Source organism: Benincasa hispida, chromosome 3, assembly GCF_027475165.1.
Source record: "Benincasa hispida cultivar pf3 chromosome 3, pf3_genome.v1.1, whole genome shotgun sequence".
Lineage (NCBI taxonomy): Eukaryota > Viridiplantae > Streptophyta > Magnoliopsida > Cucurbitales > Cucurbitaceae > Benincasa > Benincasa hispida.
In genome coordinates, this window is record NC_143480.1 from 58,536,926 (window position 1) to 58,609,014 (window position 72,089).

Sequence of the window (72,089 nt, forward strand, 5' to 3'; positions counted from 1 at the left end):
ATAAATTCAAAAAGAAAAAAAAAAAAAAAACAAGGACAATTGTTTTAAATGAAAAATTACTCGAAATACTTTTAAATATAGTAAAATGTCAATGTCTATAGTGATACATATTGATCACTGATAGATGTCTCTCAGTCTCTCAGTATTTATCGTTGATAGATAGACCATTGCTAGATATCATTGATAGATATTTATCAGTGTCTATCACTAATAGATAGAGTTGGCAAAATTTCCCATCGAAGTGGGAAATCCTCGATTTGACCAAGGATAGGGTCAAACTGGGGACCCGCTATGCTCCACTTCGGCCCTGTTATCAACACTACTACTCATAGATAATGACATTTTGTTATATTTATAAATAAATCAACTATTTTAATATATTTGAAAACGAATAGCCCCATAAAGAAAATCTATACAATTATTTTAAACCTAGAAAAGTAAAAAGTTATGGGAAAGTATTTTTTTTAAGTCCAAAATGACAACTAAGAATGTTGGTGGGAATCAATGTCCTTATTACTAAAGATTAATTAATAACAAAGTTCTCTTGTTTTATCAGCAGACAAAAGATAACTATATCCACATATTTTCATTTCCCAAACAATAAAACAATAGTAATAATAAGATTTTTTTTTTCTTTTATCTCCAAAGAATATTTTCACTGTATAAATTGAAATTGAGTCGTTAATTTTAATTCAATATATGAAAATAATTAAATTATATTTTTACATATTTATGTTTTGATTATTTTTAGAATAAAATTTTAAATAAATGACCTGATTAACCCGAACTAACCCAACCCATTCATGGTGGGTTGGATTGAATTCATTTTTTAATAAGGGTTATTTGAGTTGAAAAAATTTACAACCCGAATAATTAGGTTTGGTTTAAAAAGTCTTTGCAACTCAACCCAACCAAACTCATTGACACCCCTATTTGCAACTGCTTTTTTCTAAAAGTGTTCAACCCAAACCAACTCACCAATACCCCAACCCGTAACTACCAATTTTGAGATAATAAGATAGAGGTTGGATTCTTCCACCCTACATATTTTTAAAATAACCTAAAAAAATAAGAATGATCAATATTTTACGTTGTATATATAATCTTTTATTCTTCTAAATTTAGAAGTTTGTATTATGTTTATATATATAAAAGGGAAAATATATCGTCAAATCGAGCATAACTCAATTGACATCAAATGTGTGCTAGAAACTATGAGATTCATGGTTTGAGAGAAATATATATCATCTTCCGTTCTATTGTTATGCTCTCTATAAATAGCTTTCATAGGATTTTAATGAGAAAATATTGAAGCAAAATATGTGCATGAAATTTAAATTTGCAAATTGGGTATTAGGGTTTATGCTAATTTAACATGTCTTTCAACATTTTTATTTAACATAATAAACTAGGTTAATACAATTAGTTGATTCCCCATTGACAAAAAAAGTCTACTACTTCATGAGTTTATATATAGGTACACTTTTTCATTAATTTGTCACCCAAATTATTTTAAAATACTGATTGGGTTAATTAATTTTGTTTTGTATTTTTTTTTAATAGAAATTCAGAAGGTTCAGCTTTTGATTTTGGAGAACGGGAAGAAGCCATAGTTTTTCAGGGGGTTAAGCTTGGAAATGATGAACCCAACAAATCTCCACCTTTACTGAGGAGAGAGATGTTAAAAAAAATCTCTTTGATTCCTTCTAATTGTATGATTTCATTGCAGATTTTCTTACAGGAAAGCTTGCTGCTATTCTTGAAATGTAACTTCATTGATAAATTATTATTCTTTTTTTTTTCTCTGATCCCAATAAATGAAAAGGAAATCCAATTCATGGGCAGAGTTTTTTTTCTGAATTCTGGCAGATTTTCTGACGATTAACTGATATGAAAACAGAGAGACTTTATTACCATTGCTTTGGCTTTATAAAATGACCAAACTGTTCTCATTCTTCAATACATAATCAAAAAAATTACCATACGAATTATGGAAGAAAACAATGTGTTTTACTTTCCTTCTCAATTTGATAACACTCAAACTCAATAACAATTTCATAATCACAATTCTATTTCCCCTCAAAACTCTGTCAGCAATCTAATTTTTCCATTTTTTTTTCCAGTTCAATCTTGCTTTCTTTTGCCAAAAATGGGTGTAATTTAACATTATTCTTTACATGGTTATTTGAGTTTTGCATGAACCAAACTGAATAAATTCAAAACTAACCGGTAATGTGTTTATATTAAATTTTAAAACTTATTTTCAAATGTGCTTTGCAACTTAGCTGACAATGCACTATCTTTTCTAAACAATAGGGGTACAAATATCTAAATTTTCTATTTTTAGATACCTTTTCAGACATGTATTCGTCAATTAAGTAAAAAATTGTTGGGGTTTTAATAACCGATAAATCGCCAGACTGAAACATTTAAATCGATATTGTTGAATGAGAAATTTTGGACCGATCGCAAATTGCCACGCCATTTACTAAATTAATGACGAAATTCCAAATAATTGAATTTGAGACTAATTAGAAGTTGACATTTGTCCCAAATTGAAGTTGCAGACATAAATTGGCGATGTGTTTCCTTCGTAGCCGTTGGATTTAATAAAATTACTTCGTTCCAATTTGATATTATTATTTGGGCTAAAAGTCCAATTTAGCCCATAAATAGACTTAATTTGACCAAAATGTCAAATAAGGCCCAAATCCAATTAGTCAGGCCCATGGACCGACTAAGCCCAAGCCCATGAATTCCAGCAGAGAACTCTATAAATAAAGGAGTTCTCCTCATTTGTGGGTCAGCAATTCTATACTCCAGAGAGCTTATAGAGAATTTCTTTACAATTAGAAGATTCCTTGACTCTTGAAGCTGACCACATCTAAAGACTGAAGTCCTTCGAAGATAGAAGCATCCTGAAGACTGAAGTCCTTTGAAGATGCAAACATTCCAAATATTCTGAAGACTGGAGTCCTTTGAAGATACAAGCAATTCTACATTTAGAGAGTCCAAAGAGAATTCATCAACAAGCAGAAGACTCCTAAGACTCCTAAAGCTGCACTCTTAGAAGATAGAAGACCCTTAAAGACTGAAGTCCTTCGGAGATACAAGTATTCTTCCAAGACTTCAACTACACGATCATCACGCGCTTCGCTTTTTCAAATCAAGTGTACACATTCAACTAAGAGAGAATTAAAGGATCAAGTACTAGAGATCGAACTACATCGCATCAAATCAACTTAAACATCAACACCAACTTAAGTTCAACTCCACAAAACAAGTTTCTCTGGAAGCCTCGCGTGAACATTAATCCTCCAAAAGGATCAACAAGCCCAAAAGTTGATCATCCAAAAAAATCAACAAGTCCAAAGACCGATCATCCCAGAAGATCAACAAGTCCAAAGGCCGATCATCCAAGAAAATCAACAAGTCCAAAGACCGATCCTCCAAAAAGATCAACAAACCTAAAGGTCGATCATCCAAGAAGATCATCAAGCCTAAAGGCCGATTATCCAAAAAGATCAATAAGCCCAAAGGTCGATCACCCAAGAAGATCAACGAGCCCAAAGGTCACCCAAGAAGATTAACAAGCTCAAAGGCCGATCACCCAAGAAAATCAACAAGTCCAAAGACTGATCGTTCAAGAAGATCAACTAGCTTAAAGTTTATAGTTTATTTTGAAAGCATCAAAATACTGTGTATTAGAGATTGTGCTCACTTTCACAAAATTAATACAAATACAAAGTTCAAGTTCCACGAAATAAATTTCTCTTGAAATCTCATGCGAACAAGTTGGCACGCCCGGTGGGACATCTCTACCTCTCATCTCTCTCTCGTCATCCAGGTCTAACAAATCTATAAATGGCACCAAAGAAAGTTGCATTCAAAGCTACCATCGCAAGCAACATTTACATAAGTTCTATCATCACGGAGGAAATCTAGGACCAACTGATGGAATCTCCTAAAGGCGGGATCGTCATCAGAAAAAATCCCTTGTTTGACAACTATGCTTCTGCTACTGATCTATCAGAGAAAGAATCACATCTTGATGTAGTGTTTGTCATGATGACTGACGTAACGATTAAGTCGACCATGGCAGAGATGGAGGTAAAGATAAACCTCCTAATGAAGGCTGTAGAGGAGTGAGATCATGAAATCGCTGCTTTAAGAGATCAGATACAGGCTCGAGATACTGCTGAATCAAGTCAATCCCCAGCTACAAAAGCCAATGACAAAGGAAAGACTGTATTGCAGGAAAGTCAGCCACCACAATCCACCTCTGTTGCCTCCCTGTCAGTTCAACAGCTCCAGGATATGATCACAAACTCCATAAGAGCTCAGTACGAAGGACCGTTGCAAACCTCTTTTATGTACTCCAAGCCATACACCAAGAGAATCGACAACCTGAGAATGCCAACTGGGTATCAACCTCCAAAGTTCTAGTAGTCCGATGGAAAGGGCAATCCAAAACAACATGTTGCACACTTCATTGAAACCTGTGAAAATGCAGGAACCAGAGGAGACCAGCTAGTCAAGCAGTTCATCCGTACCTTGAAAGGAAATGCTTTCGATTGGTATACTGATTTGGAGCCAGAAGTGATTTATAGTTGGGAACAACTAGAAAGGGAGTTCCTGAACCGCTTCTATAGTACAAGGTGTATTGTTAGCATGATGGAGCTGACGAACACCAAACAGTGGAAGGGAGAGACAGTCATCGATTACATCAACCGATGGAGAGCATTAAGTCTAGATTGCAAAGATAGACTTACTAAATTATCTGCAGTGGAGATGTGCACTCAAGGCATGCACTGGGAGCTTCAAGGGATAAAACCTCGTATGTTTAAGGAGCTGGCAACACGCGCTCATGATATGGAGCTGAGCATTGCCAACAGGGGAACTAAAGATTTCCTAGTCTTTGAAGGGAGAAAATACAAAAATGATGCCAAGGGCACTGAAAAGATTGTGGGTAGTGCCACAAAAGAATCTATGGTCGTTCATGTGACCCTGCTGAAATTTTCCTCCAAAGGAAAATAAAAAAAAATTGAAAGAAGGCACAATGAGGGTGAGAAACATCGTCCAACTCTTAAAGAACGACAAGAGAAGGTTTATCCATTCCTTGACCCTGATGTGGCAAATATGTTGGAGCAACTTATTCAGCTACCAGAATGCAAGCGGCCAGAACAAAAAGGAAAAATAGATGATCCTAACTATTGCAAGTATCATTCGGTCATTAGTCACCTAGTTGAAAGGTGCTTCGTGCTAAAGGAACAAAATATGAAGTTGGCTCGTAAAAATAAGATTGAGCTAGATTTGGATGAAGTAGCTCAGACAAATCATGCTACAGTAGCGGCGACTTCAAATGTTCCAATACTATTTGTGCCCCATGCTCAAAGAGAAAGCCCGATCCAATTTAGAGAATTCGAGCCTATAGTTGTTCGGTTCCAACAAGAGATTCAAACAGCAAATTCGGAAAAGAAAGATGAGCTTGTTGAAGATGACAATGAAGGGTGGATAGTAGTGACTCATCGAAAGAGAAGACAACCAAACTCCACCCAAAAAGAGTCGCGTTCCTATTGAAGCTATAGAAGAAGAAACAAGACTCATAAAAAGAAAGGCAAAAAGATGACATGGAAGCCTAAGCCTGTTAAGAAAGAAGACAAAGACTTCCCTCAATTTCGACGGCTAGCAACTTCAGTAGAATTTCTCCCAAGAAACTTTCTCAATAATCATCCAGAGAAAATATCAGAAGTTATTATATGTCACACTGTCGGCATAGTGGAAGTCGACAACAATCATGTGACTGCTAAAGAAGTCAACAACTCATAAGAAATGAAGCAAAGAACTTCTGTCTTCGATTGTATTAAGCCTTCAAGTGCTCGATCTTTATTCTTTCAAAGATTGAGTATGGCCACGATGGGAGAAGAAGACCAATGTCCAACGACTACTTCTACTCGAACTTCAACCTTCAAAAGGCTAAGTATATCCACATCAAAGAAAGATCAACCTTCAGCATCTGCTTTTGATCGTCTCAAGACAACAAGTGATCAACATAAAGGAAGGATGAAAATCTTGAAGCCAACATCATTCCATAAAGAAAACAACGACAAAAAGATTCACAGTCGTGTCCCTTCACGCATGAAGAGGAAATTTTCTGTTGACATAAGTATAGAAGGTTCCTTGATTGTGAAGCCAAAACTCATCATATTGACGAATTCTACAAATGAAGAGGATAATCAAAACCATGATGAAATAAGAGCTTCTGAAGTTTAAATGAAGAAGCTCCTCATCGCAAGAGCCTAAACTGCATGATGCTCCTAGCCCGCGTGAGCTTAAAATGTGAACACCCCCCCCCCCCCCCCCCAAAAAAAAAAAAAAAAAAACATTCTTTACGAACTACGTTACGACTTGATCCCTGTCATTATAAAGGGTACGTAGGCAACTTAGAGAAATTTAAATTCAGTCGCGCATAAAAAGACCATTCTTTTTTAACTACATTATGAATTGATCCCTATCATTAAGAAGGGTATGTAGGCAGCTTGAAAGAAACTTCAAGTTCAGTCCAGTTAAAAAAAAAAATATTGAACTACGTCATGATTTGATCCATTTCTTTAAAGGCACGAAGGAAATTTAAAGAAATTTAAGTCTAGTCCATTAAATGTACCACAACCACCTAAGTATGACACTACAAGATTGATGTTGATCATCCTCGTTAAAGAATGACACTATAGATTGAAGATGTTCATCCCTATAGGGGGCAACACAATGGATTGAAGATGTTCATCCTTGTAAGGAGCCAGCACGATAAATAAAAGGCACACACTTAGAATGCGCTTCGCTTCCTCTTTAAAATCAAACTTAGATGCTCCTCCATCTCCAAGTTCAGAGGCTTCATCGATACTCTTTAATCTTCAAGTTCAGAGGCTTCATTGATGCTTCTCCATCTTCAAGTTTAGAGGCTTCATTGATGCTTCATCTTCATGCTCAAGTCTGGAGGTTTTGCAATGCCATATTCATGCTCAAAGTCGTAAAGTCGAGCTCAATGTGAAGATTCATCGATGCTTCGTCAAACTCAAGTGTGGAGGATTCGCCGATGCTTCAAGCTCAAATGCGAAGGATTCACCGATTCTTCAAAGCTCAAGTGCAGAGGATTCGCCGATACTCCGTCAAACTCAAATGTGGAGGATTTGTCGATGCTTTGTCAAACTCAAACGTGAAGGTCTCGTTAATGCTTCTCCATCCTTAAGTTTAGAAACTCCATCGAAGTTGTTCCATCTCCAAATTTAAGATTGGCGTGCATGGCCCCACTTCCATCTTCAAGTTCAAGGTCGGTGTGCATGGCTCCACTCTGTCTTCAAGCTCAAAGGTTGGTGTGCATGGCTTCGCTTGATTTTCAAGTTCATGGTTGATGTGCATGACTCGGCTCCATTTTCAATAACTCGGTCTACAAAATCATGATGCAGCTTTGCTTCATCTCCAAAGTCTGACATGGCTCGCTTCATCTCCAAAGTCTGGCGTGACTCGCTTCATCTCCAAAGTGTCTGACGTGGCCCGCTTCATCTCCAAAGTCTGGCATGGCTCGCTTCATCTCCAAAGTCTGGCGTGGCCCGCTTCATCTCCAAAGTCTGGCATGGCCCGTTTCATCTTCAAAGTCTGGCGTGGCCCACTTCATCTCCAAAGTCTGGCGTGGCTCGCTTCATCTCCAAAGTCTGGCATGGCCCGCTTCATCTCTAAAGTCTGGCATGGCCCGCTTCATCTCCAAAGTCTGGCGTGGCCCACTTCATCTCCAAAGTTTGGCGTGGCCCGCTTCATCTCTAAAGTCCGGCGTGACTCGCTTTTCACCTTCATAGTCTGGTGTGACTCACTTCATCTTCAAAAGTCAAGGCGCGACTTTGCTCCACCTTTACAAGTCAAGGCGCGACTTTGCTTCACCTTCACAAGTCAAGGCGCGACAACTTTATCTTCACAAGTCAAGTCACGACTTTGCTTTACCTTCATAAGTCAAGGCGCGACTTCGCTTCACCTTCCAAGTTAAGGCGCGCCTTCACTTTACCTTCGCAAGTCAAGGCGCGGCTTTGCTTCAACATCAAAATTCAAGTGCAGCTTTGCTTCATCTCCAAAATTTAAGTGCGGCTTCATTTCCTCTCCAAAATATTGGTACAACTTCACCCCTTCTCCAAAATGTTGGTGTAGCTTCGCTTCCTCTCCAAAAATGTGAATGTGGTTCCACCTCATATGCGAGATCAAGTTTGGTTTGCCTAGCTCTACCTCATATGCGAAGACAACTCAGGTCCATTCGGCTCCACCTCATATGCGAGGACAACTCAAGTCCATCCGGCTCCACCTCATATGTGAGGACAACTCAGGTCCATCCGGCTCTGCCTTGTACGCGAGATCGACTCTAGCCAACCTGACTCTGTTCAAAAGCTTGATGGCATATTCTTCTCATCTTCAAAGTTTGATGGCATGTCTGCCTCATCTTCAGTGCTCGATGACATATTTCCCTTATCTTCAAATTTTGATCAAGGAGTAAATAATGAGGTAGAACTTATCGGGATGCTCCCTAGGGTGAAAGCATGGGAGAGTTGTAAGCCTTGCAGGGCACCTCCCATGATGATCAGGATATGCGAACGATGCTACAAGGTAGACCTTATCTGGATCCTTCCTAGGGTGAAAGCATGGGAGAGTTGTAAACCTTGCAGGGCCCCTCCTATAACGATCAAGATACACGAATGAGAAGTCCTTTGAATCCTCCTTAGGGTGATCGAATGGGAGAGTTGTAAATCTTTGCGAGGCCCCTCCCATGACGATCAGGATATGCGAACGGTACTACAAGGTAGACCTTATTGGGATCCTCCCTAGGGTGAAAGCATGAGAGAGTTGTAAGCCTTGCAGGGCCCCTCCCATGACGATCAAGATATGCGAACGGTGCTACAAGGTAGACCTTATCGGGATCCTCCCTAGGGTGAAAGCATGGGAGAGTTGTAAACCTTGTAGGGCCCCTTCTATGACAATCAGGATACACGAACGACACTATAAAGCAGTCCTTTGAATCCTCCCTAGGGTGATCGAATGGGAGAGTTGTAAGCCTTTGCGAGGCCCTCCCATGACGATCAGGATACACAAATGATGTTAAGGTAGACCTTTCCGAAATGGTGATCAAATGGGAGAGTTGTAAGCCTTTACGGGGCCCCTCCCATGACGATCAGGATGCACAAGCACGAGATGCGATACAATAGTTCCAGGGTCATCCCTTTGTATACCAAGGAGACGGTCATGTATTGAGGAATTGCTGCAAAAAAATAATAATAAATAAAATATCATCTCCTACAAAAAAGAAAGAAAAAGAAAAAAGGAGAAGAAAAAGAAACAAAACAAAAAAAAAGAGAAAAAGAAAAAGAAAAGGGAAAATAAAAAAAATGTGAAAAAAAGAAAAGAGGATAAGAAGAAAATAAAAGAAAAAAAGAATGAAAAAAAGAAAAGAAAAAAAAGTACAAGAGAGGAAGAAAAAAATGAAAAAGAAATTTATTAAAAAAATATATAAGAACAATATGAACAAAGTAAAAAAAAAATGCGAAACAAAAAAAAAGTAAACATGTGTAAAAAGAAAATTTTGAATAAATAAGAAAGGAAATTAAGAATGAAAAATAATACAAACAAATTTGGTTAAAAGATAAAACCAGACCTTTATTAAAAAAAAAAAAAAAAAAACTCTATTCTCTTCCTCTCTCACACATCCTCTTAGAACCATGAGAAACAGGTGGTAAAAAAATATCTAGTAGAAGCAAAAGTCGATGTTGTTGGTGACCACGCACCAAGTGCAACATAATAGTAATGGGTTCCAAAGGAGGTGATTAATCACAAAATCCTTAAAAAAAAGTGAGGAAAAAGAAAGGTTGAAAGCATGCCTGAAGAAATTAGAAAAGAAAAGAAAAAAAAAAGAAAACAAGAGAAGATCGGTCACGAAAGAGTAAAAGAAAAAAAAAAAAAAAAAAAAAAGAAGATCGATCACGAGAGAGTGCTTTGTTTCCATCGACTCGGCGAAGCAAAACAAGAAGCATAAAAAAAAGCTGAAGAAATAATAAAAAGGTCTTGAAGAAGTTTTCAAAGATGCAATGGAGGTGATTCATTCAATGTGAATTCTATGAGGTTTATGAGTTCAATTTATAGATGAATAATCAAAGGTGGTTTCTTATTTAAAAGCCAAATTTGGAGAAGAAGTTTAGATTTTAGATTGACTAAACACATAGTATTTGAGAAGATCTAATAAATTTTGGGTTAAATTGATTTTTTTTTTTTTTTTTTTGGGATTTATCCACTTTAACAAAAGAAGGTGGTTTTATTTTCGGCAAATTTGAAGGTTCATATTCAACTTCACTAAATAATAATAATAATAATAATAATTTAGGTCGGAATAAGATTCGAATCCATATTTATCCAAATATCAAGTTCAAAGTCCTAGATTATCCAAGCTTTAAATCAAAACTAGTTTAAGATTATAATTCTATCCAAATCAAATTTTGGATTTCAATTTCGGTTAAAATTCAAATTTGCGCATATTCCAAATTTTATTTCAATTTCATCTAGGTTCATATCCTTAGTTCCAAATCAAATTGTGGTAAGATCTAAAACTTCTCTCAAATTAAAATTTGGCCATATTCCAAAATTTATTCAAAATCAAAATTTCAATTTTGAGATTAAATTGTTGATAAAATCTCAAATTTGGGCATCTTTTAAATTTTATATCAAATTCATCCAAATTTAGGTTCTCTCATCCCTATTTTCAAATCAAATTGCGGGAAAGATCTAAAATTTATCCCAAATTGAAATTTGGTCATATTCTAAATTTTATTTTAAATTCAAATTATTCGACCTTGATTTTTTATCTTTAATCAAAACAAATTGCGGATAAAAAATGTCTCAATTAGTCTCTTAATAAAATTTAGGTATATCCCAAATTTTTATCTCAAACCAAAATGAATCGAGATTCAATTTCACCTCAAATTCTATTCCAAATTCAAGCCAAGATTTGAGTACCAACAAAATTTCATCCTAAAGTCAAGACCTTGGCATAATCTAAGTGTTGTCTCAAATCAAAATATACACTTCAAGCATCCACCAAATCAAATTTGAAGGAAAGATAAAGACAAGACGACAAATTCTACTTCACGTGAAATCTAAAAAAAAAAATGATTGTTAGAATTTGGAATATTAAATTAAATTTGAAATTAAAGTGGAACATAAATTCTACTTTAGTTCAAATTAAAGTTCACTTGGGAGCAAGAAAGTCAAGGACTAAAATTCATCTTTTGTTTACTTGAAAGTGTGAACAAACAAATTTCAAATAAAAAATTTGAGCTAAATTCTCATATTTTGATCAAAATGATGCATCGAATTAAGGGAGTTAAAATCATACTTTGATTTCGAATTATCCTTTTTCGAGATCCACCCACCATATAAACGTGCATAAATCTCGAAAAGGGGCATTTTTTGAACGAGAAATTTTGGACCGATCGCAAATTGCCACGTCATTTACTAAATTAATGATGAAATTCCAAATAATTGAATTCGAGACTAATAACAAGTTGACATTTGTCCCAAATTAAAGTTTGAGAAATAAATTGGCGAAGTCCGATGATGCCACATGTTTCCTTCGTAACTGTTGGATTGAATAAAATTACTTTGGTCCAATTTGATATTATTATTTGGGCTAAAAGTCCAATTTAGCACATAAATAGGCTTAATTTGACCAAAATGTCAAATAAGGCCCAAATCCAATTAGTCAGGCCCATGGACTGACCAAGCCCAAGCCCATGAATTCCAGCAGAGAACTCTATAAATAGAGGAGTTCTCCTCATTTGTGGGTCAGCAATTCTATACTTCAGAGAGCTTATAGAGAATTCTTTACAATCAGAAGTCTCCTTGACTCCTGAAGCTGACCACATCTGAAGACTGAAGTCCTTTGAAGATACAAACATCCTAAAGACTGAAGTCCTTTGAAGATGCAAACATTCCAAACATTTTGAAGACTGAAGTCCTTTGAAGATACAAGCAATTCTACATTTAGAGAGTCTAAAGAGAATTCATCAACAAGCCGAAAACTCCCAAGACTCCTAAAGCTGCACTCTTAGAAGATAAAAGACCCTTAAAGACTGAAGTCCTTCGAAGATACAAGTATTCTTTCAAGACTTCAACTCCACGATCATCACGCACTTCGCTTCCTCAAATCAAGCGTACGCAATCAACTAAGAGAGAATCAGAGGATCAAGTACTAGAGATCGAACCACATCGCATCAAATCAACTTCAACATCAACACCAAGTTCAACTCCACGAAACAAGTTTCTCCGGAAGCCTCGTGCGAATACTAATCCTCCAAGAGGATTAACAAGCTCAAAGACCGATCTTCTAGGAAAATCAACAAGCCCAAAGGCTGATCTTCCAAAAAAATCAACAAGTCCAAAGACCGATCATCCAAGAAGATCAACAAGCCCAAAGGCCGATCATCCAAGAAAATCAACAAGTCCAAAAACCGATCCTCTAAGAAGATCATCAAGCCTAAAGGCCGATTATCCAAGAAGATCAACAAGCCTAAAAGCCGACACCCAAGAAGATCAACGAGCCGAAAGTCCGATCACCCAAGAAGATTAACAAAGTCGGAGGTTATCCTTCGTACAAATGTGTTGTACAGTGATGTTGTCATTTTCTTCAAGATCATGAGTGTAGAAAAACTTGGGTGAAATATGTTTTGTTCTATCTCCTTTAATATTGTTGGGGTTGATGCCCTAAAGTCTCGTGTCCTGTAGTTTGTAACGAACGCTTGTGTTGTATAATATATGATATTTACTTCACATCTTGTTTTTTGCTCAGTTGCATGTTTTATTTGCTTTACCACAAACCAATAAACATAAAATCCCTGATATCTGTATGTAACTTAAGCATGTATGTGATGACATACAAGTAGATCGTGTATTGAGTGATAACCAAAATGGTCTGTAGTATATAGATATGGAATGGAAACCTTATTCTGGTAACGCTACAGATGTTGCCCACTTTGTGGAATGGTCACAAGTGTTGTGACCTGTCACAGATGGTTTGATCCTGATCATTCGTGTTGGGGACATGCGAGCGGGGGCGTCCTATACAAAGAGTTTGTATAAGACCTGACCACGAAGTGTTAACGTCTCATTATATAACACCATTCATGACACAGACTTCACTACACTAGGATGACCTTAGGTAACATGACCTCAATCCTGAGTGAGTTGGGAACTTCTGCCATTGAGGACGGTCCATTTTGGGATTCGCCAATTCACTCCTTCCTCGAGGCAAAGGTAAGTAGATAGATAGCTCCCTTAAGGCTGATTGGGTCTTGAATCTTGCATTCATTGTCGGAGAGCTTCCTGTACTTTGTTAGCAATGTGATTCTTAACAAAGTGAAATATAACCTTACAACTCTCCTCAATGAATTGCAGACCTACCAATCTTTACTAAAAAGTAAGGAGAGGAAGAAGGGTGAGGCAAATGTTGCTTCATCCTCGAGGACATTCCACAGAGGTTTGACCTCAGGAACGAAGTCTGCACCTTCTACTTCTAACTCTGCAAAGGGGAAGAAGAAGGGTGGTAAGGGAAAAGGGAAGGCGCCTGCTAACCCACCACCTGTCGTCCCAAGGAGGCGTCCACCGGTTGAAAAGGGAAAGGGTTTCCATTGCAACCAGGATGTACTGGAAAAGGAACTGTCCTCGATATCTGAAAGAGAAGAAAGCAGCCAAGGCTAAGGCCAAGGTCGATAAAGGCAAATGTAATACTTGTATTTGAAACTTGTTTAGTGAAGAATGATGATTCTGCCTGGATAATTGATTCGGGCGTCACTAACCATGTTTTTTCTTCTTTTCAGGGGACTAGATCTTAGTGATAGCTGGAGGCTAGTGAGATGACGATGCGAGTAGGCATCGGGCACGCCGTCTCAGCTGTGACAGTGGGAGGGCTCCAGTTAGCTTTACAGAATAGGTTTCTTGTTTTGAATGATGTATATATTGTTCCCGAACTAAAAAGGAACCTTATTTCTGTAAAGTTTTTATTGCAATGTAAATATACTGTCTCTTTTAATGTGGATAAAGCGTTTATTCATAAAGATGGTGTTTTTATTTGTACTGCAAATCTGGAATCGAATTTATATGTGCTAAATCCGTTAGCCATTAATTCCCTCCATAATACTGAATTGTTTAGAACTGACGAAACTATAACAAAACGTCGACGAATTTCTCCAAAAGAAATTGCCCAACTTTGGCATCTACGTTTAGGGCACATTAATCTCAATAGGATTGAGAGATTGGTGAAGAATGGACTTCTAAGTGAGTTAGAAGAAAATTCTTTATCAGCGTGCGAGTCTTTCCTTGAGGGTAAGATGACTAAACGACCTTTTACTGGAAAAGGTTATAGAGCCAAAGAGCCTCTTAAGTTAGTATATTCTGACCTTTGTGGTCCTATGAATGTGCAAGCCCAAGGTGGCTATGAGTATTTTATATGTTTTACTGATGATTACTCCAAGTACGAATATGTTTATCTTATGCAATGGAAGTCTGAATCCTTTGAAATGTTCAAAGAGTTCAAAGCTGAAGTTGAAAACGCATTGGGTAGACGTATTAAAACACTTCAATCGGATCGAGGTGGAGAGTTTTTGGACTCAGCATTCCATGACTATTTGATAGAACATGGAATTGTTTCCCAACTCTCAGCGTCGGGTACACCTCAGCAGAATGGTATAGTGGAGAGGAAAAATAGGACCTTGTTGGACATGGTTCGCTCAATGATGAGTTACGCTTCCTTACTGGACTCGTTTTGGGGTTTCGCAGTGGAGACTGCTGATGACGATAAATTAGATGTCAATTACTCAACAACTAAAATCCGGTGAAACGCAACATGCGATGTATGTCTTAAGATATGCGTCGTGGTCATGCGTTGGAATGAACTCTGTGTTAATGAATGTATGCAATGACCATATGTTCCTGTCACAATTTTTCTTATGTTCACGCCAAGTATAACGCGAACGCAAGTTTCTCGAGTGATCCAAGGTCGAACATAGAGACTTGTAGCTAGATGAATGCGGTAATTTGCATGTGGCGGTTAAATAAAAGAATGATAGAGGGGTTGCTAAGCTAACACTACTCCTACTCCTAACTAATAGACAACGAAATGTGGATAAGAATGAAAGGTAGAGACACGACAACTATTGACAGGAAGTAAATGAATGGAAAAATAGATAAAATGTGGAGATGTCTTCATTGCAACCCTTAAGAGTGATCGCAAGGGCAACCTTAGTCAACGCAAGCCATGCGATCATGCTACACACTTGAGCCTAACTCTAGGACATATGCGATGTATCTGCGATAGTGTCGGGAAGCCTATGCCTGCCTAAACCTCGATAACCCGCTCACGTGCTCTCACCATATGAGCGTGATGGCCGCATACCACCGTATTCTACTTCCTGGACGCATGCAATATCCTCTCCGTAGGGTGCATACACTGTGTGATAGCAAACAAAGCTTATCTCTAAGTTTCCCATTCCTTCTTATGCGTTTCTATCCACTCTCTCGAGTCTTAGATTTGGATTTTAGACTACTATCTCAAGTATGCCTAAATGATGAATGAAGCGCTCATAAGACAAGGTAACCGCATAAACTTTGCTGACATAAGATTATTCCTATCTCTAGTGAACAATAGCTTACATTGCTTAATGCGACCAACCATTTACCCTCCCGAGCAGTTAGTTATGGCTGACTTTACTCATAGACAAGCGTTGCATCCGCCTATAGACAGGCGTAGCTACAGCTTCACACTAAGAAAATAAGGTTTACTCATACACTCATGCAACGCACACCTTTTGGTGGTTTGCTACATGCTTCATATCCCTAATCCACATGATTAAGTGTGCGATACTCTAACAATCTCACTAAGTGATGCAATGAAAGTTAAGGATGCTAAGTAAAGAAAGATGGAGATGGAATCAAAGGAAACACAGAAATGAATTGAACACATCATATATTAATTCCTTAATCACAAAATGTCATACAATATAATATAAGAAAAGGGAAGAAAATGAAATGACCAATGTCAAGGCTACCGGTGGTGCCATGGATGGGCGGTGGAGCTGACTCTCTCGAGATCTAGCTCCGATCGAAGGCTCCGGTTGTCTCTCGGAATGGAAGAAGGAGATGAAGAACTCTCAAGCTTTCTTCTCACGCATTTGTTTGGATCGTAGGGAAAAACCCTAGATAAGTTGAAATTTTGCTCATAGGCTTCTTTATATAGAGTTTGGATCGCGGATAACATTAATGGACTGCTCTGATTTTGACATTCGCGGTGCATTAGTCCTTTCTGAATCTCTGCAGCTAACAGCGTGGTAGATGAAATGTCAACATCAGCTTTTGATTTTCCTGAGATGTACGTTGATGCGTTCATTCCACCAACCTTGCGTTGATCCCCCTATTATGCGTTATCGTGTAGCCGCAATCTTGTAGTGACCGCATTCGCTTAATACCGCAACTTCGACATGATGATCGCAATCGCTTGACAAGCGTAACTCCCATGCACTGATCCAAGTGCCTCGCCTTCGTTTTAGCTTGCCCCCACGTGTGTCATGCGGACATCCAACTACGAGTAGTGCGCTCTTTCTCAAACTAGACTCATACCTACTTGGCAGCGGAGTTGCTGTCATTTGTTTATGCGTTGATCCTGGCGACTTACTTTTGTTTTGGCTTGCCCTCATATGTGTCATGCAGACATCCAACTACGGGTAAGTGCCCTTCACAACTTAACTCTTACCAATATGGGTTTCTCCATTGCGTTGGCAGTGGAGATGTTATTCTCAAAATTTTCCTCTCTTTTTTTTTTTTTTCATAGAGCTAAAAATAGCAAGGTTGAAAATAAATACCTCACCCTCAAATTTAAAATGCGGCAATAGATGCATGTGATTCATCATTGAAATCATAAATGGCAAAGAGAAAGCATGCAGTGACTTACTAAATTTATCAATGTTAAATGATTGTGGTAATCAAAGAGGATGCGATGATAAAACTTTCAAAATTAAAATGCAATGCGATAGTGCAGAATTTGGAATAGAGTGAAGGAAAAATACAACCCCCAAATTTGCGTTGTCGCCCGCATTGTTTGTTGATGCCTCCTTCTTTGCGGCGATCTTCCTTTGGATTGTGATGGCGGAATAAAGTAGTTGCATCTTCGTGCAGCGCCTCCGCAATCGTGTACCTTAATCATTTGCAAAGAAAACATTGAGAGGGTCAAATGATAATAATAAAAAAAAGTTAACAAAATTTTTCTCGCCCTTTTTTTAAAGAAGTAAAAGAAAATATGCGATAACAAATAATAATAAGGTGATGAAAGTTCATGAAGTATTGATACAGAAAAAGGATATTCAAAAGAATTGCGTCCCTGATGAGGTTGAGTCACATAGTAGCTTAGGGACTGCTTATTCCAAGCTGGGCTTTTCACGTCCACGGTGGCTTTTTCTTCTTTTCTCGTTCTTCCGGAATCTTGACTGCCTTAATCGGAGATTTTCCCGATTGATGTTCATTATGATTTCCCCTTTGTGCACATCAATTTGAGCGCGAGCGGTCGAAAGGAATGGTCGTCCCAATATGATGGGCACATCTTTGTCCGCTTTATAATCCAAAATGATGAAGTCTGCCAGCAGAATGAATTTATCAATTGAGATTGCGACGTCTTTCAACTTTCCTTCGGGATGTATTTGGGATATGTCCGCAAGTATGAGATCTCTGTCGTGGGCGTGAGTGTGCCAATATTCAATTGTTTGAAGATCGATAGTGGCATTACGTCTATACTCGCCCCAAGATCGCATAGTGCTTGGCCACTGTAAACCCCTCCAATGGAGCATGGTATCGGGAAGATTCCTAGGTTGCACATTTTTATGGGACTATAGTATTTTGTGTTACTTCAACTGTTGTGATCTTGTCTCATCATTTTGTTTCTCTTTCAATCTATGCGGGACTGGTGGTAGCTGGACTTGTTTTGTCTCCTGTTCTGAAAGTTTGAGAGTGGACACAACTTTGGGGTTCAATTTCTCGGGCTTTTCTGACTTATAATTCAACAGATCCTCGGTTGTCACCGCATTCAAGTTGGTCATGATGGGTTCCTCCTTTACTTCCGCAGTTATGTTGTCGCTTAGCAAGTTGGTCAGTTGAGCTCGGCAACGCTCCTTGTGGTCTATTTTCGAGCTCGCCCACAATTTGTCCCACCTGAATCTCGAGATTTTGAATGGACGTTGAGATTATGAAGCACTGATTCGTTCTTCTCAATGTACTGCTTCAACAAGCTCTCTAAGGACGAAGATTGCGGTGTTTGCGAGCTTCTAGGTTGGTTATGCATTGGACCGCTTGTTTGCGGGAAAAATCCGGGTGGCCCTTCTCTTTGCGCCACTGTTGGAAGTTTTGTTATTGATTTTTCGACGCAAAATTTAGGGGTTTCTCCACCCAGAGTTGTATGTATCGGAATAGGGATTGTTCTTTATGAAGCATACTGACTGCGGATTTTCTGGGCATTCTTCCATCGAATGAGCATCTCCACAGATGACACAACTTGCGGTCGTTTGAGCAATTGCATTGACCTGCCCTTTCTTCGCTCCTGTGTTATTGATTGCGATGCCTTGTATCAAACTCATCATCGCAGACATTTGATTTTGAAGGGATGCGATGACCCTATTGTTTGCGGCATTGTCTTTAATTCTTAATCTTTGATCGCTTTCCCGCTAATCCTCTTGATTTTTGGAAATGCGATCAAGTATACTATTGGCCTCCTCATATGTTTTGTCAAGCAGACCATCAACTGTTGCTGCATTGGCAGCGGTCTGCAATGTAGGGTTTAGTCCTTGGTAAAAAATCTCCATCTACAAGTAGTCTGGTAAGCCATTATGTGTACAATCTTTTACCAGCCTCTTGAACCCTGCCCAGGTATCGCTGAGCGATTCGTCATTTTCTTATTCAAAATTCGTTATTAATTTCCTTCTCTTGGCATTCTCGGTTGGTGGAAAATATTTCTTCATGAACTTTTCGACGACTTGTTCCCACGCAGTTATCTCTCCCGGTTTGAAAGAATACGCCCATTTTCTTGCTTGATCGCACAAGGAAAATGGGAACAAGGTGAGTCAAACTTCCTTAGTGGAGATATTCGGGAACAAAAAAGTGTTGAAGATTTCTATAAAGCTTCGGAGGTGGGCGTGCGGGTCCTCGCCACGCCTTTCTCCAAACTGTCCTATAGTCTGGATCATCTGCAGCATCACCGGTTTCATTTCGAATCGGCTTCCATCAAGGGCAGACCTCATGATTCCTGGAGAGAAATCATAGAGGTTTGGCGATGCATAATCCCTAATGGGCCTATTACGATCGTTTGCCAGTAGGATTGGATTCGCCATGACATTGTTTTCGTTTGGTGCTCTGTTTCCAGGCTGCTTTGCCATATTATCTTTATCTGGTTGTTGTTGTTGCCAGCTCTCTCTTAATCTTCTTCAAAACATCCTTTCAATCTTCGGGTCGTAATTCGCCAGAGATTAAGAGCTGTAAAGAAATTAGAAAAATTACTGTTAGCTCACTAATTTTCCGAAGTCACCGATAACGGCGCCAAAAACTTAATGCGTTATTTTTTGTGATGAAAATATGGAATGAAATGCGGTGATGAAAATCCGTTGAGCAACAAGTTTTCTCAGTGGAATCCAAGTATAAACCCCACTGAGTTTCCTGGTAAGTCCAGGATCGAACTCAAGGACTTGGGAAAACGATATGCAATGGTAATTTTTCATAAGACTTTATGTTAACCAAATAAATCAAATAGTTGTTTGGGTTGTTTTTGCGGTAATAAAGTAAATAAATGCGGCAAATTTGAGAAAAGTTCAATTATGTGGTAGATTCACTGAGTATGCGAAGGAACAGGTTGAGAAGGTCTTTAGCTAGCGTTTCTTGGGAATGCGTCAAACTATGTGATTATGCTACACTCATGTGACAACAAATCATTTTCCAATGCAAATGCGGTGCTTCTAGTTCTAGCACGCATGTGTTGAATGCAACAATGTCCATAGAGCTTATTCCTAAGTCTCTACTCTTTTCCTATGCGATGATGCAAGATGCACAATAAGACAAGGTGACTGCACACAATCATATCCTATCTATAGGATGCATGCGATGCGTTAATAGAAAATAGTGCTTAATCCTAAGCTCCTATCTATTGATTATGTGTTATAATCTGACTCTCTTGAGCCTAGATTCTAACCTGACTTTCCCAAGCCTAGATCCTGATTGCCCTCCTGAGTATCTCTAATGGACGAATGAGGAATACATAATACAAGATAATCGCAAAGAATGAAGATCCTCAGTTATGCTAGCTAAATGCTTCTCAACCCATTCGATAGATTTAGTGTCACACTCCGCCCCAGATTACTCTCCTAATCCGGATGGTGTGGTGATTGCAGTAGTTACCAACCCTTTTCCTGGCACTTACTGCCTAATTAACCTGTTAAATAGTTTCAAACCCTTAAAAAGTATATATCATCAATACTTAGCGAGGAGACAGACATTTGTGTTAGAATCATCTCCACCAATTACAACAAGGCCATCCAGATCAAGCTTCTGAGAAGTTTCTTCAGCTTGCTTAAACTGAAAATAGAACCGAACTGACAATTAATACCTTGAACTACAACTAAGACGTCTCAAAAGGAAAATTCTTGGAAGGAAGAGTTTCACCTGATCTGGAGTTTCCCTCCCCCACTACATATCATATCAAAACCACCCCGGTGAAACAAAAATGCATTTAAATCAAGAATTGCATTCAAATGGCAATCACTTCGCATCAAGACTGCACATATTCACACTGACTATTCTAACAAGTGAAAGCTAGAAATCCCTTCAAGAAAATTAACCTGATTGAGATACGGGTAGATAAATTGTGGAATCAATTCTACATATTTACCATTAAAGCTAAGTTTTGGGTTGGGCTGGTATTATAAGTACCTTTGGGCTTAAAAATGGCAGTTTCATTGTTTTTTCATTTTAATTTTGCATGTCCATTGCCTTGAACGTGCCGCAGTCGTGCCCTTCATCAAGTGTGCAGTCGTGAACTGCTCTGTTTTATACAGATGAAGCAAGAAGATGGGCTTTATTACTGATATTATTTATTTATTTATAAATATATAGTTTTAAAAAATTGGACATATCTGAACTTGAAATACTGGTAATGTCAATAATTCAGTTATTATGAACATGTCAGCACATCATAACTATTTTTAGTTTCAATTAGTGGTAATATTTTACTGTAGATCGACCATCAACCATCACATTACCAATCATTTCTGAATATATCTGCATAAACATTAGCAGAGCCTATTAAGAGTCTCATCTCATGTATGCGACATTCCATTTTTTCCTTGAATTCTTGAAGAAGCTACTTCAACTTTGCAACGTTCACCAAAGTTGAGTCCAAACGAAATTTTAATTCTAAAAGCGGTTACAAAGAGAAATGAGTACCTTGCAAGCATAATCAAATCCAAAACTTGTGGGGACCTCTTTGCATTTGAGATCGCCATCAATAGTTTTTCGGCAACCAATCTTTCGGGTTTCCAAATTCCTACTCCTAATTTGAAAACAACTGAAAGAAGGGGAATATAGAAAACACAGTCTTGCACATAAAAAAAAATGGCACCCTAGAGTAATTAATTAATTACTCAACCTCATATTTCTGCAATTAAAATAACATATAATAGCTTATACATATATGAACAATGAGAGTGAGAAAGAGAGAGCAAAAAGGAGGGAGGTAATAAACAAATTTCATAGTTGTGAAAAATACCTAAAGTTTTCAGCGAGGAGACAGGCATTTGTGTTAGAATCATCTCCACCAATTACAACAAGGCCATCCAGATCAAGCTTCTGAGAAGTTTCTTCAGCTTGCTTAAACTGAAAATAGAACCGAACTGACAATTAATACCTTGAACTACAACTAAGACGTCTCAAAATGAAAATTCTGGGAAGGAAGAGTTTCACCTGGTCTGGAGTTTCCCTCCCCCACTACATATCATATCAAAACCACCCCGGTGAAACAAAAATGCATTTAAATCAAGAATTGCATTCAAATGGCAATCACTTCGCATCAAGACTGCACATATTCACACTGACTATTCTAACAAGTGAAAGCTAGAAATCCCTTCAAGAAAATTAACCTGATTGAGATACGGGTAGATAAATTGTGGAATCAATTCTACATATTTACCATTAAAGCTAAGTTTTGGGTTGGGCTGGTATTATAAGTACCTTTGGGCTTAAAAATGGCAGTTTCATTGTTTTTTCATTTTAATTTTGCATGTCCATTGTCTTGAACGTGCCGCAGTCGTGCCCTTCATATCAAGTGTGCAGTCGTGAACTGCTCTGTTTTATACAGATGAAGCAAGAAGATGGGCTTTATTACTGATATTATTTATTTATTTATAAATATATAGTTTTAAAAAATTGGACATATCTGAACTTGAAATACTGGTAATGTCAATAATTCAGTTATTATGAACATGTCAGCACATCATAACTATTTTTAGTTTCAATTAGTGGTAATATTTTACTGTAGATCGACCATCAACCATCACATTACCAATCATTTCTGAATATATCTGCATAAACATTATGCAGAGCCTATTAAGAGTCTCATCTCATGTATGCGACATTCCATTTTTTCCTTGAATTCTTGAAGAAACTACTTCAACTTTGCAACGTTCACCAAAGTTGAGTCCAAACGAAATTTTAATTCTAAAGCGGTTACAAAGAGAAATGAGTACCTTGCAAGCATAATCAAATCCAAAACTTGTGGGGACCTCTTTGCATTTGAGATCGCCATCAATAGTTTTTGGGCAACCAATCTTTCGGGTTTCCAAATTCCTACTCCTAATTTGAAAACAACTGAAAGAAGGGGAATATAGAAAACACAGTCTTGCACATAAAAAAAAAAATGGCACCCTAGAGTAATTAATTAATTACTCAACCTCATATTTCTGCAATTAAAATAACATATAATAGCTTATACATATATGAACAATGAGAGTGAGAAAGAGAGAGCAAAAAGGAGGGAGGTAATAAACAAATTTCATAGTTGTGAAAAATACCTAAAGTTTTCAGCGAGGAGACAGGCATTTGTGTTAGAATCATCTCCACCAATTACAACAAGGCCATCCAGATCAAGCTTCTGAGAAGTTTCTTCAGCTTGCTTAAACTGAAAATAGAACCGAACTGACAATTAATACCTTGAACTACAACTAAGACGTCTCAAAATGAAAATTCTGGGAAGGAAGAGTTTCACCTGTCTGGAGTTTCCCTCCCCCACTACATATCATATCAAAACCACCCCGGTGAAACAAAAATGCATTTAAATCAAGAATTGCATTCAAATGGCAATCACTTCGCATCAAGACTGCACATATTCACACTGACTATTCTAACAAGTGAAAGCTAGAAATCCCTTCAAGAAAATTAACCTGATTGAGATACGGGTAGATAAATTGTGGAATCAATTCTACATATTTACCATTAAAGCTAAGTTTTGGGTTGGGCTGGTATTATAAGTACCTTTGGGCTTAAAAATGGCAGTTTCATTGTTTTTTCATTTTAATTTTGCATGTCCATTGTCTTGAACGTGCCGCAGTCGTGCCCTTCATCAAGTGTGCAGTCGTGAACTGCTCTGTTTTATACAGATGAAGCAAGAAGATGGGCTTTATTACTGATATTATTTATTTATTTATAAATATATAGTTTTAAAAAATTGGACATATCTGAACTTGAAATACTGGTAATGTCAATAATTCAGTTATTATGAACATGTCAGCACATCATAACTATTTTTAGTTTCAATTAGTGGTAATATTTTACTGTAGATCGACCATCAACCATCACATTACCAATCATTTCTGAATATATCTGCATAAACATTATGCAGAGCCTATTAAGAGTCTCATCTCATGTATGCGACATTCCATTTTTTCCTTGAATTCTTGAAGAAACTACTTCAACTTTGCAACGTTCACCAAAGTTGAGTCCAAACGAAATTTTAATTCTAAAGCGGTTACAAAGAGAAATGAGTACCTTGCAAGCATAATCAAATCCAAAACTTGTGGGGACCTCTTTGCATTTGAGATCGCCATCAATAGTTTTTGGGCAACCAATCTTTCGGGTTTCCAAATTCCTACTCCTAATTTGAAAACAACTGAAAGAAGGGGAATATAGAAAACACAGTCTTGCACATAAAAAAAAAAATGGCACCCCAGAGTAATTAATTAATTACTCAACCTCATATTTCTGCAATTAAAATAACATATAATAGCTTATACATATATGAACAATGAGAGTGAGAAAGAGAGAGCAAAAAGGAGGGAGGTAATAAACAAATTTCATAGTTGTGAAAAATACCTAAAGTTTTCAGCGAGGAGACAGGCATTTGTGTTAGAATCATCTCCACCAATTACAACAAGGCCATCCAGATCAAGCTTCTGAGAAGTTTCTTCAGCTTGCTTAAACTGAAAATAGAACCGAACTGACAATTAATACCTTGAACTACAACTAAGACGTCTCAAAATGAAAATTCTGGGAAGGAAGAGTTTCACCTGGTCTGGAGTTTCCCTCCCCCACTACATATCATATCAAAACCACCCCGGTGAAACAAAAATGCATTTAAATCAAGAATTGCATTCAAATGGCAATCACTTCGCATCAAGACTGCACATATTCACACGACTATTCTAACAAGTGAAAGCTAGAAATCCCTTCAAGAAAATTAACCTGATTGAGATACGGGTAGATAAATTGTGGAATCAATTCTACATATTTACCATTAAAGCTAAGTTTTGGGTTGGGCTGGTATTATAAGTACCTTTGGGCTTAAAAATGGCAGTTTCATTGTTTTTTCATTTTAATTTTGCATGTCCATTGTCTTGAACGTGCCGCAGTCGTGCCCTTCATCAAGTGTGCAGTCGTGAACTGCTCTGTTTTATACAGATGAAGCAAGAAGATGGGCTTTATTACTGATATTATTTATTTATTTATAAATATATAGTTTTAAAAAATTGGACATATCTGAACTTGAAATACTGGTAATGTCAATAATTCAGTTATTATGAACATGTCAGCACATCATAACTATTTTTAGTTTCAATTAGTGGTAATATTTTACTGTAGATCGACCATCAACCATCACATTACCAATCATTTCTGAATATATCTGCATAAACATTAGCAGAGCCTATTAAGAGTCTCATCTCATGTATGCGACATTCCATTTTTTCCTTGAATTCTTGAAGAAACTACTTCAACTTTGCAACGTTCACCAAAGTTGAGTCCAAACGAAATTTTAATTCTAAAGCGGTTACAAAGAGAAATGAGTACCTTGCAAGCATAATCAAATCCAAAACTTGTGGGGACCTCTTTGCATTTGAGATCGCCATCAATAGTTTTTGGGCAACCAATCTTTCGGGTTTCCAAATTCCTACTCCTAATTTGAAAACAACTGAAAGAAGGGGAATATAGAAAACACAGTCTTGCACAAAAAAAAATGGCACCCTAGAGTAATTAATTACTCAACCTCATATTTCTGCAATTAAAATAACATATAATAGCTTATACATATATGAACAATGAGAGTGAGAAAGAGAGAGCAAAAAGGAGGGAGGTAATAAACAAATTTCATAGTTGTGAAAAATACCTAAAGTTTTCAGCGAGGAGACAGGCATTTGTGTTAGAATCATCTCCACCAATTACAACAAGGCCATCCAGATCAAGCTTCTGAGAAGTTTCTTCAGCTTGCTTAAACTGAAAATAGAACCGAACTGACAATTAATACCTTGAACTACAACTAAGACGTCTCAAAATGAAAATTCTGGGAAGGAAGAGTTTCACCTGATCTGGAGTTTCCCTCCCCCACTACATATCATATCAAAACCACCCCGGTGAAACAAAAATGCATTTAAATCAAGAATTGCATTCAAATGGCAATCACTTCGCATCAAGACTGCACATATTCACACCGACTATTCTAACAAGTGAAAGCTAGAAATCCCTTCAAGAAAATTAACCTGATTGAGATACGGGTAGATAAATTGTGGAATCAATTCTACATATTTACCATTAAAGCTAAGTTTTGGGTTGGGCTGGTATTATAAGTACCTTTGGGCTTAAAAATGGCAGTTTCATTGTTTTTTCATTTTAATTTTGCATGTCCATTGTCTTGAACGTGCCGCAGTCGTGCCCTTCATCAAGTGTGCAGTCGTGAACTGCTCTGTTTTATACAGATGAAGCAAGAAGATGGGCTTGATTACTGATATTATTTATTTATTTATAAATATATAGTTTTAAAAAATTGGACATATCTGAACTTGAAATACTGGTAATGTCAATAATTCAGTTATTATGAACATGTCAGCACATCATAACTATTTTTAGTTTCAATTAGTGGTAATATTTTACTGTAGATCGACCATCAACCATCACATTACCAATCATTTCTGAATATATCTGCATAAACATTATGCAGAGCCTATTAAGAGTCTCATCTCATGTATGCGACATTCCATTTTTTCCTTGAATTCTTGAAGAAACTACTTCAACTTTGCAACGTTCACCAAAGTTGAGTCCAAACGAAATTTTAATTCTAAAGCGGTTACAAAGAGAAATGAGTACCTTGCAAGCATAATCAAATCCAAAACTTGTGGGGACCTCTTTGCATTTGAGATCGCCATCAATAGTTTTTGGGCAACCAATCTTTCGGGTTTCCAAATTCCTACTCCTAATTTGAAAACAACTGAAAGAAGGGGAATATAGAAAACACAGTCTTGCACATAAAAAAAAAATGGCACCCTAGAGTAATTAATTAATTACTCAACCTCATATTTCTGCAATTAAAATAACATATAATAGCTTATACATATATGAACAATGAGAGTGAGAAAGAGAGAGCAAAAAGGAGGGAGGTAATAAACAAATTTCATAGTTGTGAAAAATACCTAAAGTTTTCAGCGAGGAGACAGGCATTTGTGTTAGAATCATCTCCACCAATTACAACAAGGCCATCCAGATCAAGCTTCTGAGAAGTTTCTTCAGCTTGCTTAAACTGAAAATAGAACCGAACTGACAATTAATACCTTGAACTACAACTAAGACGTCTCAAAATGAAAATTCTGGGAAGGAAGAGTTTCACCTGGTCTGGAGTTTCCCTCCCCCACTACATATCATATCAAAACCACCCCGGTGAAACAAAAATGCATTTAAATCAAGAATTGCATTCAAATGGCAATCACTTCGCATCAAGACTGCACATATTCACACTGACTATTCTAACAAGTGAAAGCTAGAAATCCCTTCAAGAAAATTAACCTGATTGAGATACGGGTAGATAAATTGTGGAATCAATTCTACATATTTACCATTAAAGCTAAGTTTTGGGTTGGGCTGGTATTATAAGTACCTTTGGGCTTAAAAATGGCAGTTTCATTGTTTTTTCATTTTAATTTTGCATGTCCATTGTCTTGAACGTGCCGCAGTCGTGCCCTTCATCAAGTGTGCAGTCGTGAACTGCTCTGTTTTATACAGATGAAGCAAGAAGATGGGCTTGATTACTGATATTATTTATTTATTTATAAATATATAGTTTTAAAAAATTGGACATATCTGAACTTGAAATACTGGTAATGTCAATAATTCAGTTATTATGAACATGTCAGCACATCATAACTATTTTTAGTTTCAATTAGTGGTAATATTTTACTGTAGATCGACCATCAACCATCACATTACCAATCATTTCTGAATATATCTGCATAAACATTATGCAGAGCCTATTAAGAGTCTCATCTCATGTATGCGACATTCCATTTTTTCCTTGAATTCTTGAAGAAACTACTTCAACTTTGCAACGTTCACCAAAGTTGAGTCCAAACGAAATTTTAATTCTAAAGCGGTTACAAAGAGAAATGAGTACCTTGCAAGCATAATCAAATCCAAAACTTATGGGGACCTCTTTGCATTTGAGATCACCATCAATAGTTTTTGGGCAACAAATCACCCGGGTTTTCAAATTCTTACTCCTAATTGGAAAACAACAGAAAGAAGGGGAATATAGATAACACAGTCTTGCACACACAAAAAAAAAAAAAAAAAAAAAAAAAAATGGTACCCTAGAGTAATTAATTACTCAACCTTATTTTTCTGCAATAAAAATAACATATAATAGCTTATCCATATATGACAATGAGAGTGAGAAAGAGATAGCGAAAAGGAAGGAGGCAATAAACAAATTTCATAGTTCTGAAAAATACCTAAAGTTTTCAGCGAGGAGACAGGCATTTGTGTTGGAATCAAGATCAAGTTTCTGAGCAGTTTCTTCAGCTTGCTTAAACTAAAAATAGAACCAAACTGTCAATTAATGCCTTGACTACAACTAAGACGTCTCAAAATGAAAATTCTGGGAAGGAAGAATTTCACCTGATTTGAAGTTTCAATCTTATCCCTCCCACTGCATATCATATCAAAACCACCCCAGTAAAACAAAAATGCATTTAAATCAAGAATTGCATTCATATGGCAATCACTTCGCATCAAGACTGCACATATTCACACTAACAATTCTAACAAATGAAAGCTAGAAATCCCTTCAAGAAAATTAACGTGATTGCGATATGGGTAGATAAGTTAAATCAAAGTTCGTGGATAAACCACCACACAGCCCTTCGTACCTATAAGTCAAAAGAAGAAATAAACAGAGATAACACATAGAGCACTAACAACAAAGTACAATTTTTTTCGTATCATCTCGTGGCCATTCGCTCGTACCATTCGTAAGTTTACATTTGAAAGTCAATTAGCTGTAAGCCTAACACATCACTTTATTGGTCATTTTCTTTACGAGTTCATAATGGAAGTCTAGATACTTGGTACCGCTAATTATCAAATATGAATTTAAAAGATCTTAATGCATTTACCAACATGCATATTTTGGAGATCTCAACTGATTTGCCTACTACCCAAGTGCTAAATATAATATGTGTTATCACTAAATTATTAAACATGAGCGTTTAAGTAAAACAACAAAAGTTCATAATGGATTTGGTATATTTTCAAAACCTGATAACATAATGGATTTCTGATTTTCTCTTGCTTAAACAACCATACTAATGATGATCTATGAATCCTTGAAGAATGCATATCCCATTCACTTTCAGTCACCAATTGGAACAGTATTCTCTCAACTTCTGAACCATAGGAAGTGTCGCGACTAGCATCAGCAACAGACCTACAAAACCCATATATATTCACCATTTGTGTGACCATAAATGGGTCATGGTATCCACATAGTAAGCCACTTTTGCTAACAAGAATATACTGTTCCAGAGATGCTAAACCATCTTCTCATCAACAAGTCTGGCAAAGAGGTACATAGACAACAAATATATACCAAAAAGAGGATACAACAAAGAAGAAACAAAAGTGTGTTACCTATCATCATGTAATGAACTTACATATAGTAACAACAAAACAGTGAACTGACAAGAAGAAAGATCCGAGTCATTGGAGCTTTCCTATCCAAGTAGAAACAGTAAATCAACTGGATCAGATGGTAAAAATGATACAGGTTCTCTAATGCATTGTGAAATCATTTCGGAAGATGACATCCACCAGAGAACTGAGCATTAGATACACTCTCCATTTCATCTTTTCACAAGGAAATGAGCCTAGACATCTAAAAGAGAAACTCAAATAACACGCATCAGAAGTGTGTTTGCAAAATCTATGGTCCTGAGATGTCAGGATTTTGGAGCAAAATCGAATGAAAAGTTTCCAATACCCCCAAAATAAGTTCCTCTTCAGTTACATTGATAGTTGCTAAAACCCAAGGTAGTAAATGTATTGTACATACATCAAGAGCACAATTTTTCATTTCTTTGGTGATAGAGTCGTCCATGATAGTATTGACTTGACTATATATATAGAACTCCTTGAGAAGGTGTAAAGAATGTAAAAGTTGACCTGGTTGTATTTTGAAGGTACTGAGACAAAATAAAACTACATGTTGATGTTGCTAGATGCGGCACCCTATGAGATGGAGACTTCATAATCGTGATCAGGATTGCACAGGTTGTTGCAAATGTGTCTGGATGTATGCCCATCTCCCCAGTTACATTCTTACGGAGCATACTCGTCAAAATAAGAACTAGTTCTTCAATATGAGATACAACCACTACTCCAAGACACTGAGAAATGCATTTCAAAATGAGACCAAGTGTTTGGCTGTGAATTGGATGGAAAGGAACTTCAGCAACATGACGCAACACTAGAATTAGTGTTGCAAATCCAACCGCAAGCCTTTGAGGGCAATTCAGCTCTTGAAAGAAGATCAAGGGCCTGAAGACAAGCCCTTGCTAAGGGATCCTTACCTTCAGCTATGTGCAACTCATTCTATTATCCTAGAATTCGAAGTTTCTGGCATATGTTCTATTTTGAAAAAAGAATGTGTAGTTTTCATGTATTTAATAGCACAAAATAGCCAGATATCTATGACCTTGACTAGTTTCAATGTATTTACCAACACAAAAATAGCTAGATATCTACGACCTTACTTAAACAGGAACTGTTTTATAGGTTGTACATACATGTCCTTGAGTTCTAAAAAAAATAGCAAGATATCTTTATCTCTGACAGATTATGCTTGTTCAAGAATTTTCAAGACTACGATTAGGATTTGTTTCATAGGTTGTACATCTGTGTCCTTTCGATCTAAAAAAAATAGCTAGATATCTTTATCTCTGACAAATTATGCTTGTTCAAGAATTTTCATGACTACGATTGCTCATCTGAAAATCGTAATATCTCAAATACATAATCCACTATATTTTCTTCATTGTTGGTTTGGCTTGATGGAAGTGCCCTCTGAGGACAAATAACTAATTATTAGCTCCAGAGTGTTAAGTTGGAGATCTTAGTCTGACGAAAGCAGAGGACCTTTGATAGAAACTTAGAGTTGATATGCCATTGCAAAATTTTACTTCTGATATGCCATTGCAAAATTTTAGTCATTTAGGGCAGCGTTTGTTAATTTATTGGAAAAGAGGTCGATTAAAATCTTTGGATAAGTTTGTTTACAAGATTGACTAATCAGAATTTAGAAACTTAGAGTTGAGCTAAGAAGTCGTGTAGATGAAAACTCATCTGGGTATATCTTTTGGGGGTAGAATATCCAATTGAAACCTATAACCATACTGTAGATGCGCAGCTCTGTGGTTGAGCAGAATTTTGTAAAATGGTTCTTCAGTCTGGAAATAACTTGCACATGAACAAAATGTTTTGAGTTGCATTTTCTTGTAGCTTTTGCTTTCTTTCTTCAATATCCTAGCAAGCAACTTTGTTGGTGGAATGACATATCTTCAAGTCCGAGCTCAAATAGGTCGATTTATCTTGTTGCTTTGGAATTTCAAGTTTTTTATTCATTTTGGGAGCCACTACTCTAATTGGGATTTAAGTAGTGAATAAACTTAATTTCTACTCCTTCCATAGAGTGTTTGAAATTTTTTTGTTATCGGCCTTGCCACAAGAGGTGGTCATGGATCTTTCTATGGGGTTTCCATATTTTAGTTCATTTTATGTTGTTCTTGTACTGATAAAATTAATTTCTTTTGGGGCTGCTTAGTTATGATAAGCAAAGACTGATTTATAATTTTTAATAAAGTTATTAGTTTACTACATTTAGAAAGGCTGATTTATCATTTTATGTTGTTCTTGTACTGATAAAATTAATTTCTTTTGGGGCTGCTTAGTTATGATAAGCAAAGACTGATTTATAATTTTTAATAAAGCTATTAGTTTACTACATTTAGAAAGGCCTAATGCAGCTTTATTGTGTTTCAGGTTGGGCCTTATTGCAACCATTAAGGTATGCAGTTTTCCATCCATTATGACATAATACCACGAGTATCCATTTCTCGTATTTTCTCAAAGCATTCAGGTTAGTTGTCAGTATAGAATGATCATGCAGTATTCTCGAGGTTGGAAATAATTATGTTTCATAGCTTTTTTTTTAAACATTTATTCTGGTAGTGATGCACAATGAATGAATGAACAGGAATAGTTAGATACATATGGTTCAAAGTCCACACACTCGCTTGCTCACACTCACACACACATATACATACAAACAAAACTTTCATTATCACAAAGGAGGTTACAAGGGATGGGAGATGAGGCTTCCCCACCTAGCTACGGGGATGACAAAAACACTTCCCGATTGGCATGAATTTGAAGAAAAAAGTAATTAAAAATGTTATTAAAGATTAAACACTAGAATAAAATGTAAACCCTGAAAATGCGATTCAAGGCCATATGAAATGTGTGATGTAAGGATAGAATAGAAAATAACCAGGTTTTGCAGAGAAACAGAAAATTCTATAATTTCTGAAGCGTCCCTCCCTATTTTTAACCAACTACATGGATGACTAAACTCATTACTTGATTCATTTTAGAACACTGGTTTTATTGGGTCAGCCTCAGGACTACAAGTGTGTCATGAGCTTCATTCTGTAGTAACAAAACACATATTGAAGGCATACAGAATGCTGTCTAGGAGGGGTTGAAAGCAGTAAAAGGGAGAGGAATTTGTGGAAAATTAACAAGATAATATTCTGGTAGTTGTCAGTATATAAATCAATACACATCAGATAAAAGAAGATGAGAAATGAGAAACTTGGCTTCATCTGTATGCAAATGCAAACATTCAAAAATATCACCCAAACTCATGCACCACCAGCTACAAATTATAAACTAGAAAGAAGATTTAGCCATCATGTTCGGTCTAGGAAACACAGAAAAAGTGGTTTTGAAGAAGTTGACAAACCTACATATTTCAATCGGACATCATCATTTTGAGTCTTCATGAGCGCCTCCAGAGATAGGAACAAAAGTTCTGGGCAAAATGCAGAGAGAATATCATTTTCAGTACTATGGTTAGATGCATATTGAATTGTGGTCAATTTATATAGAACAAAGAGGATCTCTCCCCGTATCTCCTTGCTGCATATGAAGAGTAATTCAGAACTTGTCATAAAGAATGCATATGCACAGTACAAAATAATTTGCTTCTTTCGAATTATTCAGTTTATCACCTTGGTAATTCAAGGCCTGGCACGAGATTTGACGCGAGGCCATCGTTGTTCTTAATTTGGCCATGGAAATTTGTTGTCCGATAGTTTAAAGCTGCCCAAGAAGCTGTACAGAAATCTGAAGAGTTTGATATTAGGTAATGTTTGTTTCCTTTGGTTGTTGTAGCATTATGAATTTATTGCTGTAACTTTCCTTTTCATTGTCATTTGTTTGGCTGGTTCGTTAAGTGTCCACTAAACTCTGAGAAAGCTATTTCTGTGTTTATGTCTGAGAAAGCTACCTCTTCTGGTCTGGCAGTAGTAGCCAATTTTTTATTCCTCCCCGAAATTTTTTTTTTTAAAAAAAAAAAAAAAAAAAAAGGGAAAAAACAAAACGAAGAAAAAACATGTGTAATTGGTTTCCTGTCTGTTGAAGTGAAATCAGTCTCTTATTAACTACAGGCAGACCTAAGCATTCCATAACAATGAAGCTAAAAGGAACAAATGAAAAAAAAAAAATAATAATAAAAAAATAATCACCTGATGAAATACGCATTCCATAACTACAGGCACAAGGAAGCATTCCAACGAAATACGCACGAATCTAGAACAGTAGAACAAACATGATTACCATATACCCCTGATGGCGGCTCCAAGACAACGCGCCAGAAGAAAGCCGATCCGAAACTCTGGCGATAAAGTCGTCGCAAAGAGATCCATCACCGTTAACTTCAGTAACATCACAGAGGTGACGAACAAGATCAGCGACTTGGCGAGCAATGGCGTCATCGTCGAAGGAGCAGAGTGCGGCGACGAAGGGAGCGACAATGAAGTGAGAATCGAAAGTGAGGAAGGTCTGGAGGAATGGAGACTGAGAAGGAGCCTGGGAGAACTGGGAGAGCGCGTAAGGGACGTGAACTGTGGGAGAGAGGGGATCGGAGATGAGATTGGAGAAGCAGAGAAGGCAAATGGTTCCTCCTTCCTCCGTATGGAGGTAGATCGATGATCGGTGGCCATGGGAGCGTGATTTTGGAGGAAGTTCAACGTCTGAGGAGTAGGGTTTCAAAATTTTGGCCGTTGAGTTTTGCTAATAAATAACAAACAAATCATACCACTCTCCAGCTGGAAATTATTTTTTAAATATTTGTTTATTTTTATCAAATTTATTGTCACTTTTATCAGCTTTTTTATTTTTTATTTTTTTGTTAGGAGAAAGCAGAGATTCAAATGGGGCTTGTCTGTGTTTTTATAGGAAGGAGAGAGAAAGAAAGAGAGGTGGTTTCTGGGGTTTTGCTGCTGCAGGGAATGAGTAAGGGAAGAAAAAGGCGAAGTGGAGGCGTCAAATACGGCTGTATTTTGCCTATTCCCGAAGATGAACTAAATAAATGAAGGTTTAATGATCCAATTAGAATAAATTTGAACTAAGTTTCAAAAATTAGAAAATATAATACAATTCAAACTCAAAAAACATAAGGCTAGATTAGTCATAATAATAACCTTTTGACCATACCCTTTGTCTAAAGAATAATCACATACTTTTTTCTTCAAATAATAATAATATATTTTCAAAAGTTGCATTTTAATCATCATATTTATTGTTTCAAAACTAATCTCGAATGAGAAATTCTTTAGAATTTCAAAAAGAAATCGAAATTCAAAATGACGTAGTGATTACCTTAATTAATACGGTGGTCTAAATTTTCGTTATAGATCGATATCACATCATTTCATCCATCGATTTTGTCCAACATTCTAAAGAATTTCTACTCATTGATATTTTTTAAGGAAAAATACATATTTCTTTCCTCAATTTTGAAATTGTTTCAATTTTACCATTGAGATTTAAGTTTTGTTTCGATTTGGTTTCTAGATTTCAAGACTTATACTTTTAACCTCAAATTTTCATTAAATGCTCACTTTTAGTCATTGACATTAATGTCTATTAATTAATTTAAAATAATTATGAAGTAAATTTAAAATTTAATATCGATAAAGATAGTAAAACTTAACTGATTATAATTCTTTTTATTCTTTTAAATTAATTTATAAACATTAACACACTAAATACAAAAAGTAAGTATCTAGTAAAAGATCGAGGATAAAAATGTAAATGTTGAAACGTATGGATAAAATAAAAACAAATTTCAAATCTCAAGAGTAAAATCGTTACATTTTGAAACCTAAATCCTAAACCTTAAATCAAATTCAGAACTTACAGATTAAATAGATAACATTTTGAAATCTACAAACCAAAATAAAAACTAGACATAAAATCTATGGACCAAAAAATATTTTTTCTATCTTTTAAACGTTTAGAAATGTTCAAGGATAATATTATAGCGTAACTTTTACAAATTAATATATATGGATATTTCCTACACAAATAGCAGAAGAATATATATATTTTAGCTAAAATTTAAACTAAGCAAGAACAGAGAGGGAAATAAAAGGAAAGTAAAAAATAATAATAATCATAAAAAGAAAAAAGAAAAAAAGGGCCAAATTCAATGCATAATCCACGCTTCTGTCCAAATCTCGCTCTCTTCTTAGAATTTCGCTCTCTCCAGCTTTCTCGCTGGGTTGGCTCTCGCTCTTGCTAGTCGCGCTCTCGCTCTCGCTCGCGCCTTCGCTCCCGTTCTCGTTGGTTTTGCTCTCGCTCTTACTCTTGCTGGTCGCGCTCTCGCTCTCGCTCTCGCCTTCGCTCCCGCTCTCGCTCTTGCTCTCCCTGGTCTAGGTCTCGCTCTCGCTCGCGCTCTCGTTCTCTTTACTCTCGCTCTCTTCAATGTTCTCTCCAATCTCGCTAGTTTGCACGCGTGGTTGCCTTCACTGCTTGTGGATTCCACTTCCTCTTTTTAACTCTTTCAAATTTTAAGAGTATATGATATTCACCTCCAATTCTTCCAATGAGCAGTGCCCAAACAAAAAGTTATCTACTGCCCGTTGTCTTCTGAATTAGCTAGCGTCCAACTTCTAATTAGTCCTCCATGATTCTGCTCCCTCATTCATTATTTTTGGATAATGAAAAAATTTCCAATTAGCTAGCGGGAGCCAAAGCGCGTGGACAACCAATATTTTTGTTTAATTTTATTTTTCCGAATTGACTTTAATATAATATTCCGAGTCAAAATCTAAAGTATATTTTTCATATAATTCTCGTATCACAGTGGCCAATGGCAGTTTATTTTTTATTTTTCGAAACAAACAATGTCTAATTAATGGTTTCGTACATCGATAAATGGTTCAATTTCCCTTTTTAATTAATTGGAAACCAATAATTAAATATTCAACATTTTTTAAGAGAAAAATTAAATATTCAACCTGATAAAAACACTAATTTATTTATTTATCTTTGGTGTTTAATATCACTTTTGGTATTTAAACTATACTAAAACTAATAATCCGCCTTACATTCAATTTAATTTATGTATTTAAAAATCTATAACAATCTAGTCTTTATTTTGAAATTAAATTATTTCAAGGCTCAACAAAATTCATCTATATGGATGATCAATATACTAATTGTCTATCCAATATATTTATAAACTATAAAATCAAAATTGTTAAATAATAAAAACTAGCATTAATTTGGATAGAATATTCTTTTACGACGTATATATTAAATTGTTACAAAATTAAAAGTATGTGAACTAAAATGTTACAAAATCAAAATTCATATACAAAATTGTTGCTTTCACAAAACCAAAAATGATTTTAACCTTCAATGTAATATCACGTACTTACTTAATGACATATTTGAGAGTAATTTTGAAATTTTTAAATTAACTCTTATAATTTTCAAAATTATTCTAAAACAATCAGTCATAACTAAAGTTGATGATATGAAAATTATATATAAAAGTATAAAATTAAACATCAAATTAATTTTGAGTGATTAAGAACATATTTCATTGTGATTTAATCAAAGTTATTTAACAATTTCAATGCACGATTCACTTATATATTCCACGTATACTGAGAACTCACAACAATTGATTATTGAAAACAAAAGAAATATACATAGAGTATTTTTAAAGCTTTAAAAATTGGAAAACTGAAAAACAAAATAAATTCAAAAAGAAAAAAAAAAAACAAGGACAATTGTTTTAAATGAAAAATTACTCGAAATACTTTTAAATATAGTAAAATGTCAATGTCTATAGTGATACATATTGATCACTGATAGATGTCTCTCAGTCTCTCAGTATTTTTCGTTGATAGATATCTACCATTGCTAGATATCATTGATAGATATTTATCAGTGTCTATCACTAATAGATAGGGTTGGCAAAATTTCCCATCGAAGTGGGAAATCCTCAATTTGACCAAGGATAGGGTCAAACTGGGGACCTGCTATGCTCCACTTCGGCCCTGTTATCAACACTACTACTCATAGATAATGACATTTTGTTATATTTATAAATAAATCAACTATTTTAATATATTTGAAAACGAATAGCCCCATAAAGAAAATCTATACAATTATTTTAAACCTAGAAAAGTAAAAAGTTATGGGAAAGTATTTTTTTTAAGTCCAAAATGACAACTAAGAATGTTGGTGGGAATCAATGTCCTTATTACTAAAGATTAATTAATAACAAAGTTCTCTTGTTTTATCAGCAGACAAAAGATAACTAATACATATTTTCATTTCCCAAACAATAAAACAATAGTAATAATAAGATTTTTTTTTCTTTTATCTCCAAAGAATATTTTCACTGTATAAATTGAAATTGAGTCGTTAATTTTAATTCAATATATGAAAATAATTAAATTATATTTTTACATATTTATGTTTTGATTATTTTTAGAATAAAATTTTAAATAAATGACCTGATTAACCCGAACTAACCCAACCCATTCATGGTGGGTTGGATTGAATTCATTTTTTAATAAGGGTTATTTGAGTTGAAAAAATTTACAACCCGAACAATTAGGTTTGGTTTAAAAAGTCTTTGCAACTCAACCCAACCAAACTCATTGACACCCCTATTTGCAACTGCTTTTTTCTAAAAGTGTTCAACCCAAACCAACTCACCAATACCCCAACCCGTAACTACCAATTTTGAGATAATAAGATAGAGGTTGGATTCTTCCACCCTACATATTTTTAAAATAACCTAAAAAAATAAGAATGATCAATATTTTACGTTGTATATATAATCTTTTATTCTTCTAAATTTAGAAGTTTGTATTATGTTTATATATATAAAAGGGAAAATATATCGTCAAATCGAGCATAACTCAATTGACATCAAATGTGTGCTAGAAACTATGAGATTCATGGTTTGAGAGAAATATATATCATCTTCCGTTCTATTGTTATGCTCTCTATAAATAGCTTTCATAGGATTTTAATGAGAAAATATTGAAGCAAAATATGTGCATGAAATTTAAATTTGCAAATTGGGTATTAGGGTTTATGCTAATTTAACATGTCTTTCAACATTTTTATTTAACATAATAAACTAGGTTAATACAATTAGTTGATTCCCCATTGACAAAAAAAGTCTACTACTTCATGAGTTTATATATAGGTACACTTTTTCATTAATTTGTCACCCAAATTATTTTAAAATACTGATTGGGTTAATTAATTTTGTTTTGTATTTTTTTTTAATAGAAATTCAGAAGGTTCAGCTTTTGATTTTGGAGAACGGGAAGAAGCCATAGTTTTTCAGGGGGTTAAGCTTGGAAATGATGAACCCAACAAATCTCCACGTAAAAAATTTTTTTTTTTTTTTTTTTTTTTTTTTTGTAATTTTTATTAAACTTTACTGAGGAGAGAGATGTTAAAAAAAATCTCTTTGATTCCTTCTAATTGTATGATTTCATTGCAGATTTTCTTACAGGAAAGCTTGCTGCTATTCTTGAAATGTAACTTCATTGATAAATTATTATTCTTTTTTTTTTCTCTGATCCCAATAAATGAAAAGGAAATCCAATTCATGGGCAGAGTTTTTTTTCTGAATTCTGGCAGATTTTCTGACGATTAACTGATATGAAAACAGAGAGACTTTATTACCATTGCTTTGGCTTTATAAAATGACCAAACTGTTCTCATTCTTCAATACATAATCAAAAAAATTACCATACGAATTATGGAAGAAAACAATGTGTTTTACTTTCCTTCTCAATTTGATAACACTCAAACTCAATAACAATTTCATAATCACAATTCTATTTCCCCTCAAAACTCTGTCAGCAATCTAATTTTTCCATTTTTTTTTCCAGTTCAATCTTGCTTTCTTTTGCCAAAAATGGGTGTAATTTAACATTATTCTTTACATGGTTATTTGAGTTTTGCATGAACCAAACTGAATAAATTCAAAACTAACCGGTAATGTGTTTATATTAAATTTTAAAACTTATTTTCAAATGTGCTTTGCAACTTAGCTGACAATGCACTATCTTTTCTAAACAATAGGGGTACAAATATCTAAATTTTCTATTTTTAGATACCTTTTCAGACATGTATTCGTCAATTAAGTAAAAAATTGTTGGGGTTTTAATAACCGATAAATCGCCAGACTGAAACATTTAAATCGATATTGTTGAATGAGAAATTTTGGACCGATCGCAAATTGCCACGCCATTTACTAAATTAATGACGAAATTCCAAATAATTGAATTTGAGACTAATTAGAAGTTGACATTTGTCCCAAATTGAAGTTGCAGACATAAATTGGCGATGTGTTTCCTTCGTAGCCGTTGGATTTAATAAAATTACTTCGTTCCAATTTGATATTATTATTTGGGCTAAAAGTCCAATTTAGCCCATAAATAGACTTAATTTGACCAAAATGTCAAATAAGGCCCAAATCCAATTAGTCAGGCCCATGGACCGACTAAGCCCAAGCCCATGAATTCCAGCAGAGAACTCTATAAATAAAGGAGTTCTCCTCATTTGTGGGTCAGCAATTCTATACTCCAGAGAGCTTATAGAGAATTTCTTTACAATTAGAAGACTCCTTGACTCTTGAAGCTGACCACATCTAAAGACTGAAGTCCTTCGAAGATAGAAGCATCCTGAAGACTGAAGTCCTTTGAAGATGCAAACATTCCAAATATTCTGAAGACTGGAGTCCTTTGAAGATACAAGCAATTCTACATTTAGAGAGTCCAAAGAGAATTCATCAACAAGCAGAAGACTCCTAAGACTCCTAAAGCTGCACTCTTAGAAGATAGAAGACCCTTAAAGACTGAAGTCCTTCGGAGATACAAGTATTCTTCCAAGACTTCAACTACACGATCATCACGCGCTTCGCTTTTTCAAATCAAGTGTACACATTCAACTAAGAGAGAATTAAAGGATCAAGTACTAGAGATCGAACTACATCGCATCAAATCAACTTAAACATCAACACCAACTTAAGTTCAACTCCACAAAACAAGTTTCTCTGGAAGCCTCGCGTGAACATTAATCCTCCAAAAGGATCAACAAGCCCAAAAGTTGATCATCCAAAAAAATCAACAAGTCCAAAGACCGATCATCCCAGAAGATCAACAAGTCCAAAGGCCGATCATCCAAGAAAATCAACAAGTCCAAAGACCGATCCTCCAAGAAGATCAACAAACCTAAAGGTCGATCATCCAAGAAGATCATCAAGCCTAAAGGCCGATTATCCAAAAAGATCAATAAGCCCAAAGGTCGATCACCCAAGAAGATCAACGAGCCCAAAGGTCACCCAAGAAGATTAACAAGCTCAAAGGCCGATCACCCAAGAAAATCAACAAGTCCAAAGACTGATCGTTCAAGAAGATCAACTAGCTTAAAGTTTATAGTTTATTTTGAAAGCATCAAAATACTGTGTATTAGAGATTGTGCTCACTTTCACAAAATTAATACAAATACAAAGTTCAAGTTCCACGAAATAAATTTCTCTTGAAATCTCATGCGAACAAGTTGGCACGCCCGGTGGGACATCTCTACCTCTCATCTCTCTCTCGTCATCCAGGTCTAACAAATCTATAAATGGCACCAAAGAAAGTTGCATTCAAAGCTACCATCGCAAGCAACATTTACATAAGTTCTATCATCACGGAGGAAATCTAGGACCAACTGATGGAATCTCCTAAAGGCGGGATCGTCATCAGAAAAAATCCCTTGTTTGACAACTATGCTTCTGCTACTGATCTATCAGAGAAAGAATCACATCTTGATGTAGTGTTTGTCATGATGACTGACGTAACGATTAAGTCGACCATGGCAGAGATGGAGGTAAAGATAAACCTCCTAATGAAGGCTGTAGAGGAGTGAGATCATGAAATCGCTACTTTAAGAGATCAGATACAGGCTCGAGATACTGCTGAATCAAGTCAATCCCCAGCTACAAAAGCCAATGACAAAGGAAAGACTGTATTGCAGGAAAGTCAGCCACCACAATCCACCTCTGTTGCCTCCCTGTCAGTTCAACAGCTCCAGGATATGATCACAAACTCCATAAGAGCTCAGTACGAAGGACCGTTGCAAACCTCTTTTATGTACTCCAAGCCATACACCAAGAGAATCGACAACCTGAGAATGCCAACTGGGTATCAACCTCCAAAGTTCTAGTAGTCCGATGGAAAGGGCAATCCAAAACAACATGTTGCACACTTCATTGAAACCTGTGAAAATGCAGGAACCAGAGGAGACCAGCTAGTCAAGCAGTTCATCCGTACCTTGAAAGGAAATGCTTTCGATTGGTATACTGATTTGGAGCCAGAAGTGATTTATAGTTGGGAACAACTAGAAAGGGAGTTCCTGAACCGCTTCTATAGTACAAGGTGTATTGTTAGCATGATGGAGCTGACGAACACCAAACAGTGGAAGGGAGAGACAGTCATCGATTACATCAACCGATGGAGAGCATTAAGTCTAGATTGCAAAGATAGACTTACTAAATTATCTGCAGTGGAGATGTGCACTCAAGGCATGCACTGGGAGCTTCAAGGGATTAAACCTCGTATGTTTAAGGAGCTGGCAACACGCGCTCATGATATGGAGCTGAGTATTGCCAACAGGGGAACTAAAGATTTCCTAGTCTTTGGAGGGAGAAAATACAAAAATGATGCCAAGGGCACTGAAAAGATTGTGGGTAGTGCCACAAAAGAATCTATGGTCGTTCATGTGACCCTTCTGAAATTTTCCTCCAAAGGAAAATAAAAAAAAAATTGAAAGAAGGCACAATGAGGGTGAGAAACATCGTCCAACTCTTAAAGAACGACAAGAGAAGGTTTATCCATTCCCTGACCCTGATGTGGCAAATATGTTGGAGCAACTTATTCAGCTACCAGAATGCAAGCGGCCAGAACAAGAAGGAAAAATAGATGATCCTAACTATTGCAAGTATCATTCGGTCATTAGTCACCTAGTTGAAAGGTGCTTCGTGCTAAAGGAACAAATTATGAAGTTGGCTCGTGAAAAGAAGATTGAGCTAGATTTGGATGAAGTAGCTCAGACAAATCATGCTACAGTAGCGGCGACTTCAAATGTTCCAATACTATTTGTGTTCCATGCTCAAAGAGAAAGCCCGATCCAATTTAGAGAATTCGAGCCTATAGTTGTTCGGTTCCAACAAGAGATTCAAACAGCAAATTCGGAAAAGAAAGATGAGCTTGTTGAAGATGACAATGAAGGGTGGATAGTAGTGACTCATCGAAAGAGAAGACAACCAAACTCCACCCAAAAAGAGTCGCGTTCCTATTGAAGCTATAGAAGAAGAAACAAGACTCATAAAAAGAAAGGCAAAAAGATGACATGGAAGCCTAAGCCTGTTAAGAAAGAAGACAAAGACTTCCCTCAATTTCGACGGCTAGCAACTTCAGTAGAATTTCTCCCAAGAAACTTTCTCAATAATCATCCAGAGAAAATATCAGAAGTTATTATATGTCACACTGTCGGCATAGTGGAAGTCGACAACAATCATGTGACTGCTAAAGAAGTCAACAACTCATAAGAAATGAAGCAAAGAACTTCTGTCTTCGATTGTATTAAGCCTTCAAGTGCTCGATCTTTATTCTTTCAAAGATTGAGTATGGCCACGATGGGAGAAGAAGACCAATGTCCAACGACTACTTCTACTCGAACTTCAACCTTCAAAAGGCTAAGTATATCCACATCAAAGAAAGATCAACCTTCAGCATCTGCTTTTGATCGTCTCAAGACAACAAGTGATCAACATAAAGGAAGGATGAAAATCTTGAAGCCAACATCATTCCATAAAGAAAACAACGACAAAAAGATTCACAGTCGTGTCCCTTCACACATGAAGAGGAAATTTTCTGTTGACATAAGTATAGAAGGTTCCTTGATTGTGAAGCCAAAACTCATCATATTGACGAATTCTACAAATGAAGAGGATAATCAAAACCATGATGAAATAAGAGCTTCTGAAGTTTAAATGAAGAAGCTCCTCATCGCAAGAGCCTAAACTGCATGATGCTCCTAACACATGAGCTTAAAATGTGAATGGCCCAAAAAAAAAAAAAATTGTATGAACTACGTTACGACTTGATCCCTTTCATTATAAAGGGTACGTAGGCAACTTAAAGAAATTTAAGTTCAGTCGCGCATAAAAAGAAAAAAAAATCTCTTCGAACTACATTATGACTTGATCCCTATCATTAAGAAGGGTATGTAGGCAGCTTGAAAGAAACTTCAAGTTCAGTCCAGTTAAAAAAAAAAAACTTGAACTACGTCATGATTTGATCCCTTTCTTTAAAGGTACGAAGGAAACTTAAAGAAATTTAAGTTTAGTCCATCAGAAGAGGTACCACAACCACCTAAGTATAATACTACAAGATTGATGTTGATCATCCCCGTCAAAGAATGACACTTCAGATTGAAGATGTTCATCCCTATTGGGGGCAACACAATGGATTGAAGATGTTCATCCCTCGTAAGGAGCCAACACGATAAATAAAAGGCACACACTTAAAGCTTTGCACACCTTGGCTTCAATGCTTCATTGATGCTTCGCATCGATCTTCATCTTTGCTCAAAGGTTTTGCAATGCCATCTTCATGCTCAAAGTCGTAAAGTCGAGCTCAATGTGAAGATTCATCGATGCTTCGTCAAACTCAAGTGTGGAGGATTCGCCGATGCTTCAAGCTCAAATGCGAAGGATTCACCGATTCTTCAAAGCTCAAGTGCAGAGGATTCGCCGATACTCCGTCAAACTCAAATGTGGAGGATTTGTCGATGCTTTGTCAAACTCAAACGTGAAGGTCTCGTTATTGCTTCTCCATCCTTAAGTTTAGAAACTCCATCGAAGTTGTTCCATCTCCAAATTTAAGATTGGCGTGCATGGCCCCACTTCCATCTTCAAGTTCAAGGTCGGTGTGCATGGCTCCACTCTGTCTTCAAGCTCAAAGGTTGGTGTGCATGGCTTCGCTTGATCTTCAAGTTCATGGTTGATGTGCATGACTCGGCTCCATTTTCAATGACTCGGTCTACAAAATCATGACGCAGCTTCGCTTCATCTCCAAAGTCTGACATGGCTCGCTTCATCTCCAAAGTCTGGCGTGACTCGCTTCATCTCCAAAGTGTCTGGCGTGGCCCGCTTCATCTCCAAAGTCTGGCATGGCTCGCTTCATCTCCAAAGTCTGGCGTGGCCCGCTTCATCTCCAAAGTCTGGCATGGCCCGTTTCATCTTCAAAGTCTGGCGTGGCCCGCTTCATCTCCAAAGTCTGGCGTGGCTCGCTTCATCTCCAAAGTCTGGCATGGCCCGCTTCATCTCCAAAGTCTGGCATGGCCCGCTTCATCTCCAAAGTCTGGCATGGCCCGCTTCATCTCCAAAGTCTGGCGTGGCCCACTTCATCTCCAAAGTTTGGCATGGCCCGCTTCATCTCTAAAGTCTGGCGTGACTCGCTTTTCACCTTCATAGTCTGGTGTGACTCATTTCATCTTCAAAAGTCAAGGCGCGACTTTGCTCCACCTTTACAAGTCAAGGCGCGACTTTGCTTCACCTTCACAAGTCAAGGCGCGACAACTTTACCTTCACAAGTCAAGTCACGACTTTGCTTTACCTTCATAAGTCAAGGCGCGACTTCGCTTCACCTTCCAAGTTAAGGCGCGCCTTCACTTTACCTTCGCAAGTCAAGGCGCGGCTTTGCTTCAACATCAAAATTCAAGTGCAGCTTTGCTTCATCTCCAAAATTTAAGTGCGGCTTCATTTCCTCTCCAAAATATTGGTACAACTTCACCCCTTCTCCAAAATGTTGGTGTAGCTTCGCTTCCTCTCCAAAAATGTGAATGTGGTTCCACCTCATATGCGAGATCAAGTTTGGTTTGCCTAGCTCTACCTCATATGCGAAAACAACTCTGGTCCATTTGGCTCCACCTCATATGCGAGGACAACTCAGGTCCATCCGACTCCACCTCATATGTGAGGACAACTCAGGTCCATCCGGCTCTGCCTTGTATGCGAGATCGACTCTAGCCAACCTGACTCTGCTCAAAAGCTTGATGGCATGTTCTTCTCATCTTCAAAGTTTGATGGCATGTCCGCCTCATCTTCAGTGCTCGATGACATATTTCCCTTATCTTCAAATTTTGATCAAGGAGTAAATAATGAGGTAGACCTTATCGAGATCCTCCCTAGGGTGAAAGCATGGGAGAGTTGTAAACCTTGTAGGGCCCCTTCTATGACGATCAGAATACACGAACGACACTATAAAGCAGTCCTTTGAATCCTCCCTAGAGTAATCGAATGGGAGAGTTGTAAACCTTTGCGAGGCCCTTCCCATGACGATCAGGATATGCGAACGGTGCTACAAGGTAAACCTTATTGGGATCCTCCCTAGGGTGAAAGCATGAGAGAGTTGTAAGCCTTGCAGGGCCCCTCCCATGACGATCAGGATACACGAACGACACTATAAGCAGACCTCAGACCTTTGAATCCTCCCTAGGGTGATCGAATGGGAGATTTGTAAGCCTTTGTGAGGCCCCTCCCATGACGATCAGGATATGCAAACGATGCTACATGGTATCCTCCCTAGGGTGAAAGTATGAGAGAGTTGTAAGCCTTGCAGGGCCCCTACCATGACGATCAGGATACACGAACGACGCTATAAAACAGACCTTTGAATCCTCCCTAGGGTGATCGAATGGGAGAGTTGTTAGCCTTTGCGAGGCCCTCCCATGACGATCAGGATATACAAATGATGTTAAGGTAGACCTTTCCGAAATGGTGATCAAATGGGAGAGTTGTAAGCCTTTACGGGGCCCCTCCCATGACGATCAGGATGCACAAGCACGAGATGCGATACAATAGTTCCAGGGTCATCCCTTTGTATACCAAGGAGACGGTCATGTATTGAGGAATTGCTGCAAAAAAAATAATAATAAATAAAATATCATCTCCTACAAAAAAGAAAGAAAAAGAAAAAAGGAGAAGAAAAAGAAACAAAACAAAAAAAAAAGAGAAAAAGAAAAAGAAAAGGGAAAATAAAAAAAATGTGAAAAAAAGAAAAGAGGATAAGAAGAAAATAAAAGAAAAAAGAATGAAAAAAAGAAAAGAAAAAAAAAGTACAAGAGAGGAAGAAAAAAATGAAAAAGGAATTTATTAAAAAAATATATAAGAACAATATGAACAAAGTAAAAAAAAATGCGAAACAAAAAAAAAGTAAAAATGTGTAAAAAGAAAATTTTGAATAAATAAGAAAGGAAATTAAGAATGAAAAATAATACAAAAATAATACAAACAAATTTGGTTAAAAGATAAAACCAGACCTTTATTAAAAAAAAAAAAAAAAAACTCTATTCTCTTCCTCTCTCACACATCCTCTTAGAACCATGAGAAACAGGTGGTAAAAAAAAATCTAGTAGAAGCAAAAGTCGATGTTGTTGGTGACCACACACCAAGTGCAACATAATAGTAATGGGTTCCAAAGGAGGTGATTAATCACAAAATCCTTTAAAAAAAGTGAGGAAAAAGAAAGGTTGAAAGCATGCTTGAAGAAATTAGAAAAGAAAAGAAAAAAAAAGAAAACAAGAGAAGATCGGTCACGAAAGAGTAAAAAAAAAAACAAAAAAAAAAGAAGATCGATCACGAGAGAGTGCTTTGTTTCCATCGACTCGGCGAAGCAAAACAAGAAGCATAAAAAAAAGATGAAGAAATAATAAAAAGGTCTTGAAGAAGTTTTCAAAATGCAATGGAGGTGATTCATTCAATGTGAATTCTATGAGGTTTATGAGTTCAATTTATAGATGAATAATCAAAGGTGTTAAGATTTAAAAGCCAAATTTGGAGAAGAAGTTTAATTTTAGATTGACTAAACACATAGTATTTGAGAAGATCTAATAAATTTTGGGTTAAATTGATTTTTATTTTATTTTTTTGGGGATTTATCCAATTTAACAAAAGAAGGTGGTTTTATTTTCGGCAAGTTTGAAGGTTCATATTCAACTTCACTAAATAATAATAATAATAATAATAATTTAGGTCGGAATAAGATTCGAATCCATATTTATCCAAATATCAAGTTCAAAGTCCTAGATTATCCAAGCTTTAAATCAAAACTAGTTTAAGATTATAATTCTATCCAAATCAAATTTTGGATTTCAATTTCGGTTAAAATTCAAATTTGCGCATATTCCAAATTTTATTTCAATTTCATGTAGGTTCATATCCTTAGTTCTAAATCAAATTGTGGTAAGATCTAAAACTTCTCTCAAATTAAAATTTGGCCATATTCCAAAATTTATTCAAAATCAAAATTTCAATTTTGAGATTAAATTGTTGATAAAATCTCAAATTTGGGCATCTTCTAAATTTTATATCAAATTCATCCAAATTTAGGTACTCTCATCCTATTTTCAAATCAAATTGCGGGAAAGATCTAAAATTTATCCCAAATTGAAATTTGGTCATATTCTAAATTTTATTTTAAATTCAAATTATTTGACCTTGATTTTTTATCTTTAATCAAAACAAATTGCGGATAAAAAAATGTCTCAATTAGTCTCTTAATAAAATTTAGGTATATCCCAAATTTTTATCTCAAACAAAAATGAATCGAGATTCAATTTCACCTCAAATTCTATTCCAAATTCAAGCCAAGATTTGAATACCAACAAAATTTCATCCTAAAGTCAAGACCTTGGCATAATCTAAGTGTTGTCTCAAATCAAAATATACACTTCAAGCATCCACCAAATCAAAGTTGAAGGAAAGATAAAGACAAGACGACAAATTCTACTTCACATGAAATCTAAAAAAAAAATGATTGTTAGAATTTGGAATATTAAATTAAATTTGAAATTAAAGTGGAACATAAATTCTACTTTAGTTCAAATTAAAGTTCACTTGGGAGCAAGAAAGTCAAGGACTAAAATTCATCTTTTGTTTACTTGAAAGTGTGAACAAACAAATTTCAAATAAAAAATTTGAGCTAAATTCTCATATTTTGATCAAAATGATGCATCGAATTAAGGGAGTTAAAATCATACTTTGATTTCGAATTATCCTTTTTCGAGATCCACCCACCGTATAAACGTGCATAAATCTCGAAAAGGGGCATTTTTTGAACGAGAAATTTTGGACCGATCGCAAATTGCCACGTCATTTACTAAATTAATGATGAAATTCCAAATAATTGAATTCGAGACTAATAACAAGTTGACATTTTTCCCAAATTAAAGTTTGAGAAATAAATTGGCGAAGTCCGATGATGCCACATGTTTCCTTCGTAACTGTTGGATTGAATAAAATTACTTTGGTCCAATTTGATATTATTATTTGGGCTAAAAGTCCAATTTAGCACATAAATAGGCTTAATTTGACCAAAATGTCAAATAAGGCCCAAATCCAATTGGTCAGGCCCATGGACTGACTAAGCCCAAGCCCATGAATTCCAGCAGAGAACTCTATAAATAGAGGAGTTCTCCTCATTTGTGGGTCAGCAATTCTATACTTCAGAGAGCTTATAGAGAATTCTTTACAATCAGAAGTCTCCTTCAACATCGCATCAAATCAACTTCAACATCAACACGATCATCACGATCATCACGATTATTTAACTCAACTTTCGAAGATACAAGTATTCTTTCAAGACTTCAACTCCACGATCATCACGCACTTCGCTTCCTCAAATCAAGCGTACGCAATCAACTAAGAGAGAATCAGAGGATCAAGTACTAGAGATCGAACCACATCGCATCAAATCAACTTCAACATCAACACCAAGTTCAACTCCACGAAACAAGTTTCTCCGGAAGCCTCGTGCGAATACTAATCCTCCAAGAGGATTAACAAGCCCAAAGGCCGATCTTCTAGGAAAATCAACAAGCCCAAAGACTGATCTTCCAAAAAAATCAACAAGTCCAAAGACCGATCATCCAAGAAGATCAACAAGCCCAAAGGCCGATCATCCAAGAAAATCAACAAGTCCAAAAACCGATCCTCTAAGAAGATCATCAAGCCTAAAGGCCGATTATCCAAGAAGATCAACAAGCCTAAAAGCCGACACCCAAGAAGATCAACGAGCCGAAAGTCCGATCACCCAAGAAGATTAACAAAGTCGGAGGTTATCCTTCGTACAAATGTGTTGTACAGTGATGTTGCCATTTTCTTCAAGATCATGAGTGTAGAAAAACTTGGGTGAAATATGTTTTGTTCTATCTCCTTTAATATTGTTGGGGTTGATGCCCTAAAGTCTCGTGTCTTGTAGTTTGTAACGAACGCTTGTGTTGTATAATATATGATATTTACTTCACATCTTGTTTTTTGCTCAGTTGCATGTTTTATTTGCTTTACCACAAACCAATAAACATAAAATCCCTGATATCTGTATGTAACTTAAGCATGTATGTGATGACATACAAGTAGATCGTGTATTGAGTGATAACCAAAATGGTCTGTAGTATATAGATATGGAATGGAAACCTTATTCTGGTAACGCTACAGATGTTGCCCACTTTGTGGAATGGTCACAAGTGTTGTGACCTGTCACAGATGGTTTGATCCTGATCATTTGTGTTGGGGATATGCGACCATTTTGGCTTTGTTGAGCGCCGAAAAACTAACTGGCGATAATTTCGCAACATGGAAACACATGATCATGACGATCCTAATCATCGAGGATCTCATGTTCGCTCTCATGGAGGCCTATCCTCCTATTCCAGCTCCAAATGCCGCTCGAAATGTTTGGGAGACATACGAGCGATGGACAAAGGCCAATGAGAAGGCCCGAGCCTACATCTTGGCAAGTCTTTCTTAAGTTTTGGCCAAAAAACATGAGCGTATGATCTCAATGCATGAGATCATGGAGTCCCTGCAGGGGATGTTTGGACAATCGTCTGAACAACTTATGCATGAGGCTCTTAAATACATATTCAACTCCAAAATGGAAGAAGACGCCTCTGTTCGTGAACATGTGCTTAACATGATGGTCCACTTTAATGTGGCGGAGTTGAATAGGTCTACCATCGATAAGGGCAGTCAGGTTAGCATAATCTTGCATTCATTGTCGGAGAGCTTCCTGAACTTTGTTAGCAATGTGATTCTTAACAAAGTGAAATATAACCTTACAACTCTCCTCAATGAGTTGCAGACCTACCAATCTTTACTAAAAAGTAAGGAGAGGAAGAAGGGTGAGGCAAATGTTGCTTCATCCTCGAGGACATTCCACAGAGGTTTGACCTCAGGAACGAAGTCTGCACCTTCTACTTCTAACTCTGCAAAGGGGAAGAAGAAGGGTGGTAAGGGAAAAGGGAAGGCGCCTACTAACCCACCACCTGTCGTCCCAAGGAGGCGTCCACCGGTTGAAAAGGGAAAGGGTTTCCATTGCAACCAAGATGTACTGGAAAAGGAACTGTCCTCGATATCTGAAAGAGAAGAAAGCAGCCAAGACTAAGGCCAAGGTCGATAAAGGCAAATGTAATACTTGTATTTGAAACTTGCTTAGTGAAGAATGATGATTCTGCCTGGATAATTGATTCGGGCGTCACTAACCACGTTTTTTCTTCTATTCAGGGGACTAGATCTTAGCGATAGCTGGAGGCTAGTGAGATGACGATGCGAGTAGGCATCGGGCACGCCGTCTCAGCTGTGACAGTGGGAGGGCTCCAGTTAGCTTTACAGAATAGGTTTCTTGTTTTGAATGATGTATATATTGTTCCCGAACTAAAAAGGAACCTTATTTCTGTAAAGTTTTTATTGCAATGTAAATATACTGTCTCTTTTAATGTGGATAAAGCGTTTATTCATAAAGATGGTGTTTTATGAATATACTGTCTCTTTCCCAAGCCTAGATCCTGATTGCCCTCCTGAGTATCTCTAATGGACGAATGAGGCATACATAATACAAGATAATCGCAAAGAATGAAGATCCTCAGTTATGCTAGCTAAATGCTTCTCAACCCATTCGATAGATTTAGTGTCACACCCCCCCAGATTACTCTCCTAATCCGGATGGAGTGGTGATTGCAGTAGTTACCAACCCTTTTGCTGGCACTTACTGCCTAATTAACCTGTTAAATAGTTTCAAACCCTTAAAAAGTATATATCATCAATACACTGTACAATTAATTCAGAACTTAACACATTTACATTGCAGGGTTTTGCAACATTGTTCATACATGACTCTTACAATTTAGTGAGCCCCAACTAGAATACTAGTCACTAGACAAACACATGTGTACTAACTAAATACATGTTTTCAATTAAGCTTCCTTCAACCTGACTCTTTAAGTGGCAGAGCAGCAACAGCGAACTCTTTTGGGAACTGACCACTACCTGAAAGGAAAACATTTAAAAACATGAGCTAGATGCCCAGTGAGTGACTAACATTTAAGCATAACATTTATACATTAATTTCATATTTAAACTGAAAACTTTTACTGAAATATAAACTTGGCAACTATTATTCATGACATCATTGACATCACATAGATTTTCTAACTTTGCTAAACTATCCTTGGTCTATTTGTCTAGAGTGTCCCTTTTGCTCACTCCTTATCACTCATTTACCGCATTACTACTTAACTAGGAAGGAACCCTTTTTGTTCACTTCCTACAATCATAATTTGCATTTTTAGTTGAGAGAGAAATTTTACTCAATCCCTCAACATCAATTTCTAGCTAAAGTGGAATGATCTCGACACTACCAATAATAACTTTTCATTTATTTGTATAATTCTAGTTTAAGTACCGTTGTACCTTAGGTACTATTGCTCAGATATCTTCTCCATATACTTTAGTATTGAGCTGCTCAGATTATCTCCATGTCCTTCAGTATCGAGCTACTCAAATTCTAAGACAAAGCTTCAGTACCTTCTCCATGTACTTCCGTACTAAGCTATTCACTTTTTAGTTCAAGCTTCAGTACCTTCTTGGTGTACCTCAGTACTGAGCTAATTATACTAACTTGTATATTCTTATCTCTTAATAACTTAGTTACCCAAACACATTCCTTACGTGCATTCTCATGGTCATTGTAAAATGGCATAAACATAACATTCATATGAGATGCATTGCTACTTAGCTATTTGAGAATAATTGTCATAAATAGCTTTCAGTAAACATGCATTGCTAAACATTCATAAGCTTAAGCAATTTACTTAAAACATTTAAAGCATTTAGAGTCACTCACAGTCTTTGGCAATCTCCTTCATGTATATGCTTACTGTGTGTTGAACACTTAGCCAAATTCTTAGGCCTTAACTTGATTAGGCAGCAACTTCATTACCATGCGTCCATGCCTTGCGTTCATACATTGGATTAGACGTTTAAGCCTTCTATGCATCTAAGCCTTCAGCTCGTGCCTACTGCCCATCGCATGGCCCAATGCATAGCAATCTTTGCACCCATTGCTTGGCTTATGCACCCGTCTGGTGGCACATCTACGCATGCCCCATGCGTTCATCCGATTGCGCCTAACACTCGGCTTATGCACCCATCTGGTGGCACATCGACGCATGCCTCATGCGTTCATCTGATTGTGCCTATCATCCAACACAAACTTGTGCTTATGGCTTCAATATGCGTTCATGGTCTGATGCTTCTCAGTGCATCCTTGCGCCCACTCAACCTCCAACGCATGTGCTCATCATCCTTGTCAAGCCCTTAAAGTTGCTTGCTTGCTCAACCCAAGCAGCTGCCTGCTTGCTGAAGATTCCAGATTTAACTTGCAATTTTAATAACTAATTTTCCAGGCCTTTTCTTAAAGAATTTACTTCTACAAAAATCTCTAAATTATCTTAGCAAGCTTAACTTAAAATTTCAGCTTAGAATTCCTCGTGGTTGTGCTGGAATCCTTAAATTATCAAGACTGACCCAACTTACCCGAGAATTTGACCTCCAACCAGATTCTTCATACTCCAGCTCGATTCTGCTAGAATCTCCCTCTGGAATATCAACCTCAACAACTAGACATACTTAGGGTTTGAATGGCTCTAAAATTATTTCATTTGCCCGAGTGAATTTCTCTAACCTTCTGCTTGAATTCGGGCTTCTACTTTTAAACTAATAGCTGGATGTTTTCCGTTTAACATCAGGCTGCCACCTCATGCTTAGAGGATAATGTCAAACTTGAGTATAACATCTGGCTTTGCTGATCAATCTCCAAGATAATCTTTCCTTCTTGGCTATTAACGCAAAGGTCAGCTCTCAGGCTAACGCTTGCAACCACATGGCCGCATACCTCCTTCTCAACGCATTTCCCAATCTAGCTAACGCATAGCTCATCTAGAGGCTTTTGCATCCCTCCTTTGATTGCACACTTCTAAGCCAATGCATGTCCTATCCCACACATAGCTCTTAAAATATCAACCATGCGTTAAGCCTTCCTCGCTTCATAGCATAGCACCAACGCATAGGCTGCATAGTACCAACCCATAGGCTGTATAGCACCAACGCATAGGCTGCATCCATCGCGTCCAATGTCGCATGCCTCCCTCATCGCATGCCCTTGCACCATATGCCTTTAGCTGCTTACCAACGCATCATAGCTTCACTCAGGCGTTCACCCTTGGTACCAATGCCTAACTTATCATTGCCTTCAACACTTAGCCTCTAAAAGCCTTGATTGCTACTCACAGAACCTCAATGCGTTCACTCTTCTCCATCAACGCATGTCTACACTATGCTTCCATACTTAGCCAAATTTCCACTTGTTATATTATCTAAAATCACACATCTAAGTATTTCTAATACTTAGACTTTTCTTCCTCCATCTTCCTACTTTCTTTATCTTCTTTCTCAATTTTACTTAACATGCTTGTTACTTACTTTTGTAGGAAAATAGAGTACGAGGTTGACATTTAGCTACTCGTGCATAATAAACAGAGAGTGAATAAATATAAAGAAGTAAATTCCATTTCTACATATTTACCTTAAAGCTAGGTTTTGGGTTGGGCTGATATTATAAGCCTTTGGGCTTAAAAATGGCAGTTTCATTGTTTTTGCATTTTAATTTTGCAGGTCCATTGTCTTGAACGTGTCGCAGTCGTGCCCTTCATCTAGTGTCCAGCCGTGAAGTGCTCTGTTTTTTTACAGATGAAGCAACAAGATGGGCGTTATTATTGATATTATTTAATTATTCAAAAATATATTTTTTTAAAAAAGTGGACATATCTGAACCTAAAATACTGGTAATGTCAATAATTCAGTTATTATGAACATGTCAGCACATCATAACAATTTTTAGTGTCAATTAGTGGTAATATTTTCCTATAGATCGACCATCAACCATCACATTACCAATCATTTCTAAATATATATGCATAAACATTAGCAGAGCCTATTAAAAGTCTCATCTCATGAATGCGACATTCCATTTTTTCCTTGAATTCTTGAAGAAACTACTTCAACTTTGCAACGTTCACCAAAGTTGAGTCCAAACGAAATATGAATTCTAAAGCAGTTACAAAGAGAAATGAGTACCTTACAAGCATAATCAAATCCAAAACTTGTGGAGACCTCTTTGCATTTGAGATCACCATCAATAGTTTTTGGGCAACCAATCACTCGGGTTTTCAAATTCTTACTCCTAATTTGAAAACAACAGAAAGAAGGGGAATATAGATAATAGAGTCTTGCAGAAAAAAAAAAATGGTATCCTAGAGTAATTAATTACTCAACCTTATATTTCTGCAATAAAAATAACATATAATAGCTTATCCATATATGACAATGAGAGTGAGAAAGAGATAGCAAAAACGAGGGAGGCAATAAACAAATTTCATAGTTCTGAAAAATACCTAAAGTTTTCAACGAGGAGACAGGCATTTTTGTTGGAATCATCTCCACCAATTACAACAAGGCCATCCAGATCAAGCTTCTAAGCAGTTTCTTCAGCTTGCTTAAACTGAAAATAGAACCGAACTATCAACTAATGCCTTGACTACAACTAAGACGTCTCAAAATGAAATTTCTGGGAAGGAAGAGTTTCACCTGATCTGGAGTTTCAATCTTATCCCTCCCACTGCATATCATATCAAAACCACCCCAGTAAAACAAAAATGCATTTAAATCAAGAATTGCATTCAAATGCCAATCACTTTGCATCAAGACTGCACATATTCACACTGACAATTCTAACAAGTGAAAGCTAGAAACCCCTTCAAGAAAATTAACCTGATTTCGATACGGGTAGATAAATTGTGCAATCAATTCTACATATTTAACATTAAAGCTATGTTTTGAGTTGGGATGATATTATAAGCCTTTGGGCTTAAAAATGGTAGTTTCATTGTTTTTTAATTTTAATTTTGCAGGTCCATTGTCTTGAACGTGTCGCAGTCGTGCCCATTCATCAAGTGTCCAGCCGTGAAGTGCTCTGTTTTTTACAGATGAAGCTACAAGATGGGCGTTATTATTGATATTATTTATTTATTTATAAATATATATTTTTAAAAAAGTGGACATATCTAAACTTGAAATATTGGTAATGTCAATAATTCAGTTATTTTGAACATGTCAGCATATCATAACTACTTTTAGTTTCAATTAGTTGTAATATTTTCTTGTAGATTGAGCATCAACCATCACATTACCAATCATTTCTGAATATATCTGCATAAACATTAGCAGAGCCTATTAAGAGTCTCATCTCATGAATGCGACATTCCATTTTTTTTTTTTAATTCTTGAAGAAACTACTTCAACTTTGCAACGTTCATCAAAGTTGAGTCCAAACGAAATATGAATTCTAAAGCAGTTACAAGGAGAAATGAGTACCTTGAAAGCATAATCAAATCCAAAACTTGTGGGGACCTCTTTGCATTTGAGATCACCATCAATAGTTTTTGGGCAACCAATCACTCGGGTTTTTAAATTCTTACTCCTAATTTGAAAACAACAGAAAGAAGGGGAATATGGATAACAGTCTTGCACACACAAAAAAATGGTACCCTAGAGTAATTAATTACTCAACCTCATATTTTTGCAATAAAAATAACATATACTAGCTTATCCATATATGACAATGAGAGTGACAAAGAGAGAGCAACAAGGAGGGAGGCAATAAACAAATTTCATAGTTTTGAAAAATACCTAAAGTTTTCAGCGAGGAGACAGGCATTTGTGTTGGAATAATCTCCACCAATTACAACAAGGCCATCCAGATCAAGCTTCTGAGCAGTTTCTTCAGTTTGCTTAAACTGAAAATAGAACCGAACTGTCAATTAATGCCTTGAACTACAACTAAGACGTCTCAAAATGAAAATTCTGGGAAGGAAGAGTTTCACCTGATCTGGAGTTTTAATCTTATCCCTCCTACTGCATATCATATCAAAACCACTCCAGTAAAACAAAAATGTATTTAAATCAAGAATTGGACTCAAATGACAATCACTTCGCATCAAGACTGCATATATTCACACTAACAATTCTAACAAGTGAAGGCTAGAAATCCCTTCAAGAATATTATCCTTGATTGCGATACAGTTTCATTTTAATTTTTCAGGTCCATTGTCTTGAACGTGTTGCAGTCGTGCCCTTCATCAAGTGTTCAGCCGTGTAGTGCTCTGTTTTTTTACAGATGAAGCAACAAGATGGACTTTATTACTGATATTATTTATTTATTTATAAATATATATTTTTAAAAAAGTGGACATATCTGAACTTGAAATACTAGTAATGTCAATAATTCAGTTATTATGAACATGTCAGGACATCATAACTATTTTTAGTTTCAATTAATGGTAATATTTTCCTGTAGATCGACCATCAACCATCACATTACTAATCATTTCTGAATATATCTGCACAAAAATTAGCAGAGCCTATTAAGAGTCTCATCTCATGAATGCGACATTCCATTTTTTTTTTTTAATTCTTGAACAAACTACTTCAACTTTGCAACGTTCACCAAAGTTGAGTCCAAACGAAATATGAATTCTAAAGAAGTTACAAAGAGAATGAGTACCTTGCAAGCATAATCAAATCCAAAACTTATGGGGACCTCTTTGAATTTGAGATCACCATCAATAGTTTTTGGGCAACCAATCACTCGGGTTTTCAAATTCTTACTCCTAATTTGAAAACAATAGAAAGAAGGGGAATATAGATAATAGAGTCTTGCACAAAAAAAAAATGGTACCCTAGAGTAATCTATTACTCAACCTTATATTTCTTCAATAAAAATAACATATTATCCATATATGACAATGAGAGTGAGAAAGAGAGAGCAAAAATGAGGGAGGCAATAAAAAAATTTCATAGTTATTAAAAATATCTAAAGTTTTCAGCGAGGAGACATGCATTTGTGTTGGAATCATCTCCACCAATTACAACAAAGCCATCCAAATCAAGGTTCTGAGTAGTGTCTTCAGCTTGCTGAAACTGAAAATAGAACCGAACTGTCAATTAATGTTGACTTAGTGGGATAGGTGGCAACCTAAGTGTAATTAAGGTCATGCATCTCTTAGTCTAAAAAGGAAGCTTCAGTTCAAGAACTTGGTTTGGACAATTCTCTCATGCTAAAGGGGTCATTCCAGAGCCATTTGAAGGCTTGAGGAGTGTAGATGAAGCTCTGAGGTTGCTGGAAGGAAATTCTTAAGAATTCAAGTTGAAATCAGAAGATGTCCTCAAGAGGTCAAGCTCTCGGGTGATTCTGAGCAATGCGTGAAGATTGAAAAATTCTAACCCGATCCAGCATTTAAAGCTCAAATTTTAAGGTAAGTAAGTTAAGACATTTTTAAACAAGTTCGTAGAAGGAAATTTCCCGAAATAATGGCTGGAAAAATAAGTAATGTGTTTAGAAATGTGTTTTCGTTGGCTATCCTTTCCATCAATGTGGGTATAAGTGTTCTCATCCACCCTCCCACAAGTATTTTCTTTCGATAGATGTCACCTTTCTTGAGAATCAACTCTTCTTTCCTATTAGTTATCTTCAGAGGGAGAGCTCTAATGAAAAGACTAATTGGTCCCCATCTTCGATCTTTTCTGATTACCTTCCTGATCCTATCTTGAATATTACCGACACTGGTCTTACCTACCAAACAGGTCCATGGATAACATACTATAGGAAGAATCTCAAGAAGGAAATTGTGCCACCTATTTTTTCTCCGGTAACGGTCAATAAGTCCGACCCAACATTAGCCCAAGGTACTCATACTTCTGTCTCTAATAACCTCGATATTTGTGTTGAGAATGATAGTGATGCTCATACTCTCTGATAATATTGGTATTTGTGCTAAAAATGATATGTGTAATGTGGGAGAAAATGGAAAAACTAATGATAGCAGTAATGATTGTACCAAGAAAGTTGTGGCTGATATGGCTAGGAATAAACGAGTTGAAGCAACTATTCCAGGTAGTGATATTGTTACAAGTGAAGTGAGTTAGTGGGAAAGGCACTAGAAGATGTGATAAGCAAATAAGTGGCAATCATAAGGAGTTGACCAAGTAAGAATATTGAGGTTCTACAAGATGAAAGTGAAGCTCAACAATCTTAAACCAACTCAATTGAAGCTTGTGTTGAAAATTATTGTAAGAACTTTCTAAGTCAATCCAATCATGAGGTAATCATTATGCCTCAAGGACCAATGATAAGAGCTAGAGCTAAAAGACTTGAGGAGGGATTAAATGCTTGCTTCCAAGCTAAATTTCCAGCCCATCATTAAGAGTTCCAACCCTTCAAGCTTCAAGGGTCACTTGAGCACCCAAAAGTCCTAATGAATCTGGAAATTCAGATTCATCCCCGTGTTTAATATATTAATTTATTTCAATGTATTTACATTTATTAATGTTCATGTTGAACCTAGTCAATTAGGTGAAAATTTGTGTCCTTTCAAGTTGTCTTTCAAGTAGTATAAATACCTATGTAATTTGGTCATTAGAACACATTGAAATTGAATGAAATTTCATTAGTATTTTTGTCTCTCAAGCTTTATGCTTTTTCTTTGTATGCTTGTGTTTAGAATGCATGTATTATAGAACTTTCAATCTAGTTTGATCGATTAGATTGTGGAGAGTTCGAAATCTTGAAGTTAGGAACAAGTTATCCTTTCTTCTTGATCATCGATCAATCTTCCATGTCAAATCTGTTTAGCTTTCTTGGAGTCACTTACTAAATAGTTAATTGGAGTTATTCTTAATATCGTTGTGGGGGTTCACCAAGAATAAAAGGGAGTTCTCATACGTGATTGAGATAGATCAAATGATAAAGGGAACTACCTCAATCACGTATGAGAACCGACTTTATTCTAGGTGAACCACCATAACAATAATAAAAATAACCCCAATTAACTATTTAGTAAGCAATCCCAAAAAAGCTAAACAGATTTGGCTTGAAAGATTGATCGATGATCAAGAAGAAAGGAGAACTTGTTACTAACTTCAAGATTTCGAATTCTCCATAATCTAATTGATCAAACTAGATTGAAAGTTCTAATACATGCATTCTAAACACAAGAATACAAAGAAAAAGAATAAAGCTTAAGAGACAAAAACTCTAATGAAATTTCATTAAATCTGAAGTGTGTTCCAATGACCAAACTACATAGATATTTATTGTAACGACCCAGATTTGTACGCATATAGGAAATTAAATATCAAATAATAAGTAGGACGAAATTTTATTTAAAAGGGTGGAAATTTAGAAGGAAAAAAAATAATAATAAATAAATAAATTTGAAATCAGAAATTTATTCATTATCCAAAAGATAATGAATAAGGGAGCGAGCGGGAGCGAGAAAGTGGGAGAGAGCGAGAGCCACACCAGCGAGATAACTGGAGAAAACGAGATTCTGAGAAGAGAGCTGCGCGTTGAAGGAAGAATTGGAGAGCGAGAAACCCAGCGAGCGATGCTAGTGAGATTGAGGCTGGCGAGAGTAGAGAGAGCGAGATCCCTGGAGAGAGCGAGATTGAAGGAAAATTGGAGAGAGCGAGAATTGTAGCAAGGAAGTTGGAGAGAGCGCGAGTGGAGAGCGAGAAAGCTGGAGAGAGCGAGACGGAAGAGAAAATTTGAGAGCAAGAGTGGAGAGAGCGGGATTTCCAGCAAGAAAGCTGGACAAAGTAAATTCCTAGCGAGAAAACGGGAGAGAGCGAGATTTTAAGAGCAGAGTGAGTGAGATTTGGACAGAAGCGCGAATTATGCGTTGAATTTGGCCACGATCTTATAGATTAAACATGAAAAAACCATAAAATTGAATAAAAACAAAGAATGATGACGTAAGGGCAAACGTTAGCCAAAATTAGGTGTCTTATTGAGAGGAATCCATAAACCATAAGTAATTTTAAAGAAGCCACCTGTACGATGATTTGTCACACTGAGAAGAGATGAAAACTAATATAAATAGGACCCTTTGCCGAAGATTTAACCCATTCTCAAACAAATCTCAGTAACAAAGAATCGTGTGAAAAAGTAAGTGTGAGTGAGGAAGTTCTGTGAGATTAAAAGAGAAAAGCTTGGGTAAAGTGCTGCCCAAATTTCTTCTTTTGATTTAAAAAGGGAAAACTCTGCTGATAAAATCATAAAGAATAATAAAGAATAATTAGATCACAGTCAAGGTAAGTAGTTTATCTCACCCTTTCTTTAAGTATTCTATGGTAGTGTACCTTCATTATGTTGCATGATTATGTTCATTGTTATATTGCATTACATGTTTAGAACACGTTTCTCTACAAGGGACCCCATGCATTATGTTTGTTCACAATTATGTTAAAATCAAGTTTTAATTAGATGTAAGTTATGCTTCCAGTCTAATCTTATGGTTATGCTAATGGTAATGTTGGATGCAACTCTGACCCTACTGACTGCATGACCTACTAATCATCAGATGGGTTAGTTTTCTGCTTAAGTCCTCATCTTCCTATCAGGGCGGAGAAATTTAGGGGCTGGCAGGGTATGTATGGTTGCACCCCTCTAGTCCAATATTACGTTTATGCTAAAGGTTTATGTTGGATGCGACTCTAGCCCTACTGACTGCATGACCCGCTAATCATCAGATGGGTTAGTTTCCGCTTAGGTCCTCATCTTCCTATCAGGGCGGAGAGATTTATGTTGGAAGTATAACGTTTATGCTAATGGTTGATGTTGGATGCGACTCTGGCCCGACTGACTGCATGACCCGCTAATCATCAGATGGGTTAGTTTTCGCTTAGGTCCTCATCTTTCTATCAGGGCGGAGAGATTTATGTTGGAAGCATAACCGACTACCACATGTTATTATACGTTTTCGGTCCCAATCATATATTTTCATGACATGTTGCTTGTGATTGTGCATTTGGTCACTACCCTACGTGAGAACTACTTATTGGGTATATTATATACTCATCCTATATTTTTTTAGACTTTGTAGGTAAGAACACAGCGTAGATGGCAGAGTTGGACATCGCTCAAATGGCCAACCATCAAACTCACTATTATAGGCACATGCATTTTGTACCACCACGCTAATGTTTTATGGATCCTGGTGTTTTGATAAATAAATTTTTATATAATTTTTCTACCTAATTAATAAAATTTAGATATGTTCTTTGAAATTTCAACCAAAACTCATCTCATGATAGAAAAGTCTAAGTATGCATGTCGTAGCGGTCGGATCATAAGGTGTAAGGATCCGGGCGTTACTTTTATACTAACTGAAAAGACAACTTGAAAGGACACAACTTTTCACCTAATTGACTAGGTTCAACAAAAACTCTTCAACTACATACTCAACCTTAATAAATGTAAATACATTGAAATAAATTAATATATCAAGCATTAAACACGAGGATGAATCTGAATTTCCAGATTCATTAGGACTTTTGGGTGCCTGAAGGGTTGCAACACTTCATGAAGGGCTGAAAATTTAGCTTGGAAGGCAAGAAATTAATCCATTTTCATGTCTTTTAGCTCTAGCTCTTGTCATTGGTCCATGAGGCATAACGATTGCCTCATGATTAGATTGACTTGGAAAGTTCTTACAATGATTTTCACCACGAGCTTCAATTGAGTTGGTTTTAGATTGTTGAGCTTCACTTTCATCTTGTAGAACCTCAATATTTCTTACTTGGCCAACTCCTTATGATTGCCACTTATTTGCTTATTAAGATCGAACTCTACAGCGAGAGACTAAATGTGGAATTTCCAATGGAGGGTCAGATAGAGTAAAAGGTGAAGATGCCTCCCTTGATCTTCCTATTGCCTTAAGGAAATGAATCAGGTCTTGCACTAAGTACCCAATGCGGAATTATCTGTCGTATGGTAACCTTTCACCTGAGTGTAGAGCTCTTACTATGAGTCTATATACAGTAATGATACCAAATAATTTACAAGTAGCAATGAAAATCTCAGAGTGAAAAACTACAGTTATGGAAGAAATGAGGGCTCTTGATAAAAACAATACATGAGATTGTCTGTCTCTTTCTAAAGAGCATAAAACAGTTGGATGCAAATAGGTGTTTACCACAAAGTATAAGTCTGATGGGACGCTTGACAGGTATAAGGCCAGGCTAGTTGCTAAAGGATTTACTCAGACCTTTGGAATAGACTACTCTAAAACTTTTTCTCCGGTTGCAAAACTAAACACAGTTCGGCGTGGTTGTGAACAAAGATTGGCCTCTCCATCAGCTAGATGTGAAAAATGCATTTCTCAATGGTGAGTTAGAAGAGGAAGTCTACATGAGTCCTCCAGGTTTTGAAGCTCAGTTTGATCACGAAGTGTGTAAGCTAAGAAAGTCATTATACAAATTAAAATAGTCTCCAAGGGTGTGGTTCGACAGGTTTACTACCTTCGTTAAATCTCAAAGTTATACTCAGGCACACTCTGATCACACTCTATTGACAAAAAGGTTAGTGTCAGGAAAGAGTATCGTTCTCATTGTATATGCGGATGATATTGTGTTATCCCGATTATACTACTGATTGACAGACTGAAAAAGAAAATGACTGAGGAGTTTGAGATTAAAGACCTCGGGAGATTCAAGTACTTTCTTGGGAAGAAAGTAGCACGATCAAAAGAGGGAATTTCAGTCTCTCAACGAAAATATACACTTGACTTGCTAAAAGAGATAGGTATAACTGGATTCAAAGTTCATAACCTCGTAGAAGTCAATACCAAGCTTGGCGACTCTATTAACTTTCCTGTTAATAAAGAAAGATATCAATGTTTAGTAGGGAAACTAATTTATCTATCCCTACTACCAGACATATCCTACGTCGTCAGTGTGGTAAGCCAGTTTATGCAAGCACCTTATGAAGAGCATGTGAAGGCTGTTGAATGCATCCTAAGATATTTAAAAACTACTCCCAGTAAGGTTTTGATGTTCAAGAAAACTGACAAACGAGGTATTGAAGCTTATACTGACGCTGACTGGGCATGCTCTATTGTAGACAGAAAGTCAACATCTGGGTACTGTACCTTTTTGTGGGGAAATCTTGTCACTTGGAGAAGTAAGAAACAAAGGGTGGTCGCTAGAAGTAGTGTTTTAGCATAATACATGGGTATGAGTCTGGGAATATGTGAAGAAACCTGGTTAAAGAAAGTTCTGTCAAATCTGTGTTAGGATTGTGATCAACCGATGAAGCTTTACTGTGACAACAAAGCTGCAATAAGTATAGCAAATAATCTGTTCAAGATGATAGAACCAAACACGTTGAAATCCATAGACACTTCATCAAAGAAAGATTGGACAGTGACAGTATCTACATTCAATACATCTCTTTCAATCAACAGGTCACAGACATCTTCACAGACAAAAGGACTTCATAGACAGGGTTTTGATTTTTGTGTCAGCAAATTAGGTCTTATTAACATCTATGCCCCAACTTGAGACGGAGTGTTGAAAATAAAAAAGGACTTCACTTTTGAACCCTAAGGGCTTTTTAATAGTTTCACCTTGCCCTAGTCTGTATTAGGGTTTCCTACATCTCTATTTATATATGTGCCCTGTTCTTGTATGAATCATAGAAAAGAATAATAAAAAGAGTGATTGTATCGTGGTTTTTTCTCCCTATTCTAGGGGTTTCCACGTAAAACGTTGTGTTCTTCTCTTCTCTTTGTTTCATCAAATAGGGACCATCCCTTCTTTTATCAAACACTTTATTCATTCTAATAAAAGATTTATAATCTTGATTCTTGGAGAGAATTCTCCTTTCACCAACATGCATGTTTTTTAGATCTCAACTGATTTGCCTACTACCCAAGTGCTAAATAATATATGTTATCACTAAATTATTAAATAGGAGCGTTTAAGTAAAATAGTAAAAGTTCAAGCATGAATAGAATAAGTACCCAAAGAAATGTGACTACCCCTTGAATAGGCCGTCCATTATATGCACCTTCTTGCCTTCTCTTTTCCAACTCAGTTTCATGGAAAGACATGTATAAAACAAAATGAAAAGGCAATTACCTAAACATTTCCGTGTGGATCTCTTTCAAGCAACGATTATTCTTGGATTGCTAGTGGGAAAAATTCAAAAAGGTGATGAGATTGAGGAGTAAGTTTCTTTTTCCATAACCTATCCTCATCTATACTATTTCTTTTTCCATAACCTATCCTCATCTATAATATTTATTTTTCCATAACCTATCCTCATCTATAATATCATGGGCAAGAATTTCATTGAGTTTCGAAATAAGCTACTGCACCCATAGAAAGCGGGCTATAAATAATCAGTTCAAGAATGACATATTGATCCCGAGAATCTTGGGTTTAGTGGATAGTGAGCATACAATCAAAAAAAATAAACACAATTAGTTACAATAACAAGAGAAATACCTTCGAAATGAAGTCAATCAGACCCTCGGGAATAAGTACAACACCATAATTAATAATCAAGTTCAGAACGTTTACTAATTACATCAACAATGTAGTCTGTAACGCTTTTCAAGGTAAGCTTCTTAGCCGCAACCTGCAAAACACATTGTAAATTCTATGTACCCGATAAACTAAAGCACTATTAATAAATGAGTCAACATTCAAAACACATTATTTTTTGTCTGGAAAATTTTTCGCCTGCATACATTCAAAACCAATAAATCTCCATGAGTCAACTACAACTAGGTGGTAGAGAACAAATTTTTCAAAGCTGACAAAAAAAGGCATCCGATATCACTTAGGCAATTGAATATGATATGGGATGTCAATACTTAGTTCCATTGCACCATATTAAAAGTTTCAACCTAATTCCATGAATCCTTTGTTTATCACAAATTTTCATCTTTACCCTTAAGTTTTGTTTGATATTTACAATTCTGTAAAAATGCAAGGAGATGAAATTCTCAACAGGATATATTAACTGACTCAACAATTTCAATTTGCATGGTTACATGAGAGTATCTATTCCAGAGATTATTAGTTATTACTGAGACAAAATATAATTCTCAAAGAGAATAAACAACCCTAGGGTTGCATGTGAAGGTAAATGCCCTTCTTGACAAAGATTTCTATCTGGTAAAGCATGTGGAGATAAATGTCCTCCTTGGCAAAGGTTTCTATCTTAAGTAGTTTAAATAATGCAGCTACCTCTTCTCTGATAATAGTAATATTTGGATGAGTTTGCAAAGCACACTGCAGTATGATGTGAGAAGAAGCACGACCAATAAGGTGTCCAACTGTGGATAGTTACACAATTAATGCCATATGATAATAAACTTGAAACTTGAGTAAGAAAAAAAAAGGTATCAACATCACAACAATGAAAAAGTACAATATCACATTCGGTAGATCAAATAAAGAAGGCTAATAAAATTGAACAGAGAGAAGTGCAATGAAGCAACAAGATGGGCTTTATTATTGATATTATTTATTTATTTATAAATATATATTTTTAAAAAAGTGGACATATATGAACTTAAAATACTGGTAATGTTAATAATTCAGTTATCATGAATATGTCAGCACATCAAAACTATTTTTAGTTTCAATTTCATTAAGCAAAATACTTAAAGAGGTAATATTTTCCTCTAGATTGAGCATCAACCATCATATTACCAATCATTTCTGAATATATCTGCATAAACGGATAGCAGGGCCTATTAAGAGTCTCATCTCATGAGTGCGACATTCCATTTTTTCCTTGAATTCTTGAAGAAACTACTTCAACTTTGCAACAGTCACCAAAGTTGAGTTCAAACGAAATATGAATTCTAAAACAGTTACAAAGAGTAATAAGTACCTTGCAAGCATAATCAAATCCAAAACTTATGGGGACCTTTTGCATTTGAGATCACCATCAATAGTTTTTGGGCAACCAATCACTCGGGTTTTCAAATTCTTACTCCTAATTTGAAAACAATAGAAAGAAGGGGAATATAGATAATAGAGTCTTGCAGACAAAAAAAAAAAATGGTACCCTAAAGTAATTAATTACTCAACCTTATATTTCTGCAATAAAAATAACATATAATAGCTTATCCATATATGACAATGAGAGTGAGAAAGAGATAGCAAAAACGAGGGAGGCAATAAACAAATTTCATAGTTCTGAAAAATACCTAAAGTTTTCAACGAGAAGACAGGCATTTGTGTTGGAATCATCTCCGCCAATTACAACAAGGCCATCCAGATCAAGCTGTTGAGCAGTTTCTTCATCTTGCTTAAACTGAAAATAGAACCAAACTGTCAATTAATGCCTTGACTACAACTAAGACGTCTCAAAATGAAATTTTTGGGAAGGAAGAGTTTCACCTGATCTGGAGTTTCAATCTTATCCCTCCCAATGCATATCATATCAAAACCACCCCGGTCAAACAAAAATGCATTTAAATCAAGAATTGCATTCAAATGGCAATCACTTCGCATCAAGACTGCACATATTCACGCTGACAATTCTAACAAGTGAAAGCTAGAAATCCCTTCAAGAAAATTAACCTGATTGCGATGCAGGTAGATAAATTGTGCAATCAATTCTACATATTTACCAATAATGCTAAGTTTTGGGTTGGGCTGATATTATAAGCCTTTGGGTTTAAGAATGGCAGTTTCATTGTTTTTTCATTTTAATTTTGCGGGTCCATTGTCTTGAACGTGTTATAGTCGTGCCCTTCATCAAGTGTCCAGTCGTGAAGTGCTCTGTGTTTTATAGATGAAGCAACAAGATGGGCTTTATTACTGATATTATTTATTTATTTATAAATATATATTTTAAAAAAGTGGACATATCTAAACATGAAATACTGGTAATGTTAATAATTCAATTATTATGAACATGTCAGCACATCATAACTATTTTTAGTTTCAATTAGTGGTAATATTTTCCTGTAGATCGACCATCAACCATCACATTACCAATCATTTCTGAATATATCTGCATAAACATTAGCAGAGCCTATTAAGAGTCTCATCTCATGAATGCGACATTCCATTTTTTCCTTGAATTCTTGAAGAAACTACTTCAACTTTGCAACGTTCACCAAAGTTGAGTTTAAACGAAATATGAATTCTAAAGTAGTTACAAAGAGATATGAGTAACTTGCAACCATAATCAAATCCAAAACTTGTGGGGACCTCTTTGCATTTGAGATCGCCATCAATAGTTTTTGGGCAACCAATCACTCGGGTTTTGAAATTCTTACTCCTAATTTGAAAACAACAGAAAGAAGGGAAATATAGATAACAAAGTCTTGCACACACAAAAAAAATGGTACCCTAGAGTAATTAATTACTCAACCTTATATTTCTGCAATAAAAATAACATATAATAGCCTATCCATATATGACAATGAATGTGAGAAAGAGAGAGCAAAAAAGAGGGAGGCAATAAAAAAATTTCATAGTTCTGAAAAATACCTAAAGTTTTCAGCGAGGAGACAGGAATTTGTGTTGGAATCGTCTCCACCAATTACAACAAGGCCATCCAGATCAAGCTTCTGAGCAGTTTCTTCAGCTTGCTTAAACTAAAAATAGAATCGAACTATCAACTAATGCCTTGACTACAACTAAGACGTCTCAAAGTGAAAATTCTGAGAAGAAAGAGTTTCACCTAATCTGGAGTTTCAATCTTATCCCTCCCACTACATATCATATCAAAATCACCCTGTAAAACAAAAATGCATTTAAATCAAGAATTGCATTCAAATGGCAATCACTTCGCATCAAGACTGCACATATTCACACTAACAATTCTAACAAGTGAAAGCTAGAAATCCCTTCAAGAAAACTAACCTGATTGCGATACGGATAGATAAATTGTGCAGTTAGTTCTACATATTTACTATAAAAGCTAAGTTTCGGGTTGGGCTGATATTATAAGCCTTTGGGCTTAAAAATGGCAGTTTCATTGTTTTTTCACTTTAATTTTGTAGATCCACTATCTTGAACATGTCGCAGTCGTGCCCTTCAAGTGTCCAGTCGTGAAGTGCTCTGTTTTTTTTACAGATGAAGCAACAAGATGGACTTTATTATTGATATTATTTATTTATTTATTTATAAATATATATTTTTTAAAAAGTGGACATATCTAAACTTGAAATACTGATAGTGTCAATAATTCAGTTATTATGAACATGTCAGCACATCAGAACTATTTTTAGTTTCAATTTCATTAAGCAAAATGCTTACAGTGGTAATATTTTCCTGTAGATCGAGCATCAACCATCACATTACCAATCATTTCTAAATATATCTGCATAAACATCAATAAAACCTATTAAGAGGTATTCATGTGGTGAGTACATAGACAACAGATATATAACAAAAAGAGGAGGATATAAGAAAGAAGAAACAAAAGTGTGTTACCTATCATCATGTAATGAACTTACATATAGTAACAACAAAACAGCGGACTGACAAGAAGAAAGATCCGAATCATTGGAGCTTTCCTGTCCAAGTAGAAACAGTAAATCAATTGGATCAGATGGCAAAAATGATACAGGTTCTCTAATGCATTGTGAAATCATTTCTGAAGATGACATCCACTAGAGAATTGAGCATTAGATACACTCTCCATTTCATCTTTTCATAAGGAAATGAGCCTAGACATCTAAAAGAGAGACTCAAACAACTGGATCAAATGGCAGATAGAAGTGTGTTTGCAAAATATATGGTCTTGATGTCAGAATTTTGGAGCAAAATCGAATGAAAAGTTTCCAATACCCCCAAAACAAGTTCCTCTTGAGTTACATTGATAGTTGCTAAAAGCTAAGGTAGTGTGTTGTACATACATCAAGAGCATAATTTTTCATTTCTTTGGTGATAAAGTCGTCCATGACAGTATTGACTTGACTATATATATAGAACTCCTTGAGAAGGTATAAATAATGTAAAAGTTGACCTGGTTATGTTTCGAATGTACTGAGACAAAATAAAACTACATGTTCTAATACTTCTTGAATTGATGTTGCTAGATGTGGAACCCTATGAGATGGAGACTTCAAAATCATGACCAGGATTGCACAGATTGTTGCAAATGTGTCTGGATGTATGCCCATCTACCCAGTCACATTCTTACAGAGCATACTCGTCAAAATTCGAACTAGTTCTTCAATATGGGATACAACCACTACTCCAGGACATTGAGAAATGCATTTCAAAATGAGACCAAGTGTTTGGCTATGAATTGGATGGAAAGGAACTTCAGCAACATGATGCCACACTAGAATTAGTGTTGCAAATCTGACCGCAAGCCTTTGATTGAAGGGCAATTCAGCTCTTGAAAGAAGATCAAGGGCCTGAAGACAAGCCCTTGCTAAGGAATCCTTACCTTCAGCAATGTGCAACTCATTTCATTATCCTAGAATTCGAAGTTTTGGCATATGTTCTATTTTGAAAAAAGAATGTGTAGTTTTCATGTATTTAACAACACAAAAATAACTAGATATATCTATGACATTGACTAGTTTTCATGTATTTACCAGTACAAAAATAGCTAGATATCTACGACCTTACTTGAACAGGAACTGTTTTATAAGTTGTACATACGTGTCCTTGAGTTCTAAAAAAAAATAGCTAGATATCTTTATCTCTGACAGATTATGCTTGTTCAAGAATTTTCAAGACTACGATTAGGATTTATTTCATAGGTTGTACATATGTGTCCTTTCGATCTAAAAAAAAATAGCTAGGTATCTTTATCTCTGACAGATTATGCTTGTTCAAGAATTTTCAGGACTATGATTGCTCACTTAAAAATCGTAATATCTCAAATACATACTCCACTATATTTTCTTCAACCAATAGTTGGTTTGGCTTGATGGAAGTGCCCTCTGAGGACAAATAACTAATTATTAGCTCCAGAGTGTTAAGTTGGAGATCTTAGTCTGACGAAAGCAGAGGATCTTTGATAGAAACTTAGAGTTGATATGCCATTGCAAAATATTACTTATGATATGCCATTGCAAAATTTTAGTCATTCAGGGCAGAGTTTGTTAATTTATTGGAAAAGAAGTCGATTAAAATCTTTGGATAAGTGATCTTATCTTGTTTACGAGATTGACTAATCAGAATTTAGAAACTTAGAGTTGAGCTAAGAGGTCGTGTAGATGAAAACTCATCTGGGTATATCTTTTGGGGGTAGAATATCGAATTGAAACCTATAACCAGTAGATGCGCAGCTATGTGATTGAGCTGAATTTTGTAAAATGGTTCTTCAAGTTTGGAAAAAACTTGCACATGAACAAAATGTTTTGAGTTGCATTTTCTTGTAGCTTTTGCTTTATTTCTTCAATATCCTCGCAAGCAACTTTGTTGGTGGAATGACATATCTTAAGTCCGAGCTCAAATAGGTCGATTTATCTTATTGCTTTGGAATTTCAAGTTTTTTATTCATTTTGGGAGCCACTACTCTAATTGGGATTTAAGTAGTGAATAAACTTAATTTCTACTCCTTCCATAGAGTGTTTGAAAATTTTCTGTTATCGGCCTTGCCACAAGATGGTCATGGATCTTTCTATGGGGTTTTCATATTTTAGTTCATTTTATGCTGTTATTGTACTGATAAAATTAATTCCTTTTGGGGCTGCATAGTTATGATAAGCAGAGACTGATTTATAATGTTTAATAAAGCTATGAGTTTACTACGTTTAGAAAGGCCTAATGCAGCTTTATTGTATTTCAGGTTGGGCCTTGTTGCAACTATTAAGGTATGCAGTTTTCTATCCATTATGACATAATACCATGAGTATCCATTTCTTGTATTTTCTCAAAGCATTCAGGTTAGCTGTCAGTATAGCATGATCATGCAGTATTCTCGAGGTTGGAAATAATTATGCTTCATAGTTTTTTTTTTTTTGAACATTTATTCTGTTGGTGATGCATAATGAATTAATGAACAGGAATAGTTAGATACATATGGTTCAAGTCCACACACTCGCTTGCTCACACTCACACACACATATACGTACGAACAAAACTTTCAGTATCACAAAGGAGGTTACAAGGGATGGGAAATGAGGCTTCCCCACCTAGCCACGAGGATGACAAAAACACTTCCCAATTGGCATAAATTTGAAGAAAAAAGTAATTAAAAATGTTATTAAAGATTAAACACTAGAATAAAATGTAAACCCTGAAAATGCGATTCAAGGCCATATGAAATGTGTGATGTAAGGATAGAATAGAAAATAAC

At 36.2% G+C, this 72,089-nt stretch overlaps 1 protein-coding gene, 1 long non-coding RNA gene and 2 pseudogenes across 51 annotated transcripts in view; 1 reads left to right on the forward strand and 3 right to left on the reverse strand.

Annotated features, from left to right (window-relative positions):
• Positions 1-16,991: 16,991 nt before the first annotated feature.
• Positions 16,992-56,790, reverse strand: LOC150037417 (uncharacterized). 50 transcript variants are annotated; one of them, XR_016528511.1, is made up of 16 exons: positions 33,708-33,848; positions 33,192-33,306; positions 32,924-33,099; positions 28,525-28,643; positions 28,359-28,438; positions 28,022-28,127; positions 27,048-27,620; positions 26,725-26,845; positions 25,751-26,323; positions 24,923-25,034; positions 24,657-24,831; positions 24,463-24,569; positions 24,139-24,259; positions 23,626-23,737; positions 21,866-23,272; positions 19,604-20,676 (listed from the first exon to the last, which is right to left on the reverse strand). XR_016528511.1 is itself a non-coding variant. In XM_090312097.1 (7 exons), exons 1-6 carry the CDS (start codon positions 33,748-33,750, stop codon positions 27,532-27,534), a joined length of 534 nt encoding a protein of 177 aa, XP_090168223.1. In that variant the 5' UTR covers positions 33,751-33,848; the 3' UTR covers positions 26,908-27,154; positions 27,509-27,531. The 50 variants fall into 50 exon arrangements, 1 of the variants encoding a protein (XP_090168223.1); XR_016528521.1 differs by lacking the exon at positions 24,139-24,259 and having other exon boundaries at positions 19,600-20,676; positions 21,866-21,972; positions 23,166-23,272; positions 24,463-24,831; XR_016528518.1 differs by lacking the exon at positions 24,139-24,259 and having other exon boundaries at positions 19,603-20,676; positions 21,866-22,440; positions 23,166-23,272; positions 24,463-24,831.
• On the reverse strand, positions 29,339-31,986 carry LOC150037418 (protein PUTATIVE RECOMBINATION INITIATION DEFECT 1 pseudogene; annotated as a pseudogene).
• Positions 56,791-64,933: 8,143 nt separating the features above from the next.
• On the reverse strand, positions 64,934-69,732 carry LOC120069748 (pyrophosphate--fructose 6-phosphate 1-phosphotransferase subunit beta-like; annotated as a pseudogene).
• A 1,845-nt stretch (positions 69,733-71,577) lies between these two features.
• LOC150037419 (uncharacterized) overlaps positions 71,578-72,089 on the forward strand; it is a 3,091-nt gene continuing 2,579 nt past the window's right edge. Inside the window, exon 1 of the long non-coding RNA XR_016528205.1 lies at positions 71,578-71,604. This is a non-coding gene — a long non-coding RNA (uncharacterized LOC150037419). The remainder of the gene's footprint in view (positions 71,605-72,089) is intronic.

Excerpts from the sequence above, each read along its gene's own strand:
- LOC150037417 (XM_090312097.1), bottom strand. The coding sequence starts at position 33,750 with ATGCTTCCTTGTGCCTGTAGTTATGGAATGCGTATTTCATCAG. Across the intron at positions 33,100-33,191 it reads CCAGGCCTTGAATTACCAAG|CAAGGAGATACGGGGAGAGA; the intron begins GTGATAAACTGA and ends CTTCATATGCAG. Across the intron at positions 28,439-28,524 it reads AGATTGAAACTTCAAATCAG|TTTAAGCAAGCTGAAGAAAC; the intron begins GTGAAATTCTTC and ends TTCTATTTTTAG.